This window comes from Pan paniscus, chromosome Y (genome assembly GCF_029289425.2).
Source record: "Pan paniscus chromosome Y, NHGRI_mPanPan1-v2.0_pri, whole genome shotgun sequence".
NCBI lineage: Eukaryota > Metazoa > Chordata > Mammalia > Primates > Hominidae > Pan > Pan paniscus.
Window position 1 is genome coordinate 32499600 of NC_073273.2, and position 72089 is coordinate 32571688.

General features: G+C 42.4%; 1 non-coding gene and 1 pseudogene across 1 annotated transcript; one reads left to right on the forward strand and one right to left on the reverse strand.

Annotated features, from left to right (window-relative positions):
* Positions 1-5735: 5735 nt before the first annotated feature.
* On the reverse strand, positions 5736-23635 carry LOC130541193 (cell division cycle protein 27 homolog; annotated as a pseudogene).
* Positions 23636-31549: 7914 nt separating this feature from the next.
* Positions 31550-31701, forward strand: LOC117979524 (5.8S ribosomal RNA). Its single transcript, XR_004670406.2, has one exon. It is a non-coding gene; the product is annotated as a 5.8S ribosomal RNA (ribosomal RNA).
* Positions 31702-72089: the final 40388 nt, after the last annotated feature.

The window sequence follows — 72089 nt, forward strand, 5'->3', positions numbered from 1 at the left end:
CCTAGCTCTCTTTCAAGCTGTGTCTGTGTCTTTTTTTCTGTATGTCCTTATGTCTGTGTCCGTGTGTCCATGTGTCTCTGTGTGTTTGTGTGTCCGTGTGTGTCTGTGTGTCCGAGTGTGTGTGTCCGTGTGTGTGCGTGTGTGCCTGTGCACGTGCACCCGTGTGTAACTGTGTGTGTGTCGAGGTGGGTTTGCTCGTGGTGGTGGTGTGCTGTGTCTGGGTGTCCGTCAGCCCCTCTTTCCCGGGATCAGGCTGCCGGGGCTCTAGTGCCAGCATAGTGCAAAGCAAGGCCTTCCTGTCCCGTTGGCCACGGGTGGGTCCTCATCAGGACAAGCGATGATGGTGTGGGCGTTGTGAGAAAAAGAGCCCGCGGGGCTGGGCTGGCTGTTTGCCCCTAGGCAGCCCTGGCAGCTCTGGGTGTGTGGGGCAAGAGGGGACCTTGCAGGAGGGGTGGCAAGGGATCCAAAACAATTTTTCCATGGCAAGGCAGAGGACCAGAGGGGATCCCAGTACTGTGGGCCCCGCACCCTGACGCGTCCGAGCACACCCTGCCCTGAGCCGGCCAGATGTGTTGGAAGCTCAGGAGCTTGCGAGCTGGGGGAAGGCCTGGAGTGTCAGCGAAAGGGAGACCGCCTGGTGGGCCTGGACCCTGGGCAGGGGACTGAGGCATCACGGCCTGAGGACGGATTCCTGTTTCCTGCAACATCGGGAGTCTCCAAAATGGCCTGTTTTGAAACTGGAAAGGAGACCGAAGACACGATGCTGCTTTTCCACGATTCGCTGGAGGTTTCTGTGTCCCCACAGAGCTCGGGAAACAAACTGTCAACATGGTTACGCTTTCGGGGGCCAGAGACACGTGAGCAACAGGCCCCCTTGCAGATGGCAAAGGAACGTGGAATCCGGAATCATTGTTCACTTGGCTTGAGTGTGACTCCTGTGTGGATGGGAGTATCTGCCTCGTGCTCTGTTGCAGGCTCAGCGTGGGGATATGTCATCTATGAACCATGTGGATGAAAAACGGACAACCATTCCAGTCTCGGCCCTGCTCTCTGGGGAATTCGCTCATTCCTTGGGAGGTGGAATTCGTCTGAATCGCTCCCGGATGAAGTAACCTAGGCTGGCAATCCCGAGGGCCAGTGAGCGCACCGCCAGCCGACACGGCCGTGGGCCCAGCACTCAGCCTGCACTGGGCACCCAACATTTTTCCGGAGTTCGAGGTCCTGCTGGTCCTGGAGGCAGAAGACCACTTTTCTCTTTGCCTTCCTTTCTCTGTTTCTTGCTCCTTTTCTCCTTCTGTCCATCCTTCCCTCTGTTCTTCCTTCTCTCCCTCTCTCCCTCCCTGTCTCCCTCCCTCCCTCTGTTCTTCTCTCCTTCCCTCTCTCCCTCCATTCATACCTCCCTTTCTCCCTCCTTCCCTCCCTCCCTTCCTCCCTTCCAAGGTCCCTCCTTTCATCCGTCCTTTCCTCCCTCTGTCCCTCTCTCTCACTTTGTCTCCGTTCCTTTCCCCATCTCTGCCTGGCTTTCCTCCAACCTAGAAAGGGCAGAACTACGGTTTGCATGAGATCTCGGGGTCTACATTTAGTTGCCGGGCGCTCCACGTGATGCCGAGGAGGATGGCGGCGCACGGGTGGTCGCGGGAGGGTGCAGCGGGGAGGTAGTGGAGTTGAGCTGCAGAAACGAGAACAGGCCTGGCCACTGCCCAGGCCAGTGTTTCCCGGGGTGGAGGTCTCACCCTACACCACTGAAGAACGCAGGGTTGGGGGGGTGTAAGGCGTGTGGGAGCAGGGGAAGTGATGAGAGCCCTGCCTGGGCTGGTCCCAAACCCTAGCAGGCCGCCCGCGGACCCACGCATGAGCAGCAGACGGCCCATCTCTGAGTACCTGGGCTGGCTCTGAAATCCTTGGGATGCTCAGCCAAGAATGACAGACCTCCTTTCTGTAGAGTCTCTAGCCGGACCTGGACTCAGGGATCCAAGACACGTCAGCTGCAAGGGAAGACACAGGTCTCCATACCGAGCCAGAGGTTCACCGCAAAAGAGGAGCCACCGCCCTGCCCCCACCAGGTCCCAACCCTGCGTCCTAAAGCTCCTCCAGCTGAGCTCAGTGTTCTTCTAGGCTGAGGAGTGGTTCCAGAAAAGCGGGCTCTTCCAAGTTCTTCAACTCCCCCAGTAGCTCCTTTGCTAGGAAAGGTTGTGCCTTTTGCTGAAATTCTGGGGTCGACAGAAGCTCATATAACAGGGTGGATGCGAGTACAGATGAAGACTCCAGCTCCTGGAGCAGTTGGGAGGGTGCCTGGATGGCTTACATCTGCTCCTGACACGCAGAGGCCTCCATGGGCGCAAGCTGCGGAGGTAGATGTGCCTCGGATTCATGTTCCCACGTGCCCTGGCGACCTGTGGACCCTGGCCGCAGACCCAGTACGGACTCATGTGGGACATGTGAGACGCAAGCACACCTTGCCCCTGTGACTCAGCCTGAGCGGCTCAAGTTGTCCCACTGAGTACGCACCCAGAAGGCCGCCATGCTGCTGGTCCTGGTTCCTCTGCCATCTGTTTGACTCAGCCTGAGAGGCCCAAGCTGTCCCATTGAGCACCCACCCAGAAAGCCACCGTACTACGGGTCCTGGTCCTCCTGCCATCTGTTCGGATGCGGAGGTCACCCAGGTGACTGAGGGTGGGACAGCGCCACTTCCGAAGGAGTCAGGGCAGCAAACCCAAAATCCCCATGTGCCGCGGCAGGTTGGGAGATTCCTTCTGCCTGAGAAGCCTGGCTGGGCTGCAGCAGAGGGGTGACCTTTGCTGTCTGGCTCACGAAAGCCCCCTGTTCCCCACTCCCTGGCGTGGGTGAAAGCGACCAAGGAGGGAGGGTGACACCCGCGGTGGGCCTCGTTGCACAGGCCGCGTGCGTGTGCAGGTTCCCTGCCACCCTGGCGTGGATACCTGGACCTTCGATTATGACAGGAAATCTGAATCCTGGACTCCAAAATGCCGGTCTCTCTCTCCAGTTCGGGTACAGGTTCTGCTCAAAGCAAGGTGGCAGGACATCTTTTTCATTCAGGTTACAAATGAGTCTCCTTCGCCGTCCTTGTCCTCGGGCTTCTGCGGGGAATGGGCTGTCAGAAGGTGTCGGGAGAGCCATCGTGAGGGCACCTGGCCAGAATTTCACCGACAGACACGGGCAGAGAGAGGCTGGCGGCTCCCGTGCGCCTCAATTGGCCTCTGTGCTTCACGCAGGTCCAGTGAGGAGTCCGACCCCACCAGTGGCCCTTATAAAGACCCACCAGCTTCACCCCCTCGTGAATATGCATCAGCACCCAAGGGCCCTGGGTAACGCGCCCTCTGAAGGGTCCAGAAACCACAGACACAGGGCCTTGTGTGGTAGGTGAAGGTGGGGCTAGATCATCTGGGAAAGGAGGGCTTCTGGGGCTGGCTCCCTGAGTTCTCCAGAATTCTACGGATACTGGAAGTTTCTCTCTGGGCTCACACACGATTTCAGGGAGAAACCACCCTGGAAGTGTGTAGTGTGGAACTGAACCTCCATGATAGTCTTGAGTTTTCCAGGCCCTCTCCGTGAAGGCGGCAATGCCTGTGGGTGTCGCTGTTGCCGTGATAGTCTCAAACACGCAGGTGTGTGGATCTCATTCATTTTCTTTTTTTATTTTAATTTTCTATTTCTACCTCTTAACGTCAATGATAAAGTCACAGCTACTTACAGCCATCTAAGAAAGTGGCCTCACTCATGCTCATTCACTCATTCTGTGGCCTATCAAGCATCACACATAACAATGGTTTTGCTTTTTTAAAAAAAACAAATACTTTATACAGTGAACTATAGAAAAAAAAATTCTAAATATACTTTAAAAATTCTAGAGTGTTAAGGTAACCTCATTTTTAAAAATACTGAAAATGTAAAGGGTCCATATAGAGAGTTGTATTAAGTACATACTTCCTATTTTAATAATTCACTTGCTGTGCTCTTAAAATCTCTATGAGAGAAGCAGATATTTTATTCATGTCTTTTGGCAAGAGATTCAAAAGCAAAAGTAGAAGGGCTGTTAAATTTCATAAAATTTGTGGGATTTTTAAAAGCTAAATTATTCAATATTTTGTATTGTTATCACACTCATATATCGCCTGGAATATATATACAGCAACCCAACAACAGTGATTGCAACAAAAGTAAGATAAATAGGTCTACAAAGCATTTGATTTCCTTATTAGATAAATGAAGTTTTCATAGAGGAAGTGCAAATTCAGATCAGGTTACATAAGCTTAACAATTATTCAAACCTTATATAAAATTAAATCTAACCCTCACCACTACAAATCTGTAAGGAATCACTGTCAGGAATCTACAGGACATGGCTCATATTTACATTGGACACACACTTAGAAATTTCATAAATGATGAGATGCAGGCCAAGGGTATTCCTCAAAGGGCTCCACCCAAAAGGAAAAGAAAGAGAGTTAAACAGAGAATTACCACACGTATTTGTGGGTAATCAGCTTATTCCTCAGCCTCTAGACAGTGAGGAGGATGAAAAAATGGAAGAAGATAGTAAAGAAGAGGAAGAAAAAGATCACAGTGAAGCGATGAAGCCAGAGGAGCCACCTCAAAATTTACTGAAAGAAAAAATCATGAAACTGCCCCTCCCTGAATCTTTAAAAGCTTACTTGACATATTTTAGAGACAAATAACTTAGATCAAGAAGAAAGAATGACTACTGACAATTCCTTTAGTCTGAAAATGTAGCATTTGTTAGGAATTAAAAGAATTATTTATTTCATCAGAGCAAATTATAGTGGAAAAACTATCACTTGTTACTGTCAGTAACATAAATGATGTATTGAGTGAATAAAAGAATCCCTTTTATAAAATCTGTTTTTCTTTAAATCTTGGAAAATTGTTGTTTCACCTCAGAGTGATTTCAAAGTGGAATGTAACAGTAGTGAAGACTTGTGTGCTATAAATCCTTTTCTGATTCCCTGTGGATCTCGTTCATTTTCATGTAGAAAACGAAAGCGAATCTACAGAGAAAAGAAACGCCTGGTGCATCACGGCCTGACGATGGATTCCTGTTTCCTGCAACATGGGGAGTCTCCACTATGGCCTGTTTCCCAACAGGAAACTGGAAAGGAGAGTGAAGACACGATGCTGCTTTTCCACACTTCTCTGGAGGTTTCTGTGTCCCCACAGAGCTCGGGAAACAAACAATCAACATGGTCACGCTTTGGGGGCCAGAGACGCATGAGCAACAGGCCCCCTTGCAGAAGGCAAAGGAATGTGGAACCCGAAACCACGCTTCAGTCGGCCAGAATGTGACTCCTGTGTGGATGGGACTATCCACCTCGCGTGGGGCTCAACGTGGGGCTCAACGTGGGGCTATCTCATCTGTGAACCACGTGGATGAAAAATGGACAATCACCCGAGTCTCGGCTCATTGCTCTCTGGGCAATTCCCTCATTCCTTGGGAAAGGAAATTCTAACCCAGGCTGGCGATCCAGAGGGCCAGTGAGAGCCCCACAGGCCGACGCAGCTGTGGGTCGAGCACTTAGCCTGCACTGGGCACCCAACATTTTCCGGAGTGCGAGATCCTGCTGGTCCTGGAGGCAGAAGACTGCTTTTCTCTCTGCCTTCCTCTCTCTGTTTCTTGCTCCCTCCCTCCCTCTTTCCCTCTGTCCCTTCCTCAGTTCCTCCCTTCCTCCTTCCCTCCCTCCTTCCCTCTCTCCTTCCTTCTATCCCTCCATCCTTTCCAAGGCCCCTCGGTCCATCCGTTCTTTCCTCCCTCCATCTCTCCCTCCCTCTCTGTCTCCGTTCACCTCTCCATCTCTGCCTGAATTCTCTCCCGCGTAGAAAGGGCAGCACCCCGGCTTGGGCGGGGTCTCTGGTCTGCATTTAGCTGTCAGGCGCTCCACGGTGATGCCGAGGAAGCTGGCGGGGCAAGGGTAGGCTATTGACGGTGGGGAGGGGAGGCAGAGGTTTCGAGACACGGAAGGAAGAGAAGGCCTGGCGTCTGCCCGTGCCAGTGTTTCCCGGGATGGAGGTCTCCGCCCGCCCCACTGAAGAACGAGGTGGGGGGCAAGAGGGAAGGGATGAGAGCTCTACCTAGGCTAGTTAGAAAACCTAGGCTGCTGCCTGCTAACCCGCGCATGAGCAGTAGACAGTCCGCCTCCCAGTACCTGGACAGGCCCTGGGATCCCCGGGATGCTCAGAAAAGAATGGCAGCCCGCCTCTGAGTGGAGTCTCTCATGGGACCTGGAACTCAGGGATCCTAGGCAGGTCAGTTGGAAGGGAAGACACGCCTCTCCATATCCAGTGAGAGGTTCACCGCAAAACAGAGGCCACCGCACTGCCCCTACCCCGCCCCAACCCCGCGTCCTAAAGCTCCTCCAGCACAGCCAAGTGTTCTTCCTGGCTGAGGAATGGTTCTAGCGGAGCGGGCTCTTCCACGTCCTTCAGCTCCCCCAGTGGCGCCGGATCTAGGAAAGGTTGTGCCACTTTGCCCCAGCCACTTTGACCCAACCTGGAGCTCACAAAAACATATGTTGTATGAAATCAAGGTTTAAGGGATCTAGGGCTGTGCAGGATGTGCCTTGTTAACAAAATGTTTACAAGCAGTACACTTGGTAAAAGTCATCGCCATTCTCTAGTCTCAACAAACGAGGGGCACAATGCACTGCAGAAAGCCGCAGAGACCTCTGCCCTTGAAAGCAGGGTATTGTCTAAGTTTTCTCCCCATGTGATAGTCTGAAATATGACCTCATGGGATGAGAAAGACCTGACTGTCCCCCAGCCTGACCCCCGTTAAGGGTCTGTGCTGAGGTGGATTAGTAAAACAGGAAAGCCTCTTGCAGTTGAGATAGAGGAAGGCCACTGTCTCCTCGCTGCCCCTGGGAATTGAATGTCTCAGTATAAAACCCAATTGTACATTTGTTCAATTCTGAGATAGGAGAAACACCGCCCTATTGTGGGAGGTGACACATGTTTGCAGTAATGCTGGTTTGTTATTCTTTACTCCACTGAGATGTTTGGGTGGAAAGAAACATAAATCTGGCTTACATGCACGTCCAGTCATAGTCCCTTCCCTTGAACTTAATTATGACATAGATTTTTTTGCTTATATGTTTTTTGCTGACCTTCTCCTTATTATCACCCTGCTCTCCTACTACATTCCTTTTTGCTGAAATAATAAAAATAATAACCAATAAAAACTCAGGGATCTCAGAGGCCGGTGCTGGTGCAGGTCCTTGGTATGCTGAGCGCCAGTCCCCTGGGCCTACTGTTGTTTCTCTATACTTTGTCTCTGTGTCTTAATTCTTTTCTCAGTCTCTCATCCCACCTGACTAGAAATACCCACAAGTCGGGAGGGGTAGGCCACCCCTTCACTCACCAGCAAAAAGATTATGACTTGGTAAAGCTCAGATATTCATTAGTATTTTTCAGCAATAAGGTATTTTAAGTTAAGGTATGTACACAGTTTTTTAGACATAATGTGATTACTAATTAATTAATTAATAATTATTAAATACTCATTACACTACAACATAGTTTAAGCATAACTTTTATAAGCACTGGGAAACAAAATGTTTATGTGACTAACTTGATTGTAACATTTGCCTTATTGTGGTTGTCTGGAACCAAACCCACACTATCTCTGAGTATGCTTGTAGGTTTTTGGTTGTTCTTTGTTTTGAGATGGGGTTTCACTCTGTCACCCAGGCCAGAGTGCAGTGGCATGATCATAGCTCACTGCAGCCTCAAACTGCTGGGTCAAGTGACTGTTCTACCACAGCTTCCTGAGTAGCTGGGACTACAGGCATGCAGCACTATGCCTGGCTTTTTTTTTTTTTTTTTTTTTTTTTTTTTTGAGACGGAGTCTCACTCTTTCGCTCAGGCCAGAGTGCAGTGGCTATCTCGGCTCACTGCAAGCTCTGCCTCCTGGTTTCACGCCATCCTCCTGCCTCAGCCTCCTGAATAGCTGGGACTACAGGTGCCCAAACCAGGCCCGGCTAATTTTTTGTATTTTTAGTAGAGACCGGGTTTCACCATGTTAGCCAGGATGGTCTCGATCTGCTGACCTCGTGATCTGCCCGCCTCGGCCTCCTAAAGTGCTGGGATGACAGGCGTGAGCCACCGCGCCTGGCCTGCCTTTTCTTTCTAGTGGCACAAGCCCCATGGAGTGTGGTGCGTCCGATCTTCGATGCTTTTGAACAGCGTAGAAAGTATTGCTGTTTGAATTTAATTTTTTACTACATGTATGGTCTCGATAGATCACAAGAAGATCAATAAGCCCTTCTCCTTATTCTACTTCCCTTTCTAGCAATGGAGAACTTTGATTGGATGTTTCCTGCCTACAGACAGGAATGAGTCTGCTCTTTTCTTTTTTAAACCCGAGGGGACTCAGCCTGAGGGCCTTGAGCATGGCCACCCTCCCCCAACCCCCAACTGGTGATTCTGGTGGTGGTGGTGGTTTTGTGTTCCAGCTTCTGTTTTGTTGTTGTTGTTGCTGCTGCTGCTGGTGGTCCTGTCGTCATTGTTCTGGTGTTTTACAGACTCAGGGGGTGTACGTGCTTGTTTGTTAGATCGGCATACTACTGCCTCCAGTTGTAGAAGTGGACCTCCAGTGTATCCAATACCCACGTGGTGAACGTTGTCTCCGACGGGTGATTTATTCATTCCTCGTCCCCTTCCTACCCTCCTCCTCCCTTTTGGAGTGTCTGTTATTTCCATCTTGATGACCATGTGCGTACCCACTGTTTACCTCCCACTTGTAAGCAGAAGGCAGTTCACTGAGTACATACTTGCTTCCAGCTCTATCCATGTTGTGGGAAAAGATGTGAAATTGCTCTTTTTTGTGCCTGTACCATTGGAGAATTTTAACTTTCTTGGTGGTTGTTTTTCTTTTTTCTTTTCTTTTCTCTTCTCTTCTTTTCTTCTCTTTTCTTTTCTTTCTTCATCCTCCTCCTCCTTCTTTTTTACATTTTTTTCAGCTGGGCTCTCCTACTTGTGTTGCTCAGTTGCTCAGGCTGTTCTCAAACTCCTGGCCTAGAAACTTCTCCCATCACATCTACCATCTAGTTGTTGAAATGAGCATCTCTTGTAAAATTAAAAAGATAAAAAAATAAAGAGAAAGACAAAAAGCAAGGGGTGAACTTTTCTCTTGCCACCTCCCAGTGTGTACCTTGGACCCGATAGGAGGGAGGGAGCTTGGCTGGGTGGGCTTTTGTTGCTAAATCCTCCCTAGGGCCTCCTTCCCTCTCCGCCTTGTCCCCACTTCTCCCCCAGCCAAGGCTCCCACCGCCGCCATGGGATTTTCCATGGGAGAGATATGCGAGAGGACAGATGCGGCTTCCAGATCTATAACCTGCCAGATGTCTCTGGCTCAGGGTCCCCCATCAGCTGCCTGCCACCTTCCAGGGAGCTCTGAGGCTGATGTCCCGCCCCCCTTCACGTCCCGCCACCCTCCTCTGGCTGGCCTTTGCCTGGCGACCCCAAGGGAACCACGTTGACACTGCTTTTGAATCCTCCAACGAAGACTTCCACCAGATGCCCCGGGTGGGCCGGATGGGATGGACTGGATCACCCCGGACTGTGCTGTTCTTGGGGGTTGGGTGACGTACATGGTGGACTGGCAGCCCCAGCATTGTAAAGGGTGCCCAGGTATGGAAATGTCACATAGGATGCCCTCCTTTCCGTCAGCCTGCCTTCAGCTTCCTCAGGCATGAAGACAACTTCCCATCAGAACCTCTTTTCTTCCCTTTCTCCACCACACAGATGAGATGCATGAGAGGGAGAAACAGCTCAATAGATACTTCTGAACTTCATTTGTGGAATCCTCAGTCATCTAGAAACAGAGAGGTGACTAGACAGGGACCCAAATCAAACACCATTTCCAGGTCCTCACGGTGGGATTGATCTCTCTCTCTCTCTCTCTCTTTCTCTCTCTCTCACACACACACACACACACACACACAGGCAATTTCCACATCTAGTTCACAAACCACACTAATTTACCCTTTTCACAGTATGCAGTCTGAGGAAAACCCACCCCAGGCTCTACCCAGCGGCTGACGAAACCTCTTCTCTACAAATTATTAAAAAGATTATCTGGGCTGGGCACAGTGTCTCCCGCCTGTCATCCCAGCACTTTGGGAGGCCAAGGCGGGTGGATCACTTGAGGCCAGGAGTTCAAGACCAGACTGGCCAACATGGCAAAACCCCATCTTGATGAAATATAGAACAATTAGCCAGGCCTGGTGGCATAAGCTTGTAATCACAACTACTCAGGAGACTGAGGCGGGCGAGTTGCTTGAACCAGGGGTGCCGAGATTGCAGTGAGCTGAGATCGTGCCATGGCAATTATTGAGACAAAGCGAGACTCTGTCTCAATAATAATCACAATATTGTTATAAGATGAGTTTTGTGTGCTGATACCCACCTGTAGTCGCAGCTACTCAGGAGGCTGAGATAAGGAGAAGATCACTTGAGGCCCCACAGGTCAAGGCTTCAGTCAGCTGTATCCTGGGTAGTTACCAGTCAAGGAGATATGCCCCTCCCCATTTTCTATTTTCTTTTCTCTCTTCTTTTTTCTTCTCTCTTCTTTCTTTCTTTCTTTCTTTCTTTCTTTCTTTCTTTCTATCTTTTTCTTTCTTTCTCTCTTTCTTTCTTTCCTTTTTCTTTCTTTCCTGCCTGACTGACTGCCTCCTGCCTTCCTTCTTTTCTCCCATCCTCCCTTCCTCCCTTCCTTCTTTCCTCCCACCTCGGCCTCCCAAAATGCTGGGATTACTGGTGTGAGGCACCATGCCTGCTTGGCCTAAAGAGACACCCTTTGAAAGTAAGACACAGCACCTTCCAGTGATCTGATTGATTGATTGACTGATTTAGAGACAGCGTCTCGCTCTGTCGCCCTGGGAGTGGTGCCATCATAACTCACTCACTGCAGCATGGATGCTCCTGGACTCAAGTGATCCTCCCACCTCAGCCTCCAGAGTAGAGTACCTGGGACCACAGGCAGGTGCCACTGTGCCCAGATCATTTTTATTTATTTATTTATTTATTTTCCTGAGACAGAGTTTCACTTTTGTTGCCCAGACTGGAGTGCAATGGCACGATCTTGGCCCACAGCAACCTCTGCCTCCCAAGTTCAAGCGATTCTCCTGCGTCAGCCTCCTGAGTAGCTGGGATTGCAGGCATATGCCACCACGTCTGCCTGATTATGTATTGTTAGTAGAGGCGGGGCTTCTCCATGTTGGTCAGGCTGGTCTCGAACTCCCAACCTGAGGTGATCCGCCCTCCTCGGCCTCCCAAAGTGCTGGAATGGCAGGCGTGAGCCACTGCACCTGGCCTTCATTTTTATGTTTTTCCACAGACAGGGTCTCATCATTTTGTTGCAACCCTCCTGAACCAGTGTCTCAAAGTGCTGGCGTGGTAGGCATGAGCCACTGCACCTGGACTCTGGGGAATGATTCAAGACCATGACCGCTGTACTAATTCTTTCTTTCTTTCTTTCTTTCTTTCTTTCTTTCTTTCTTTCTTTCTTTCTTTCTTTCTTTCTTTTCTTTCTTTCTTTCTTCCATTGATGAATTTTTTTATTATTGATTGATTGATTGATTGATTGATTTTGAGACGGAGTCTCTCTCTGGTCCAGGTGAGGCGAGGCAAGGGGCATCACTTTGGAAGCCGCAGCACCGCCTTCTAAAGCCCCATTCAAATGCCCAAAGCCTTATTTCCTTCCTGGAGTTGGAGCTGATGCCTTCCATCGCCTTGGGCTTCTCTCCATTCAGAAGCTGTTACAGGCACAACCCCACCCAGTGGCTGGCTGCCGCTGAGGATTAGCGGGTGTGGTGGGGCTGGAAACTCGGTCCCCTATTGTTGCAAGCTCAGCCAAGACATCCCCCGACCCCCATCCCTTGCTCACCCTTTGAGATCCCCTGACTCCACCGCCTTGGAGGCTTACCTCTTACTTTAATTTGTCTTTCTTCCTTTCCTGCATTTGAGGAGGGGGTGCAGGAATGAGGGTGTGTGTGGGAAGGGGGTATGGGGTGGGAATGGAGGGGAGAGTCCTAAGGGTCTATTTAGTGTCATTCCTCTTTCACCGCCACCACCGAAGATGAAAGCAACGATTAGCTAAATACCACATGTTCTCATCCGTAAGTGGGAACTTATAGATGAGAGTTCTGCGTGGGCAGAACCAGGGGGACCAGAGACGCGGGAGCCTACTTGAGGGAGGAAGGGGGGAAGGAGAGACAGCTTCAGGAAAAAACAAACAAACAAAAAAAACCATGAAAACTGTTGAGCCCTGTGCTGAGTATCCGGCTGATGAATTCATCTGCACACTGAACACCCCCGTCAGAAGTTTACCTATGTAACAATCTTGCACATGTATGTTTGAATAAGAAATGAAAGTTAGGGGAGAAAGAGAGAGAAGGGAGAGACAGAGAGAGGGAGAGAGGGAAAGAGAGAGAGAAGTGAAACGAAACACTACCTCCTGGACCTGAGTCAGGGGGTTTCCGGCCTTTTGGGGGAACATTCAGCGACAATGCAGTATTTGGGCCTCTTTTTTTTTTTTTTTTTTTCCTTCTTTTCTTTTTTTTTGACTGAGTTTCTCTTGCTCTGTTACCCAGGCTGTGGTGCAGTGGCACTCTCTCGGCTCACTGAAACCTCTGCTTCCCAGGTTCCAATGATTCTTCTTCTGTAGCTGGGATTACAGGTGTGCACCACGACAGCCGGCTAATTTTTCTGTTTTTAGTAGAGACGGGGTTTCTTCATGTTGGCCACGTTGGTATTGAACTCCTGACCTCAAGCGATCCACCCTCCTGGGCCTCCCAAAGTGCTGGGACGGCAGGCCTGAGCTGCCGGGATTTCAGCCTTTAAAAGCACGGGCCTTTACACTTTTCGCTGTGGCCCTTACACTCAGAATGACGTGTCTTCTCTGCCTTAGGTTGACTCCTTGAGTCCCCTATGCCATTGCACTCTAGCCTGGGCAGCAAGACCGAAACTCTGTCCCCCCACCTTCTGGTGCAAAATAAAATAAAATAAAATAAAATAAAATAAATAAATAAATAAATAAATAAATAAATAAATAAAATCTCTACACATGACATATAAGTGTGTGTTCCCATGAGTGATTTCTAAGAAATGGCGCTGTACACTGAACACAGTGGCACACGTCTGTCATCCCAGCACTTTGGGAGGCCGAGGTGGGTGTTTCACGAGGTCAGGAGTTCAAGACCAACCTAGACAACATGGGGAAATCCTGTCTCTACTGAAAATAAGAAACTGAGCTGGGCGCAGTGGGGCAGACAGCTGTAATCCCAGCTACTCAGGAGGTTGAGGTGGGAGAATAGCTTGAATCTGGAAGGCAGATGTTGCAGTAACCCGGGATGGCGCCACTGCACTACAGCCTGGGTGACAGAGTGAGACTTGGTCTCCAAACAAATAAATAAATAAATGTAAAAAAGAAAGAAAGAAAAGAAAAGGAAAGGAAAGGAAAGGAAAGAAAAGAAAAGAAAAGAAAAGAAAACCAGAAAAGAAAGAGAAAATGAAAGAAAAGACACTGTATTGCTACTGGGCCAGGACCTCTCTTTCTGTGTATTTCTCTCTGTCTCTCTGTCCATCTCTGTCTTTCTCTATCTGTCTCTTTCTCTGTCTATCTGTCTGTCTCTTTCTTTCTCTCTATCTCTGTCTCTCTCTGCCTGTCTCACGGTGTCTGTCTTCTAACTCTCTTTCTCTGCCTGTCTGTCTCTCTCTCTCCCCCTCCCTGTCTGTTTCTCTCTCTCTCTGTCTCTCTCTTTCTGTCTGTTTCTCTCTCTCTCTCTGTGTCTGTCTCTGTTTCTCTCTGTCTCTGTCTGTCTGTCTCTTTTTTCTCTGTCTCTCTGTCTGTCTCTCTATTTCTTTTTCTGAGTCTCTCTGTCTGTCTCTATCACTCTCTCTCTCTGTCTCTCTGTGCCTATCTTCTGTCTTACTCTCTTTCTCTACCCTTCTGTCTCTCTCTTTGTCTGTCCCTCTCCCTCCCTTTCTGTCTCTCTCTCTCACTCTCTCTCTGTCTCTCACTCTTTCTGTTTCTCTCTGTCTCTCTCTCCATCTCTCTCTGTCTCCCTCTTTCTCTCTGTCTCTGTCTGTCTCTCTCTGCCTGTCTCTCTCACTGTCTGTCTTCTGCCATACTCTCTTCCTCTGCCTGTCTCTCTCTTTCTCTCTTTCTCCCTCCCTGCCTTTCCGTTTCCCTCTCTCTCTCTCTCTGTCTCTCTCTCTCTGTCTGTTTCTCTCTATCTCTTCCTCTCTTCCTCTGTCTGTCTGTCTCTCTCTTTCTTTTTCTTTTTTTTTTTCAGAGGGAGTCTCACTGTGTCACCCAGGCAGGAGTACAGTGGTGCCATCTTGGCTCACTGCAAGCTCCACCTCCCAGGTTCACGCTATTCTCCTGCCTCAGCCTCCGGAGTAGCTGGGACTATAGGCTCCCGCCACCAAGCCTGGCTAATTTTTTGTATTTTTAGTAGAGACGGGATTTCACCGTGTTAGCCAGGATAGTCTCGATCTCCAATCTTCTGAGCTCGTGATCCGCCCGCCTTGGCCTCCCAAAGTGCTGGGATGACAGGAGTGAGCCACCACACCCGGACTGTCTCTCTCTCTCTTTCTCTCTCTCTTTCTCTCTCTCTCTGTGCCTATCTTCTGTCTTACTCTCTTTCTCTCCCTGTCTGTCTGTCTCTCTCTCTCTCTCTCCCTGTCTCTCTCTCTTGCTGTTTCTCTCTGTCCATCTTTGTCTGTCTCTTTCTCTGTTTGTCTCTCTCTTTCTTTCTCTCTGTCTCTCTCTCCCTCTGCCTGTCTCTCTCACTGTGTCTGTCTTCTGTCTTACTCTCCTTCTCTGTCTGTCTGTCTGTCTCTCTCTCCCCCTCTCTTTCTGTTTCTCTCTCTATCTCTCACTCTCTCCGTCTCTCTCTTTCTGTCTGTTTCTCTCTGTCTCTGTCTCTCTGCCTGCCTGTCTCTCTCTCTCTGTCTCTCTCCCTCCCTGTCTGTTTCTCTCTCTTTCTCTATCTCTCTCTCTTTCTGTTTCTCTCTGTCCATCTCTGTCTTTCTCTGTCTCTCTTTCTCTCTGTCTCTGTCTCTCTCTTTCTCTGCCTGTCTCTCTCACTGTGTCTGTCTTCTGTCTTAATCTTTCTCTGCCTTTCTGTTTGTCTCTCTCTCTCCCTCCCTTTCTCTCTCTCTCTCTCCATCTCTCTCTCTTTCTGTTTCTCTCTGTCTGTCTCTGTCTGTCTCTGTGTGTCTGTTTCTCTCTCTTTCTCTGTCTCTCTCTCTGTTTCTGTTTATTTCTCTCTGTTTGTCTCTCTCTCTCTCTGTCTCTCTCCCTCCCTGACTGTCTGTTTCTCTCTCTGTCTCTGTCTCTCTCTCTTTCTTTCTGTTTCTCTCTGTCTCTCTCTGTCCATCTCTGTCTTTCTATGTCTGTCTCTTTCTCTGTCAGTCTGTCAGAGCCCCCGTGCTGGGGAGGGCCCTGCCCCTTCCAAGAAAGTGAGAAGCACCTGCTTAGAGAGGCCGAGAGGAATCTAGACAGACAGGCCTTGCTAGGCTTCGCCACTCGGTGCATGATTTTGGGAGGTCGAGGCCGGATCCTCACTTGGATGGAAGGGGCATTTTCCAACTTTTCTCTCTGTCATGTGTGGCATCCCTACTTCTTGTATTTCCCTGATAAGCTCCTCGACTGAGAAATACACGTTTAAGGCCAGGCGCGGTGGCTCACGTCTGTCATCCCAGCAGTTTGGGAGGCCGAGGCGGGTGGATCACCTGAGGTTGGGAGTTCGAGACCAGCCTTGCCAACACAGCAAAACCCCGTCTCTACTAAAAATATTAAATTGAGTCGGGCGCGGTGGGGCAGGTGCCTGTAATGCCAGCTACTCGGGAGGCTGAGGCAGGAGAATCGCTTGAACCTGGGAGGCAGAGGCTGCAGTGAGCCGAGATCGCGCCACTGCACTACAGCCCGGGCTGTAGAGTGAGTGAGACTCTATCTCTAAATAAATAAATAAATAAATAAATAAATAAATAAATAAATAAATAAATGCATTCTTTTCCGTGCTGACTGACACTTGCAGGCATCGGTTGTCTTCGGGCATCACTTAGTGGCCACTGTTATTGAAAGTCGAGGTGACACAGAGGGAGGTCTCCCGGACTTCACCGAGCCTGGGGCAACGGGTTTCTCTCTCTCCCTTCTGGAGGCCCCTCCCTCTCTACCTGGTTGCCTAGGGAACCTCCGCCCTGGCGGGGGCCCTATTTTTCTTTGATTAGCGCTTTAGTTTTCTATGTGTGTTGGTTTCTTTCATGCGCATTGACTCTTCTACTTGGGTTTTAGGAGGGGTCAGTTTAATTTTCAAGTCGCCGCCTGGCTCCCCCCACTACCTATGTCCCTTTACCTTCATTTAGTGAATCAGTTAGGTGGGTTCCCCCCAAAACCCCTACCCCCCGCCTCCCAACACCCTGCTTGGAAACCTTCCAGAGCCACCCAGGTGCGCCTCCCTCTTCTCTCCCCTTCTCCCACCCCTTGCCAGAGATCTCATTCTTGCTAGGCTGACATTTGCAACGGTGGGCGTCAGGCCTCACTCAGTGGCCATGGTTTTTGAAGATGGGGGTGGCACGGTCCCACTTCCCCAGAGACAGCTTGGGCCGATGGCATAGCCCTTGACCCGCGTGGGCAAGCGGGCAGGTCTGCAGTTTTGGGGTTTTCCCCAGCTTCCTTCTTCAGGCCTCCCTCCCTAGGAAAGCTTCACCCTGGCTGGGTCTCAATCACTTTTTATCATGATGTTTTAGTTTCTCGCCCTCCCGCCGGCATAGTTTCACAATGGGAATGGTGTCACAGCTCTAGTCTGGACCTTCTTAGTATTTGCCCAGAATTGAAACGCTTTCTGAAAACTAATACTTTGCTCACTTAAGATTTCCAGGGACGGTGCCTTGGTCCGTGTTTGTTGTTTTGTTTTGTTTGTGTTTTTCCTTTTTCGTATGTATTTCTTTTCAGATGAAGTAGAAATCCCCAATTTTCAGGAGGACATATATTTTCCCCAAGACATGTTAGCTGCTGTTTTCTCCTGTTGTTAACTAGCGCTTTTGTGAATCTCTCAACGTGTAGTGAGAGCCGGTTGATATTTACTATACTTCAGAGCATCTTATTTTCTGGAAATCTGTAAGTGAATGCTGCGGCTGCTCTTGCTGCTGCTGCTGCTCTTGTTGCTGTTGTTGCTGTTGTTTTCAAAGACCACCCCAGCCACTGTTTACGGGATCAAAAGCATTATAAAATATGTGTAATTATTTCCTGAGCACGCCCTTCCTCCTCCTCTCTCTGTCTCTCTGTCTCTGTCTCTCTCTTTCTCTGTCTTCTCTCTCTCTCTGTCTCTCTCTCTCTGCCTATTTCTCTCTCTCTCTCTCTGCCTGTCTCTCTCACTGTGTCTGTCTTCTGTCTTACTCCCTTTCTCTGCCTGCCTGTCTGTCTCTCTCTCTCTGTTTGTCTGTCTTTCACTGTCTCTCTCTCTCCGTGTCTGTTTCTCTCCATCTCTGTCTCTGTCTCTCTTTCTGTCTGTTTCTCTCGGTCTCTCTCACTCCATCTCTGTCTGTCTCTCTCTTTCTTTCTCTCTGTCTTTATCTGTCTCTCTCTGCCTGTCTCTCTCACTGTGTCTGTCTTCTATCTTACTCTCTTTCTCTGCCTGCCTGTCTCTCTCTCTCTCTTTGTTTCTCTCTGTCTCTCTCTGTCCATCTCTGTCTTTGTCTGTCTGTCTCTTTGTCTGTCTGTATCTCTCTTTCCTATCTCGCTGTCTCTGTCTCTCTCTCTCTGTCTCTCTCACTGTGTCTGTCTTCTGTCTTATTCTCTTTCTCTGCCTGTCTGTCTGTCTGTTGGTCTCTCTCTCTTGCTCTCTCTCCCTGTCTCTCTGTCTGTCTCTCTCTCTCCCTGTTTTTTTCTCTCTTGTTTTTTTCTCTCTCTCTCTTTGCCTGTCTGTTTCTCTGTCTCTGTCTCTCTGTCTCTCTCTCTCTCCCTGTCTCTCTCTCTGTGTCTGTCTTCTGTCTTACTTTCTCTGCCTGTCTGTCTGTCTCTCTCTCTCCTTGTCTGTTTCTCTCTCTGTCTCTGTCTCTCTCTTTCTGTCTCTCTCTCCCTCTGTCTGTCTCTGTCTTTCTCTGTCTCTTTCTCTCTCTCTGTCTGTCTCTTTCTTTCTCTCTGTTTCTCCATCTGTCTCTGTCTCTCTCTCTTTGTGTGTGTGTCTGCCTTCTGTCTTACTCTCTTTCTCTGCCTGTCGGTCTTCCTGTCTGTCTGTCTGTCTCTGTCTCTGTCTGTCTCTCTCTCTTTCTGTCTCTATCTCTCTTTCTGTTTCTCTCTCTGTCCATCTCTGTCTTTCTCTGTGTCTTTATCTGTCTGTCTCTCTCTCTTTTTCTCTTTGTGTATCTTTGTATCTCTCTGTCTGTCTCTCTCAGTCTCTGTCTCTCTCTTTCTTGCTCACTCTCTGGCTCTTGCTATCTCCCACCCTCTCTTTCTTTGCAAAATAAGTTCAAGTACATCTAATCTAATCCATTACCATGGCCTGAATTCTTAACTTTAGGCATCTCAGATATGATCTCCCTACAGAATGCTGTACAGAACTGGCAAGTTGATTTCTTGACTTGGAAACCTCATAGATACTACATATTAATAAAGATCCAACCTTAAAATCTGGGGTTGCCTCTCCCTCGACTGTCTCAAAAAGGCATACCTCTGTTCACCTAGGATGCTGGGAGGGTTTTCTCAATGTGCATCTGCTCGTGTCCTACATGACCTGTGACCAAGCCCTGTCCGTTCTGTCTCAAATGTGTATCTGCAAACACTTCTCTCCATTTCCACAACTACCCACAGCCCATTGTGGAACCACTGGCCCTTTGAAAAAAATCCCAGAGGTAGCTTTGGCTTTTTGGCTAGGAGGCCTAAACGTGCTGAGAACTTTCTTGCCCAGGATCCTGTGTGAACAAAAGTGGCTCTGCTGGGAGCTGGGATCCTTGGGACCATGCTTGCTAGTGCTGGATGAGTCTCTGGAAGGAAGCACGGGACTCCGCAAAGCTGACTTCTCCCACTGAGGTCAAACGGATACCTCTGCATTGGCCCAAGGCCTCCAACTTACATCACCATCATCATCACTGTCAGCATCCTTGTGAGCCTGCCCAAGGACCCGACTCCGGGGAGACTCTTGGGAGCCTGGCCATCCTCGGCTAAAGTCCAAAGGGATGGCGACTTCCACCCACAAGGTCCCCACTGAACTGCAAAGATGTGGAGCATAGGTCAGAGAGGGGACCAGGAGGGGAGGCGTCCTGACAGGCGATGAGTTCCCTAGGCTCTGGCCACCCCACTCACGTCCCACGTCCCGGGCACCCGTGGGACACCGCTGCTTTATCGCCTCCTTTGTCCACAGCCGGCCTCACCCCATCCTGCAACCCAGGCACACACGCTGGAGGTTACAAAACCACTTGGCGCGAATAGAGCCTGACGGAGGGAGAGCTCATTTCACTAGGCAGAGGGGTGCGGTGGGGTGGGGTGGGGGGTGGGGGGTCTGTAGAAAGCCTGATTCTCCCTCGTGGGTGGCTACAGGATGCAAATGAATATCGCTTCTTGGACGGAGGGGCTTCCTTAGGCCATCACGTTTGCGGGGCTATCTCTCAAACCCTTCCTTGAGGCCACAGAATAGATTCCACCACACCCCTCGACGTTTCCCCAGGTGCTGGATGTATCCTGTCAAGAGACCTGAGCCTGACACATTGAGTTAAACACCTTTATTGTCTTTGTGTGTTTGTTTGTTTCTGAGATGGAGTCTTGTTCTGTCCCCCCCGGCTGGAGTGCAGTGGCGTGATCTCAGCTCACTGCAACCTCTGCCTCCTGGGTTCCAGCGATTCTTCTGCCTCAGCGCCACCATGCCCGACTCATTTTTTTATTTTTAGTAGACATGGGGTTTGACCCTGTTTCATCGGTTTTCACTGGAGATTATAGATTCGAGTCACACCTCATTGTGTGTCACATCATGACTTCTTTTTTTTTTTAAGCAAAATATATCTGCTTTATTTGAGTGGCTTTGTGTATCGTTATAATTGTGTTATAGATGGAGAAAAGGTATTAAACACGGTGATAATGATAGTGAAAGTGAAAACAAAAGAAAGTCTATCTATTTTGTAGTTAGAATAAAGTTGCTCAGTATTTAGAGTTACCTAAATAAGTCAGCATTTAAACTTCTCCTAGTAAAAGCTTGCCGATCTGAATAATCCTCCTTTAAACACAATTTTTGATATGGTTAAGTTTTTTAAGAATGTGGCTCTTGCAAAATAGCTGAACAGACAATACACATTTAAAAAAGAACAAGACAAGGATCAACCAGACTTGAGAAAAAATAAAAAACAACACAAGTCTTATGAAGAACTGAGTTCTTAAAATATTATGGAGAACATAGCTATTGGAAGAGAAGGCAGTATTGGCAAGTTGATTGTTACATTGGTCAGCAAAAGCTAGCACTTTTTTTTTGGCAACCTTTCAGGCACTGCAACTACTACTGTAAAATGAGATAGAATCCATTAAACAACATATTCACAAATCAAAAAATGTTTTAGTAATATAATGCTTCAGATTTAGAAGGAAATCAAGTGATAAACCACTGCTATAATAATTAACTCCAAAGATAACCCTATCTGACAAAAACTACCACAGAGTTATGACTTCAGAATTATACTTTCTCTTGATATTTATTTATTTATTTATTTTATTGTATTTTATTGTATTTTTTTTTTTCTTGAGACAGCGTCTCACTCTGTGGCACAAGCTGGAGTGCAATGGCGTAATCTTGGCTCACTGCAACATCCACTTCCTGGGTTCAAGCGATTCTCCTGCCTCAGCCTCCCGAGTAGCTGAGACTACAGGCATCTGCCACCATGCCCAGCTAATTTTTATACTTTTAATAGAGACGGGGTTTCACCATGTTGGCCAGGATGGTCTCAATCTCTTGACCTTGTGAGCCACCTGCCTCGGCCTCCCAAAGTGCTGGGATGACAGGCATGAGCCACCGTGCCTGACATTCTCTTGATATTTAAACTTTTAAGTCAGTCCAGAAAAATACAATAAATGTCAACAGTAAGTATGGTGTTGAGGCAGAAGTAGGACCAAAATTTTTCATGTTATTCAGTTGATAACAATATGACCTGGTAGTAATTTCCGATGTGTCTACTTATACCCAAGTACAAAAAAGTAAAACAGAGATACTGCTAAATAAAAGGGTACACTAAGTTCTTAATAGTAACTCAATAAACTGGAACACTGTCAAAAAGCAGCAACTAGTGATTTTTTTCAGGGTTTTTTTCTATTACCCAGTAAGTGAATTATGCTATTCCTTTCCAAGTTCCCAAGCACTTTTTGTCCCAATCACCATTTATGTGTTCGAAGAAAAAGTAGCAAATCAATTAACAAAACTAAACAAGCAAACAAACAAAACCCAACTATGGTATCTGCAAAAGTTTGGTAGAAGACTGAAACTGTTGAGTGTAAGGATCTGGTATTCTATTATCATTAGTTAAATTAAGAGTTTGTTAAAGACATTCATTTCATAAGAAAACATGTTAGTTTGAAGTTATTGAACAGTATGTATCACCCCTAAGTATTATTAACCAAAATCAGGAAAATAAAGAGCTATCTAACAAGAAAAATTATTGACTACCAGCACCATCAACAAGACTTTGTCTTTACACTTCATTACCACTTACCATACATTATAATGTCTAGGATTGACTCTGATAGTATTTCAAAAACAAGCTAATGCTTTGTCCATTCTTCAGTTAAGACAAACTCATGCCCTAATAGAGTATAGGCATAAGCATAATTTGGATCCACTTGGATAGCTCTCTGGAGGAATTTAATTGCAATATCGTGTTCCTGTTGCAGACTAAAACAGTTCCCTGCAGCACACCAGGCCTCTGGTGAATTTTTATCCATGTCTGTTAAGTCTTTTGACAGAACTGAAAGAGCAACATGTTTTTGAAGATGCCAAAGTGTTGTAGAGTAGATTTCCATGGCTTTGACTCTATAATCCTCAATCCTTCTAACCTCTGAGAATATTCTTTCAGCTTGCATGTACTCTGAAAGTTCAAAATAGACCCTTCCAATTTGGCACAGTACCCAACCAGAATTGTAGTGGTGAGAAGGTAGATGGCTCAAAATATTTATAGCTTCTTTGCAGTGGTATGAACACAAAGCTAAATAACCTTTCCCCTTTTCAGGAAGAAGCCTCATCAAGCCTTCTGCTGCTGCTTTTTGTAGATTAATACCTGAATCTCAGGTGTGATTGTGGATATTTTCCCTTCTGAATTGATGGAAGAGTCCAATTTTGTAATTTCCAGGCTGTCATTTATATGAGGCTGAGTTATTCCTCCTTTATTTGTTTTACTTTTTGTTTTTCTGTTTGGGATTTTAGGTGGAAACTTCATTTTTAATTTCTTCCTATTCTTCTTGGTTGTGGAACTGTCACTAGTAAAGACTTGTGAACTTTTTTGATGCAGTGCATTTGGGGGAGATGTCATAGTGGGGCTCAATACCTGAGGTGTTGTACTTGTTTATGGACCAGGACTTCCCGTTTGTGAAAGAATTGGAGTTACCTCTCGGCTATTTCCACTCTGTGAGAAGACAGATTTTGCTCCAGTTTGGCCAATTCTGGCAACCGACTTTTTTGAAGGGGCTCTGGTGGATGGCACATCAATTACAGAAGGTGTATCAGTGTAGTTTTGGAAATAGGATCCATCTCAAGGACTTGGGGTTTCTAATGGCAAAATCCCAAAACTTGGGGTTAATGGACTAAGAGCTGCTGGTCCTCTTAATAAACTTCGACCAGTTTTTGGTTTATTTTGAACCTGTTTGATAATATGGAAGTTCCTGTTCCCAGTTGGACAGTATCACATGAAATTACAGCTGAATCAATGGAAGACACTGGGGAATCTGTATTCAAGGAATACTTTGAATTGGGAGATTCTAAATTCAATCTGTTTAATTCAGTTGTGTCCTGGGGTGTTTCCGTAAGAAAGGTCTCAGACTGTTTGTGACATAAACTATGATTAGGTACTTGTGTTGTGCAAGAGTTGGGCAGACAGTTGCTAAAGTTCTGTAAAGATGTGAATTTAAATGTTTGGTCAGGATCTGGCTTTTCATCTATTTCACATAATGATTCAAGGGATACCAGAGGAAAGGATTTAAACTAAGGCACTTTTGGTAGTATTCTGATCCTTTGACAAGCTGATCTGTCTTGCAATATACATGTCCCAACAATGGAAGGGGAAAGCAAGCTGAATCACCAAACTTGGTAACAATATCATCATGGCTTTTCTGCTTATGGAACACTCCACCAGATAAGATTTGTTCCCCTTCTGCAAGCTTGCTGAGATCAACACAACATTTTGCAAGCAGGTATTTGCATTGCAGTGTAGGAAAACTGTGTACTTTGAAGAGACTATATGTGTTATAGGCCTTTCCTGGGTAGTAAGAACAGGTAGCCAGAAAAAACAAGGCTTCTTCTGAGTGTACTTCTGCATAAAGGCATTCTGCGGGGAAAACCCCATCTCGGTAAGCATAGTGGTTTAGTGCTTGCCATGTAGCAGGCTGGAGGGGTTCCTGCAGCACCGTCATCCTCGAGGCTCAGACCCAATTTCTGCAGTGCCTCAGGTACCCCTTCCACCCCTCCCACCACCCTCCCCCCAATAGCGGCTCCGGCCCGGCCAGCCTGGGCTCATTTAAACTCACCAGTTTTGTGGATTGCCTGTTCACTCTGATGGTAGTTTCTTTTGCTGTACAGAAGCTCTTTAGTTTAATTAGATCACATTTGTCAATTTTGGCTTTTGTTGCCATTGCTTTTGGTGTTTTAGACATGAAGTCCTTGCCCAGGCCTATGTCCTGAATGGTAATACCTAGGTTTTCTTCTAGGGTTTTTATGGTTTCAGGTCTAACATTTAAGTCTTTAATCCATCTTGCATTGATTTTTGTATAAGGTGTAAGGAAGGGATCCAGTTTCAGCTTTCTACATATGGCTAGCCAGTTTTCCCAGCACCATTTATTAAATAGGGAATCCTTTCCCCATTGCTTGTTTTTCTCAGGTTTGTCAAAGATCAGATAGTTGTAGATTTGTGGCATTATTTCTGGGGGCTCTGTTCTGTTCCATTGATCTATATCTCTGTTTTGGTACCAGTACCATGCTGTTTTGGTTACTGTAGCCTTGTAGTATAGTCTGAAGTCAGGTAGTGTGATGCCTCCAGCTTTGTTCTTTTGGCTTAGGATTGACTTGGAGATTCAGGCTCTTTTTTGGTCCCATATGAACTTTAAAGTAGCTTTTTCCAATTCTGTGAAGAAAGTCATTGGTAGCTTGATGGGGATGGAAAAGGGATCTAGAACTAGAAATACCATTTGACCCAGCGATCGTATTACTGGGTATATACCCAAAGGACTATAAATCATGCTGCTATAAAGACACATGCACATGTATATTTATTGTGGCACTATTCACAATAGCAAAGACTTGGAACCAATTCAAATGTCCAACAATGATAGACTGGATTAAGAAAATGTGACACGTATACACCATGGAATACTATGCAGCCATAAAAAATGATGAGTTCATGTCCTTTGTAGGGACATGGATGAAATTGGAAATCATCATTCTCAGTAAACTATCACAAGGACAAAAAACCAAACACCACATGTTCTCACTCATAGGTGGGTATTGAACAATGAGAACACATGGACACAGGAAGGGGAACATCACACTCTGGGAACTGTTGTGGGGTGGGGGAGGGGGCAGGGATAGCATTAGGAGATAATATGTAGTGCTAGATGACAAGTTAATGGGTGTAGCACACCAGCATGGCACATGTATACATATGTAACTAACCTGCACATTGTGCGCATGTCCCCTAAAATTTAAAGTATAATAATAATAATAATAATAATAATAATAATAATAATAATAATAATAAATAAACTCACCAGTTACCAGGGGATGGGGGAGGCCAAGCCAGAATGACTTCTTTACCCTGCCGACTCTGGGAAGCCCGGCCCCTTGTGATCCATTGCAAAGCGAGAGTCACCTCATATTTGGAAAATGGATGCACTCCCAAGTTCAGTGGAGGGATGTGGCATGTAGGATGAAGGACTCTCTTCCTTCTGATTCGGTCTGCATAGTGGGGCCTAGGGTTGGAGCTCTCTCTGTGCGGACTGCCGACTCCCTCTACCTTGGGTTCCATCGACCCCAGCCTGGGACATGGGCCTTGGCAGATTCTGGCCCTTCCTGGCCCTTACATCGCTGTCAGAAACCCCATCTCGTGCTTGGATGCCCCAGTGACTGTGGCTCGTGCCTTTCTGGAAACACTGGAAATCTCTCCTCTATGCATGGTCACCTAAAACCCCAGGAGCTCAGGACAAGGGCCGCCATCCACCTCACTGCTTTCAGAAGAGAATGCTGAGAGTCTCTTACAGACTGTCTCTTGACTTGAGTTCTTCATGAGTGTGTGGTTAAGATGTAATGAGACCAGATGTATTAACTCAGGCAGGGTGCTGGTGGCTCACGTCTGTACTCCCAACATTTTGGGAGGCTGAGGCTGTAGGATCCCTTGAGGAATTGCCTAACCCTGAGGACCTTGAGGCTGCAGTGAGTGAGCCATAATGGTGTCACTGCACTCCAGCCTCGGCAAAAGACAGAGTGAGGCCCTGTCACAGGCCGGCCGGCAGGCAGGCGGAAAGACAACAGCTGTATTATGTTCTTCTCAGGGTAGGAAGTAAAAATTACAGAATACAGCACTTATTTTATTTTATTTTTGGACAGAGTTTCACTCTTGTTGCCCACGCTGGGGTGTAACAGCACCGTCATGGCTCACCGCAACCTCCTCCTGCCGTGTTCAAGCAATTCTCCTGCTTCAGCCTCCTGAGTAGCTGGGATTACAGGCATGTGCTACCACACCCGGCTGATTTTGTATTGTTAGTAGAGACGGCATTTCTCTATGTGGGTCATGCGGGTCTCAAACTGGCAACCTCAGGTGATCTGCCCACCTTGGCCTCCCAAAGGGCTGGGATGACAGGAGTGAACAATTGCACCCGCCCGGCTACGTTTTTTTTTTTTTAAATTTTCAATTTTAATCTATTCATTTTTCTTATTATTTTTTGAGATGGAGTCTCGCTCTCTTGCCCAGACTGGAGTGCAGTGGCGTGATGTCGGCTCACTGCAAGCTCTGCCTCCTGGGTTCATGCCATTCTCCTGTCTCAGCCTCCCAAGTAGCTGGGACTACAGGCGCCCGCCACCACACCTGGCTAATTTTTTGTATTTTGAGTAGAGACGGGGTTCTTGTGGTAGCCAGGATGGTCTCTATCTCTTGACCTCCGTGATCCGCCTGCCTCGGCCTCCCAAAGTGCTGGCATTACAGGCGTGAGCCACCGCGACCGGCCTATTTATCTATTTATTAACTTGTGTCCAGGTTAGGAAACCAGGTAGTTTTTGTATTTTTTTAGAGACAAAATACAAGGTTTCACCATGTTGCCAGGGCTCCGGATCGAGGGATCCACCTTCCCTTGCTCCCAAAGGGCGGGGATGACAGGCGTGAGCCTACCGCGCCCGGCTCCCCCTTCCCACCTCCAGCTTATCCCTCAGGTGCCTGAGGCCCAGCGGTGGTGTGTGGTTCCCACCCCCAGCGCCCCGTCCTCCAGTCACCGCCGCGGTGTCTGCAAGTGGGTCCTAAGGGAGCTCGTTGGTGTGGGGGTTGAGGCGGTAGAGGGAGACGTGCCCCTCCCATGCAGGGAAGGGCTCCGCCTGGTCTGGCAAACTCAGGTCCAGTGCTCCCCTCTGGTGGGTGCGCGCCGGCTGTGTGAGCGATCGCGGTGGGCTTGGGCAGGCGACGCGTGCGCCGGCCGGCCGCCGAGGGGCTACCGTTCTGCCTCCGACAGGTTGTGTGTGGGTTTACTTGGAGGTGCTTTGCCTGGGAGAAAGGAGGCGGGTGGACGGGGGGCTGGGGGGCCCTTGCGGGATTGCGCGCACGCGCATTGGCCAGGACCCCCGCCCAGACCGCGAAGGCTGAAGGGTCCCACACGCAGAATTTACCTGGTATGCAGGCCCCCTCCCTTCCCCAGGCGTCCCTGAGCACCTCTGCGGGCCTGACGAGGGGCGACTGGGGGTAGGGAGTGTGACCCACCCTCAGTGAGAAAGCCTTCTGTAGCGATCCGAGAGGTGTGCTTTTGGGGTACGGGATCCCCCGGCCTGCCGCCTCTGTCTGCGTTATGGTAGCGCTGCCATAGCGACTCGCTTGCAGAGAACCCTCCTCGGCTTCCCCCTCGACGGGGTGAGGGCGGGAGATGGAGGGTTCCACCGGCCTCCGCGGTGGGGACCGAGGGCGGCTCGTCGCCTACTGTGTAGCCCCCACCTCCCCCTTTCCAGACTGGGGAGGATCCCGCCGGTCGGTGCCGGCGTCCTAGCGGTTGGGAGGCTGCGCAAGCGGTGGCTGTGCCTGGCATTCCGTCCGGCGCATGACCCGCTCCACTGTGAGCCGGCTCTCCGCCCGCTCCCCTGGGGAGCAGCGACCAGTGCGGATGACCGTGTTTGCGTGGTACGGGGTTGGGCCACCTGGCCCTAGGAAGCATCCCAAGTGGGGGCCACGCCGGTCTCCCGGAGCTTGACCGGGTCGGAGGATGGACGAGAAATGAGCAACGTGGCCCTGGCGTTGGGTTTGTGGCTGAGGTCGCTTTGGGGTCCCGATGGCGGGAACCAGGGCTCGTGAGGCGGGTCTCGGTGGGTGCCGAGGGCCATCTGGCGTCCTAGGCGGAGTGCCGAGGGACCTCCCTCGTGTCTGTGGCGGTGGGATCCCATGGCCGCGTTTTCCTGGTGGCCCGGCCATGCCTGAGGTTTCTCCCCGAGCCGCCCCTCTGTGGGCTCCTGGGTGACCTTGCCCTCGCGGTCCCTGGTCTTTCCTGTCTGTGCCCCCCACCCCACCTGCGGATCCTCTCTCCCTGAGCGGCTCACCCGCTTAGGCTGTGGTTGCCCCGTCTGGGACCAAACCCGGCTCCGCCTTGTGGGGCGCTGCCGGGGGCCACTGGTTGGCCCTTTGTTCGTGTCCCCGGGTGCGCGCCTTCGGGACCAGGTCGGCGGCTCCCCGCGTGGGTCTGGTGGGCGCCCGGAGGGTTTGGAGTCGGCCTGTGGCGCGTGCAGGAAAGAGGGTTCCGGGGGCTGGCCGTGACGGCGGCGGCGATGGGGGAGCCGCGGGCCCGCCGAAGGCCAGTCGACCGCTCCTGGTACCGCGCAGGGTCGCCTTCGTGCTCGGAGGCCGCTGGTGGTGAGACCCTGGGCACTACAGTCCGCCTCTGGTTCGCTGCCCAAACATCGGGGCCGCCCCTTGCCCGCCGTGCACCAGCGGCTGCTGGTCCCTCACAGCTGCCACGCACGGGTTGGGCGGTCTGCCTCCTCGCACGTTGGTGCGAAGGGTTGGGAGTGGTGAGTCGGGGATGTGTCATGTGGGTGTATGGGATGTCCGGTTCGCCGCGCCACCGCCCCCCTCCCACCGCCCCGCCTTGCTTCCCTCCCTCCCACATACCCAGTTGCCTGCCCTGCCATGCCCATCCTCATGACCTGGACTCCGGGCTCATCCTCGTGAGGCCCGGAGGCTGCTTTCTACTTACATGGTTGATCCTACCAGCACCATATGCTTGTCTCAAAGATTAAGCCATACATGTCTAAGTAGGCAGGGCCGGTCCGTGAAACTGTGAATGGCTCATTAAATCAGTTATGGTTCTTTTGGTCACTCGCTCCTCTCCTAATTGGAAAACTGTGGTAATTCTAAAGCTAATACATGCCAAAGGGCGCTGACCTCCTTCGCGGGGAAGATGCGTGTATTTATCAGATCAAAACCAACCCAGTCAGCCCCTCTCCAGCCCTGGCCGGAGGGTCAGGTGCCACCAGCTTTTGTGACTCTAGATAACCTCAGGCCAATGGCATGTCCCCAGTGGCAGCGACGACCCATTCGAAAATCTGCCTTATCAACTTTCGATGGTAGTTGCTGTGCCTACCACGGTGACCATGGGTGATGGGGAATCAGAGTTCGACTCTGAAGAGGGAGCCTGAGAAACAGCTACCACATTCAAGGAAGGCAGCAGGTGCAAAAATTACCCACTCCCGACCCGGGGAGGTAGTGACAAAAAATAACAATACAGGACTCTTTCGAGGCCCTGTAATTGAAATGAGTCTACTTTAAATCCTTTAGGAGGATCCATTGGAGGGCAAGTCTGGAGCCAGCAGCCACAGTAATTCCAGCTCCAATAGCATATATTAAAGTTGTTTAAAAGCCCGTAGTTAGACCTTGGGAGTGGGCGGGCAGGCTAGCCATGGCCCGTCCCCGCCCCTTGCCTCTCAGCACCCCCTCGATGCTCTTAGCTGAGTGTCCCGTGGCCCAAAGCGTTTACTTTGAAAAAGTTAGAGTGTTCAAAGCAGGCCCGAGCCACCTAGATATCTCAGCTAGGAAAGATGGAATAGAACCTCGGTTCTTTTTTGTTGGTTTTCAGGACTGAGGCCATGATTAAGAGGGACGGCTGGGGGCATTCGTATTGTGCCACTAGAGGTGAAATTCTTGGACTGGTGCAGTTCTGACAAGAGCTAAAGCATTTGCCAAGAATGTTTTCATTAACCAAGAACGAAAGTCGGAGTTCCGAAGACGATCAGATACCGTCGTAGTTCCGACCATAAACAATGCCGACTGGTGATGCCGCGGCGTTATTTCCATGACCCGCTGGGCAGCTTCCCAGAAACCAAAGTCTTTGGATTTTTGGGTTCCCAGGCGAGTATGGTTGCAAAGCTGAAACTTAAAGGAATTGGTGGAAGGGCACCACAAGGAGTGGAGCCTGCAGCTTAATTTGACTCAACATGGGAAACCTCACCCGGCCTGGACATGGACAGGATTGACAGATTGATAGGTCTTTCTTGATTCCATGGGTGGTGGTGCATGGCCTTAGTTGGTGGAGTGATTTGTCTGGTTAATTCTGATAATGAAGGAGACTCTGGCATGCTAACTAGTTACACGACCCCCAAGCGGTCAGCATCCCCCAACTTCTTAGAGGGATAAGTGGCATTTAGCCACCCGAGATTGAGAAATAACAGGTCTGTGATGCCCTTAGATGTCCGGGGCTGCACGCGTGCTGCACTGACTGGCTCAGCGTGTGCCTACCGTATGTGGCAGACGCGGGTAACCTGTTGAACACCATTGGTGATGGTGATCGGGGATTGCAATTATTCCCCATGAATGACGAATTCCCAGTAAGTGCGGGTCATAGACTTGCGTGAAGTCCCTACCCTTTGTACACACTGCCAGTCACTACTACTGATTGGATGGTTCAGTGAGGCCCTTGGATCGGCCCCGCCAGGTCAGCCCACTGCCCTGGTGGAGCACTGAGAAGACAGTCGAACTTGACTATCTAGAGGAAGTAAAAGTCATAACAAAATTTCCATAGTTGAACATGTCGAGGGATCATTAACAGAGAAGAGCAAAGCTGCAGAGGCGCCACTGCGTCCTTCCTTCTTGGCTGACTGTGTTCCCCATGTGGCATGTGTGCTGGCGGGCTTGTGCCATTTGTTTGTTGCATGGCCCTGCCTGCCCTGAGAGCCGGAGAACTCGGGAGGGAGAGAGAGGGTAGACAGAGACACACGTGCTGGGATGAAACTGTGTGTGCGTGTCGGGGGGCAGGCTGGATGGCTCACCGGCCTGGTGAGCAGCGGGGAACTGTCCCCTGCCGTGGCCCCCACGTGTGTGTCGGCGGGCGCGGGGGTGGTTCTCGGCATCACGACGAGTTGTGGGTCTCTGTGTCCTCCCTGACGGGGCTGTCATCCCTCCCTGTCCTGCCGGCTCAGCCCCATCCCACCTGCTCCCGTTGGGGCCGGCCTGGTTCGCATCGCTGCCACTGCCACCATCATTGCCTCTGCCACACCGCGCCACCTGGCCCGGCCTGGCCCACTGGCTCTCCCCAGCCTTCCCACTAGCGCTTCTTGAGGGTAGGGGGCTGGACGCCAGCCCTCCACTCCTCGTCCGCCTCCACCATCCAGGTACCCAGCACTTTCTAGTGCGGAGGTTTAAGGACCCCTTGGGGGGGTCACCTGTCCACCCGTGGGTTGGGTGCTGTGGGCCCACGGGGGAGTCCGTTTGGGAGGGGTCTGCCCCTCCCTCACCTCCACTGCTGACTCCGTCTCCCCAGCTGCCGGGGCCGTGCTGCACTTGCGTGTCACTGCTGATGCCGGTGGGGGCTGTACCCAGTGGCCATCGTGCTGTCGCATGTGTGCCACGCATGTGGCGTATGCCCTGTGCTGTGGGGGCAGGAACCCCCGGGAGCCTGTGGGGTGGTGGCAGCATTTGTCCCTCTCACTCCCGTGGACGGCACCACCTCCCCGTGTTGTGAAACCTTCCAACCCCTCTCTGGAGTCTCGTCCCATTGCTGTCTGACTGGCCGGCCTGAGGTAACCCCTCTGGGGGACGTGCTGTGCCAGGAGGGCCTCCCATTGTTGGGAGCGCCCTTGCCAAATCGACCTTGTATGACTTTTAGCGGTGGATCACTTGGCTCCTGCGTTGATGAAGAATGCAGCTAGCTGTGAGAATTAATGTGAATTGCAGGACACATTGATCATCGACACTTCGAACGCACTTGCGGCCCGGGTTCCTCCCAGGGCTATGCCTGTCTGAGCTTTGCTTGCCAATCATTAGCCCCTGGGGGTGCCTCCGGGCTCCTTGGGGTGCACAGCTGGGGGTTCCATGGCAGGGCCCGTGGGGACCTCCATCCCCCCAAGTGCAGACCCGGCGACATCTGCCCTCCTCTCCTGCCATGCCTGCCCCTTCCCCCCCACCCCCACTGCAGGCCCTGTGTGGTCACGCGTTGGGTGGCGTGGGGGAAGAGGGGCTCCTGGCTGTGAGGAAGAGAGAGAGGTTGGAGCCATCACCTGCAAAAACACAGAGGGAAGAGAGCCCGCTGGTGTTGAGTTCCTGTGGCCACCACCGCGGTCCTGTTTCTTCCCTCAGGGGCTCCCTCGTGCCTCACACAGCTCGTGGTGCAGGGTTTGTTGGTGCTGGTGGGATGGATGGTCCTGTGCGATCATTGTCGTTGCGCATCATCGGTGGTGGAGGCTTGTTGGGCGGGGAGGATGGCAAGTAGGAAGGGTCCACTGGGGAGAGGGTGGGGGAGCATGTCCCAGTTGCCTTAATTTGCTGCCCACCCCTGGTGGCAGCCCGGCGACCGGCCGACCGCCGCTCCAGCGCCCCTCCTCCCCATCACCCCTCCCAGGCACCATCCTCTTCTCCTGCCTGCCCCCCACCTGCCTGGCTTGTGACGTGGTGTGTCCGGGGCCAGAAGCCCACCAAGCGGCCCATCTGGCAGCGCTCATGGCCATGGTCCTGGGGTTCATTTGCCCCTGGTGGTGATCCCCTGGATGCTACAGTGTCATACGCCATCAGGTGCCCACCTCCTGCTCTTGGCTGCGCGGTGCCTGGCACCCCGTCCAGAGCTTTGATGTCAGGGCGGGTTGGTGCTGCCACATCCTCGGACCTGTCCCCCACCTACATTTAGTACGTAGGCAATCCCATGTAACTTATCAAAGCTAGCAAGTCCCTAGACTTGGTGCAGCCACTGTAGGGTTGGCCTCCCAGTAGCATCATTAACATCAATTGTAATTGGTAGGCAATCACGTAGTTTCACATTTCATTACCTGAGTTATACAAATGTGTAAAAAAATACAGTTTTAATAAAAGGGAGTAAAGGATAATAAGAGTAATATTCACAATCTCTAGTTGGAAGACATAGTGTTTTCTCACAAATGATGCATTCCTGGAGCAAGGTCATTTTGTGTTTGGTTTGTTAAATATCTATTTCCATTTTGACAAACCACTGGAAAATCCCAGCTTCACAAGAACTCTCCATGAGAACGATCACACAAAAGAACACCCATAACACAAAATCAAAACAAGGGTGGTCCAGGATTCACATTAAAGACTCATTACCAAATTTTCTTAGAAGAGGTAAAGAACACAAAGTTACTTTTATGTGACGGAAAACAGAGAGAAAGAGTAAATAGAAAAATAAATGTTATGCAACAACAGTGAAAACCAAGCTATGGAAAAAAATGAATGGAATTGTTTTGTTTGGTATTGATTTCCTATCCTGATATCAGAAAGTACAGGAAAGAACAAAGCAAATTTTTTTGAGACAAATAGAACATAAAACAGATGAATGTTAAAGACTATTTTACAGTGCTAACAAAACTATCTGTGACTTGTTTTTTCCCTTTAAAAATTCGAGTTTGCACAATTACATTTATATAAATTATTGAAATAAAATTGTAAAGATGGAGAACAGACTATGGGGTTGCCAAGGGGAAGGGGTGGAGGAAAACGTGTCAGAGTGTCAGCAAAGATTGCAAGTTGGAGCCTTGTGGTGAGGCTACGGTTCTGTATCTTGACTGTGGAAGTGGTAGTTACAGAGATCTACACCACATAAAAATGCACAGAACACACGCACACACATACACACATACAAAAATGAATGCATACAAAACGGTTGCGATCTGAGTAAGCTTTCTGAATTGTACCTATGTCAGTTTCCAGGTTTTGATAATGCTCTATGGCTACGCGAGATGCCACCACTGGAATTAGTGAAGAGTACCTAAGACATCCCTGGACATTTTACAACTTCCTGTGAATCTATAATTATTTCAAAAGAAACTTGAAAGTCATAGCAGACTTTCACTTCAAAGAGGAAAAAAACTGAAGATTAATGGAATTGTTGAAGAACATCAAATACTCAATAATCTGTATGAGAGCTGTATTCTGTCCATTCACAGCACAGCTGTCATTTAGCCTTTTCCTGACGTGTCCTGGAGGACTTGAGCTCCTCTTGGATTGCCAAGGCCAATAGTGTTTATTTGTTACTAAATTTGTACTGGACTACCAAAAAATGAAAAGTGATTGAATGATCATTTATAATAACAACAAGTAATTTTACTTATAAAGAGACAATAATGGTAACAGATTTAAATCTTTAGGGTAAAGAATAGGATCTTTGAAAGACAATATTGGCAAAATTTAAAAAGAAAATTAAGGAATCAGAAACATAAGTAGTTCAGTATTGTGAAAAAATTCTTGATCTGAGAAGCAAAAGAGCAGTATTTCTGTTTTGTGTTTCTCTCCAAACCTGATGAATCACCTTAGGTGTGTTTTGCTTCTGCGCCAAAGCTGCTGAATCACCTTAGACAATGCATGCCCTTTCCCTGAATATGTTTTCTTTTCTGCAAAATAAAGTGAGATAGATCATCTCCAAGGTCCCCCAAATATTCACATTTTCACCTCCACATGAACTTCAGTTGAATTCCTAATTTCAGTGTGGATAATACATGTGTGCTGCACCACAAGCAGTATGTCTAAACTCTCATGTTGGTCCTAAAAACTAATTATGAACAGTTTGGAAATTCTGTTGTTGTAGAATCTGCAAAGGGATATTTGTGAGTGCTTTGAGGCCATGGTGAAAAAGAAATACCTTCACATAAAAACTCTAAAGAAGGTTTTGGAGGAACTGCTTTGTGATGTCTGCATTCATCTCACAGAGTTAAATGTTTCATTCCTTTGATAAGTCTGGAAACTCAGTTCTTGTACAATCTGCAAAGTGATGTTTGTGAGTGCTTTGAGGTCTATGGTGAAAAAGGAAATATCTTCACATAAAAACTAGACAGAAGCTTTCTGAAAAACTACTTTGTGACATGTGCATTCATCTCACAGAGTTAAACCATTCTTTTGATTGAAAAGCTTGGAAATGGTGTTCTTGCAGAATCTGCAGAGGGATATTTGTGAGTGCTTTGAGGCCTATGGTGAAAAAGGAAATATCTTCACATAAAAACCAGAAAGAAGGCTTATGAGAAACTGCTTTGTGATGTGTGCATTCATCTCACAGAGGTAAAGGTTTATTTTCATTGAGCAGATTGGAAACTCTGTTCTTGTAGGATCCACAAAGGGATATTTGTGAGCAGTTTGAGGCCTATCGTGAAAAAGGAAATATCATCCCATGAAATCTTGACAGAAGTTTCTGAGAAACTTCCTGGTTATGTGTGCATTCATCTCACAGAGTTGAAATATTCTTTGGATTGGGCAGTTTGGAAACAGTATTTTTGTAGAATTGTCAAAGAGATATTTGTGAGCACTTGGAAGCCAATGGTGAAAAAGGAAATATCTTCACATAAAAACTAGACAGAAGCTTTCTGAGAAACTGTTTTGTGATGTGTGCATTCATCTCAGAGTTGAACCATTCTTTTGATTGAGTAGTTTGGTAACAGTCTTTTTGTAGAATCTGAAAAGGGATATTTGTGAGTGCTTTGAAGCCTATGGTGAAAAAGGAAATATCTTCACATAAAAAACTAGAAAGAAGGTTTTTGAGAAACTACTTTGTGATGTGTGAATGAATCTCACAGAGTTGAACCTTTCTATTGATTGAGCATTTTGGAAACAATCTTTTTGAAGAATCTGCAAAGGGATATTTGGGAACACTTTGAGGCCTATGGTGAAAACGTAAATATCTTCACATGAAAACTAGACAGAAGCTTTCTGAGACACATCTGTGTGATGTGTGCACTCATCTCACAGAGTTGAACCATTCCTTTGAGCAGTTCACAAAGAGTCTTTTTGTAGAATATGCAAGGGGATATTTGTGAGTGCTTTGAGGCCTATGGTGAAAAAGAAAATATCTTCACATAAAAACTAGACAGAAGGTTTCTGAGAAACTGCTCTACAATGTGTGCATTCATCTCACAGAGGTAAACATTTCTTTTCACGTAGCAGATGGGAAACTCTTTCTTGTAGAATCTGCAAAGGGATATTTGTGAGAAGTTTGAGGCTTATGGTGAAAAAGGAAATATCATCGCATAAAAACGTGACAGAATTTTCTGAGAAAATTCCTAGCTATGTGTGCATTCACCTCAGAGAGTTGAATGATTCTTTTGATTAAGAAGTTTGGAAAGAGTATTTTTGTAGAATCAGCAAAGGGATATTTTTCAGCTCTCTGAGCCTTATGGTGAAAAAGGAAATATCTTCAATAAAAACTATAAGAATGTTTCTGAGAAGCTGTTTTGCAAGGTGTGCATTCAACTCACAGAGATAAAACTTTCTATTCTTTGATGAGTCTGGAAACTCTATTCTTGTACAATCTGCAATGGGATATTTGTGAGAAGCTTGAGGCCTATGGTGAAAAAGGAAATATCTTCACATAAAAACTAGACAGAAGATTTCAGAGAAACGTCTTTGTGATATGTGCATTCATCTCACAGAGTTGAATCATTCTTTTGAATGAGAAGTTTGGAAACAGTCTTTTCAGAGAATCTGCAAAGGCATATTTTGAGCATGTTGATAGGTATGGTGAAAAGGGAAATATCTTTACATAAAAACTGGACAGAAGCTTTCTGAGAAACTTATTTGTGATGTGTGCATTCATTTTACAGTGTTGAACCTTTCTTTTGATTGAGCAGTTTGGAAAGAGTCCTTTTCTATAATTTTCTAGAATCTGCAGAGGGATATATGTGAGCCCTTTATGGCCTAAGTTGAAATAGGAAATATATTCACATAGAAACTAGACAGAAGCATTCTGAGAAACTGCTTTGTGAAGTGTGCTTTCATCTCACAGAGTTGAACCTCCCTTTTGATTGAAGAGTCTGGAAACAGTCTTTCTGTAGAATATGCAAATGGACATTTGGAGTGCTTTGAGGCCTATGGTGAAAAAGGAAATATCCTCACATAAAAACTAGACAGAAGAATTCTGAGAAACTTCTTTGTGATGTATGCATTCATCTCACAGAGTTGAACCTTTCTTCTGATTGAGGAGTTTCAAAACAGTCCTTTTGTAGAATCTGCAAGGGGATATTTGTGAGCCCATTGAGGTCTACGGTGAAATAGGAAATATCTTCACATAAAAACTAGTCAGAAGATTTCTGAGAAACTTCTTTGTGATGTGTGCTTTCATCCCACAGAGTTGAGCCTTTCTTTTGATTGAGCAGTTTGGAAACACACTTTTTGTAAAATCTGCAAATGGATATTTGAAGCACTTTGAGGACAATGGTGAAAAAGGAAATATCTTCATATAAAAACTAGAAAGCAACATTCTATGAAACTTCTTTGTGATGTGTTGTTTCATCTCACAGAGTTGAACCTTTCTATTCATTGAGGAGATCAGAAACCATCTTTTTGTAGATTCTGCGTATGGATATTTGGAGCAGTTTGAAGACTTGCTGAGAAAGGAAATATCTTCACATAAAAACTAGACAGAAGCATTCTGAGAAACTTCTTGGTGACATGTGCATTTACCACACAGAGTTGAACCTTTCTTTTGATTGAACAGCTTGGAAACAATCTTTATATAGTATCTCCAGGGGATGTTTGAGAGTGGTTTGAGGCTTATGGTGAAAAAGGAAATATATTCACATAAAAACTAGACTGAAGCTTTCTGAGAAACTTCTTTGTGATGTATGAATTCATCTCACAGTGTTGAATCTTTCGTTGGATTGAGCAGTTGAATCTTTCGTTGGATTGAGCAGTTTGGAAAAAATCCTTTTGTAGAATCTGCAAAGGTATATTTCTGAGCCCATTGAGGCCTATGGTGAAATATGAAATATCTTCCCATAAAAACTAGACTGAAGGTTTCTAAGAAACTCCTTTGTGATCTGTGCTTCCATCTCACAGAGTTGAACCTCTCTTTGGATTGAGCAGTTTGGAAATACTCTTTTTGTAGAATCTGCAAATGGATATTTGGAGCACTTTGAGGCCCATGGTAAAAAAGGAAATATCTTCACATAAAAACTAAATGGAAGCTTTCTGAGAAACTTTTTTGTGATGTGCACATTCATCTCACAGAGTTGAACAGTTCTTTTGATTGAGCAGTTAGAAATAGACTTTTCATAGAATCCACAAATGTATATTTGAAGCAGTTTTAGGTCTATGGTGAAAAAGGAAACTTCTTCACATAAAAACTAGACAGAAGCATTCTGAGAAACTTCTTTGTGATGAGAGCTTTCATCTCAGAGAGTTTAACCTTTCTTTTCATTGAGCAGTTTGGAAACAGTCTTTTTGTAGAATCTGCAAAGGGAATATTTGTGAGCCGTTTGAGGCATGTGGTGAAACAGTAAATGCCTTCACATAAAAACTAGATAGATGTATTTTGAGAAACCTCTTGGACGTTTGAATTCATCTCACAGAGTTGAACCTTTCTTTTCATTGAACAGTTTGGAAACAGTCTTTTTGTACAATCTGCAAAGGGATATTTCTGAGCCATTTGAGGCTTATGGTGAAAAAGAAATATCTTCCCACAAAAACTAGACAGAAGCATTCTTAGAAACTACTTTGTGATGTGTCCATTCATCTCACGGAGTTGAAACTTTCTTTTGATTGAGCAGTTTGGTAACAGCATTTTTGTAGCATCTGCAAAGATATATTTGTGAGCCCTTTATGGCCTATGGTGAAATAGGAAATATCTTCATATAAAAACTAAACAGTAGCTTTCTGAGAAACTTCTCTGTGATTTATGCTTTCATCTCACAGAGTTGAACATTTCCTTCGATTAAGCAGGTTGGAAGCAGTGTTTTGTACAATCTGCAAATGGATATTTGCAGCCCTTTGAGGCCTATGGTGAAAAGGGAAATATCTTCACATAAAAATTAGATGGAAGCATTCTGAGAAACTTCTTGGTGATGTTTGCATTCATCTCACACAGTTGAACATTTCTTTGATTGAAGATTTGGAAAAAGTCTTTTTGTAAAATCTACAAAGGGATAATTGTGAAGCCTTTGAGGCCAATGGTGAAGTAGGAAATATCTTCATATAAAAACTACACAGAAACATTCTGAGAAACTTTTTTGTGGTGGGTGCATTCATCTCACAGAGTTGAAGCTTTCTTTTGCTAGAGCAGTTTGGAAACAGTCCTTTGTAGAATCCCCAAAGGGACAATTCTGAGCCATTGAGGCCTTTGGTGATATAGGAAATATCTTCACATAAAAGCTAGACAGAAGCTTTCTGAGAAACTACTTTTAAGTAAGTGCTTTCATCTTAAGGAGTTGAGCATTTCTTTTGACTGAGCAGTTTGGAAATACTCTTTTTGCAGAATCTGCAAATGGATAATTGAAGCGCTTTGAGGCCTATGGTGAAAAAGGAAATATCTTCACATAAAAACTAAACAGAAGCTTTCTGATAAACTACTTTGTAATGCATGCATTCATCTCACAGTGTTGAAACTTTCTTTGGATTGAGCAGTTTGTAAATGTCTTTTTGTAGAATCTGCAAATGGATATCTGTAGTGCTTTGAGGCCTATGGTGAAAAAGGAAATATTTTCACAGAAAACCAGACAGAAGCATTCTGAGAAACTTCCTTATGATGTGTTCTTTCTTCTCACAGAGTAGAAGCTTTCTTTTGATTGAGCAGATTGGAAACAGTCTTTTTGTACTGTCTGCAGAGGGATATATCAGAGTGTTTTCAGGCCCATGGAGATAAATAAATATCTTCACACAAAAACTAGACAGAAGCATTCTGAAAAACTTCTTCATAATGTGTGCATTCATCACACGTATTTGAACCTTTCTTCTGATTAAGCAGTTTGGAAACGGTCCTTTTGTAGAACCTCAATAGCGCAAAGAGCCTTCTGAAACTTCCCATTCTGAGGCTTCAGGGGTTTCAGAGGCTCCATGATGAAGTTTATGTTCAGGTGTTCGAAGCAACCTTGTGAGAAATTACTGGAGTTTTAAAGTTACCTATGAAGCAATCCTCCATGAGAAGAAACTGGGCGTGGTGGCTAATGAGAGAGAGACAGGACCTTTATTTTTTATGGAAAAAACAGCTGTCTCTGATATCTAGGGCAACCTGGTCTTTGACAGGGAGAAGACTAAAGAAATCAACTTGGTGATATGAAGAGTTCTCTCAACTCCTTAAATTTAAGGAGTCTACATACACTAGCTAGTAATCAACATAAGCATGGGACCAGAAATCAGTGAATCTAGCATTGAAAGAGTAAAGGCCTCCAGTGAGTGGAAGTACTATATATATATATATGTGTGTATATATATATATATATGTATATATTATATATATATAATATATATATAAAATATATGTATATGTATGTGTGTATATATATACACACATACATATACATATATGTATATGTATATATAGACACATATATACATATGTGAATCAATATCATGAAAATGGCCATACTGCCCAAGGAAATTTACAGATAGAATGCCATCCCCATCAAGCTACCAATGACTTTCTTCACAAAATTGGAAAAAACTACTTTAAAGTTCATATGGAAACAAAAAAGAGCCTGCAATGCCAAGTCAATCCTAAGCCAAAAGAACAAAGCTGGAGGCATCACACTACCAGCCTTCAAACTATACTACAAGGCTACAGTAACCAAAACAGCATGGTACTGGTACCAAAACAGAGATATAGATCAATGGAACAGAACAGAGCCCTCAGAAATAATGCCGCATATCAACAACTATCTGATCTTTGATAAACCTGAGAAAAACAAGCATTGGGGAAGGGATTCCCTATTTAATAAATGGTGCTGGGAAAACTGGCTAGCCATATGTAGAAAGCTGAAAATAGATCCCTTCCTTACACCTTACACAAAAATAAATTCAAGATGGATTAAATACTTAAACATTAGACCTAAAACCATAAAAACCCTAGAAGAAAACCTAGGCATTACCATTCAGGACATAGGCCTGGACAAGGACTTCATGTCTAAAACACCAAAAGCAATGGCAACAGAAGAAAAAATTGACAAATGGGATCTAATTAAACTAAAGAGCTTCTACACGTCAAAATAAACTATCATCAGAGTGAACAGACAACCTACAAAACGGGAGAAAATTTTCGCAACCTACTCATCTGACAAAGGGCTAATATCCAGAGTCTACAATGAACTCAAACAAATGTACAAGAAAAAAACAAACAACCTCATCAAAAAGTAGGCAAAGGACATGAACAGACACTTCTCAAAAGAAGACATTTATGCAGCCAAAAAACCATGAAAAAATGCTCACCATCACTGGCCATCAGAGAAATGCAAATCAAAACCACAATGAGATACCATCTCACACCAGTTAGAATGGCAATCATTAAAAAGTCAGGAAACAGCAGGTGCTGGAGAGGATGTGGAGAAATAGGAACACTTTTACACTGTTGGTGGGACTGTAAACTAGCTCAACCATTGTGGAAGTCAGTGTGGCGATTCCTCAGGGATCTAGACCTAGAAATACCACTTGACCCAGCCATCCCATTACTGGGTATATACCCAAAGGACTATAAATCATGCTGCTATAAAGACTCATGCACACTTGTGTTTATTGCGGCATTATTCACAATAGCAAAGACTTGGAACCAACCCAAATGTCCAACAATGATAGACTGGATTAAGAAAATGTGGCACATATTCACCATGGAATACTATGCAGCCATAAAAAATGATGAGTTCATGTCGTTTGTAGGGACATGGATGAAATTGGAAATCATCATTCTCAGTAAACTATCACAAGAACAAAAAACCAAACACCGCATACTCTCAGTCATAGGTGGGAATTGAACAATGAGAACACATAGACACAGGAAGGGGAACATCACTCTGGGAACTGTTGTGGGGTGGGGAGAGGGGGGAGGGATAGCATTAGGAGATAGTCCTAATGCTAGATGATGAGTTAGTGGGTGCAGCACACCAGCATGGCACATGTATACGTATGTAACTAACCTGCACAATGTGCACATGTACCCTAAAACTTAAAGCATAATAATAAAAATAAATAAATAATAAAGGAAAAAAAACACATCCCTTTGCAGATTCTCCAAAAAGAATGTTTCCAAACTGCTCAATCAAAAGAAAGATTCAACTCTTTGAGATGCATACACACATCATAAAGAAGTTTCCCAGAAAACATGAGTCTAGTTTCTATTTGAAGATATTTCCTTTTTCACCAGAAGCCTCAAAGTGTTCACAAATATCTCTTTGCAGGTTCTATGAAAAGACTGTTTCCAAACTGTTCAATGAAAAGAAAGTTTCAACCCTGTAAGATGAATACACACATCAAAAAGAAGTTTTTTAGAAAGCTGCTGTCTACATTTTGTTTTTTGATATTTCCTTTTTCACCATAGGACTCAAACCGCTGAAACATATCACTTTTCAGATTCAACAAAAAGATGGCTTCCAAACTGCTGAATGAAAAGAAAGGTTCAACTCTCTGAGATGAATGCACACATCACAAAGAAGTTTCTCAGAATGCTTCTCTCTAGGTTTTATGTGAAGATATTTCCTTTTTCACTGCAGACCTCAAACTACTCATAAATATCCCTTTGCCTATTCTACAAAAAGACTGTTTCCAACTCGATAAGTGAAAAGAAAGTTTCAACTCTGTGAGATGAATGCACACATCAAAAGGAAGTTTCTCAGAAAGTTTCTGTCTAGTTTTTATGTGAAGATAATTCCTTTTTCACCATATGCCTCAAAATGCCTTCAAATACCCCTTTACAGATTCTACAAAAAGACTGTTTCCAAACTACTCAATCAAAACAAAGGTTAAACTCTGTGAGATGAATGCACACATTTCAGAGAAGTTTCTCAGAAAGTTTCTGTATAGTTTTTATGTAAAGATATTTGCTTTTTCACCATAGGCCTCAAAGAGCTCAAAAATGTCTCCTTACAGATTCTACAAAAAGACTGTTTTTGAACTGGTGAATAAAAAGAAATGTTCAACTCTGTGAGATGAATGTACTCATCCTTAAGAAGTTTCTCAGAAAGCTTCTTTATAGGTTTAGGTGAAGATATTTCCTTTTTCACCATAAGCCTGAAAGCATTCACAGATATCACTTTGCAGATTGTACAAAAAGACTGTTTAAAAACTACTCAATCAAAACAAAAGTTCAACTACGTGAGATGAATGCACACATCACCAAGAAGTTTCTCAGAAAACTTCTGTTTATATTTTATTTATAGATAATTCTTTTTTCACCATAGGTTTCAAACCACTCACAAATATTCCTTGCAGTTTCTAAAAAAGACTGTTTTCACACTACTCAATCAAAAGAGAGGTTCAACTCTGTGAGATGAACACACACATCACAAAGTAGTCTCTCAGGAAGCTTCTGTCTAGTTTTTATGTGAAGAGAATTCCTTTTTCAAGACAGGCTTCAATGGGCTTACAACTATCCCTATGCAGATTCTACAAAAAGACTGTTTCCAAACTGCTCAATCAAAAGGAAGATTCAACTCAGTGAGATGAATGCACACATCACAAAGAAGTTTCTCAGAGAGTTTCTGTCTAGATATTATTTGTAGATAATTCCTTTTTCACCATAGGCCTTAAAGGGCTCACAGATATCTCTCTGCAGATTCTACAAAAACACTGTTTCCAAACTGCTCAATCTAAAGAAGGGTTCAACACTGTGAGCTGAATGCACACATCACAAAGAAGTTTCTCAGAATGCTTCTGTCTAGTTTTTATGTGAAGATATTTCCTTTTACACCATAGACCTTAAATCACTCAAAAATGTCCCTGTGCACATTCTACATAAAGACTGTTTCCAAACTGCTGAATGAAAGGAAATATTAAACTCTGTGAGATGAAAACACACAACACAACGAAGTTTCTCAGAATGCTTCTGTCTAGTTTTTATATGAAGATATTTCCTCTTTCACCACAGGCCTCAAAGGGTTCACAAATATCTCTATGCAGATTCTACAAAAAGAATGCTTCCAAACTGATCAGTCAAAAAGAAGCTTCAACTCTGTGAGATGAATGCACACATCACAAAAAGTTTCTCAGAAAGTTTCTGTCTAGATTTTTGGGAAGATGTTTCCTTTTTCACCATAAACTTAAAATTGTTCACAAATATCACTTTGCAGATTATGCAAAAAGACAGCTCCCAAACTGCTCAATCAAAATAAAGTTTCCACTCTGTGAAATGAATGCACACATCATAAAGAAGTTTCTCAGAAAGCTTTTGTTTAGTTTTTTTGTGAAGACATTTCCTTTTTCACTGTATGCCAAAAATGGATCAGAAATATCCCTTTTCAGATTCTACAAAAAGATTGCTTCCAAACTGCTCAATCAAAAGAAAGGTTCAACTCTGTGAGATGAATGAACACATCACTAAGAAGTTTCTCAGAAAGCTTCTGTCAACTTTTCTGTGAATATATTTTCTTTCTCACCATGAGCCTCAAACTGCCCAAAAATATCGTTTTGCAGATACTCCAAAAAGACTGTTTACAAACTGATCAATCAAAAGAAAGTTTCAGCTCTATTTGAAGAATTCACATATCACAAAGACGTTTATCAGAAACCTTTTGTCTAGTTTTTATTTGAAGATATTTCCTTTTTCACTGTAAGCCTCAAAGTGTTCACAAATATCACTTTGCAGATTCTACAAATAGACTGTTCCCAAACTGCTCAATCAAAACAAAGGTTCAACTCTGTGAGCTGAATGCACACTTCACAAAGAAGTTTCTCAGAAAGCTTCTGTCTAGTTTTTATGTGAAGATATTTGTTTTTCCACGATAGGTGACAAAATGCTCCAAATTTCCAATTGCAGATCCTACAAAAAGAGTGTTTCAAAATTGCTCAATCAAAAGAAGGTTCAACTCTGTGAGATGAATGCACATATCACAAAGAAGTGTCTCAGAATTCTTCTTTCTAGTTTTTATGTGAAGATATTTCCTTCTCCACCATAGGCCCCGAAGTGTTCTAAATATCCACTTGCAGATTCTACAAAAAGATTCTTTCCAAATTGTTCTACCAAAGAAAGGTTCAACTCAGTGAGATGAACGCATACATCACAAAAATGTTTCTAAGAAAGCTTCTGTCTAGGTTTTATGTGAAGATATTTCCTTTTTTACCATAGATCTCAAAGCTCTCTCAAATATCCCTTTGCAGATTCTACAAGAAGATGGTTTCCAAACTTCTCAATCAACAGAAAAGTTCATATCTGTGAGGTGAATGCACACATCACAAGGAAGATTCTCAGAAAGCTTCTGTCTAGTTGTTATCAGATGTTATTTCCTTTTTCACCATAAGCTTCAAAGCCTTCAGAAATATCAATGTTCAGATTCTACAGAAAGTATGTTTCCAAACTGCTCAATGAAAAGAAAAGTTCAAATCTGAGAGATGAATGCACACATCACAAAGAGGTTTATCAGAAATCTTCTTTCTAGTTTTTATGTGAAGATATTTCCTTTTTCACCATAGACTTCCTACCACTCACAAATATCCCTTTGCAGATTATACAAAAAGACTGTTTCCAAACAGCTCAATCAAGAGAACAGTTCAACTCTATGACATGAATGCATGCATCACAAAGAAGTTTCTCAGAAATATTCTGTCTAGTTTTTATGTTAATATATTTACTTTCTCACCATATGCCTTAAGCCTCTCACAAATTTCCCTTTGCAGATGCTCCAAAAAGATGGTTTCCAAACTGCTCAATCAAAAGTAAAGTTCAACCTTGTGAAATGAATGCACAAATGACAACGAAGTTCCTCAGAAAGCTTCTATGTAGATTTTATTTGTGAACATTTCTTTTTTCACCATAAGCCTCAAACTGCTCACAAATATCCCTTTCAGAATCTACAAAAAGACTGTTTCCAAACTGCTCAATCAAAAGAAAGTTTCAACTCTGTGAGACAAATGCTCACATCACACAGAAGTTTCTCAGAAAGTTTCTGTCTAGTCTTAATGTGAGGATATTTCTGTTTTCACCATAAGCCTGAAAGCTTTCACAAATATCCCTTGCAGATTCTACAAAAAGAGTGTTTCCAAACTGCTCAATCAAAAGAATTGTTCATCTATGTGAGATGAATGTACATATCACAAAGAAGTTTCTCAGAAAGCTTGTATCTAGCATTTATGTGAAGATATTTCCTTTTTCACAATAGGCCTCAAAGCGTTCACAAGCATCACTTTGCAGATTCTACAAAATGACGGCTACCAAACTGCTCAATGAAAACAAAGGTTAAGCTCTGTGAGCTGGATGCACACATCACAATGAAGTATTTCAGAAAGCTTCTGCCTAATTTTTATGTGAAGCTATTTCCTTTTTCAACATAGGCCTCAGGTGCACACTAATGTCCCTTTGCAGTTTCTAGAAAAAGCTTGTTTCCAACTCCTCAATCAAAACATAGGTTCAACTCTGTGAGATGAATGCAAACATCAAAAAGAAGTTTCTCACAAAGCTTCTGTCTACATTTTATTTGTGAATATTTCCTTTTTCACAGTAGACCTCAAAGTGCTCACAAATGTCCCTTTGTAGATTCTACAAAAAGACAGTTTCCAAACTGCCAAATCAAAAGAAAGATTCAACTCTGTGAGGCGAACGCATACATCATAAAGAAGTCTCTCAGAAAGCTTCTGTCTATTTTTTTTGTGAACTTATTTCCCTTTTCACCATAAGCCTCAAAGTGTAAACAAATATCACTTTGCAGATTATACAAAAAGACTGCCTCCAAAGTGCTCCATCAAAACAAAGATTAAATTCTCTGAGATGAATGCACACATCATGAAGTTTCTCAGAAAGGGTCTGCCTAGTTTTTATGTGAAGATATTTCTTTTTCACCATAGGCCTCAGGTGCACACAAATGTCCTTATACAGATTCTACAAAAACACAGTTTCCAAACTGCTCAATCAAAAGAAAGGTTCAACTCTGTGGCATGAATGCACACATCACAAAGTATCTCAGAATGCTTCTGTCTAGTATTAATGTGAAGATATTTCCTCTTTGACCATGTGCCTCAAACTGCCTACAAGTATCCCTTTGCAGATTCTAGAAAAAGACTGTTTCCAAACTGCTTAATCAAAAGAAAGTTTCAACTCTGTGAGGTGCATGAACAGATCACATATAAGTTTCTCAGAAAGCTTCTGTCTAGTTTTTATGTGAAGATATTTCCTTTTTCTCCATAGGCCTCAAACTGCCTATAAATACACCTTTGCAGAATGTACAAAAAGGCTGTTTCCAAACTGCTCAATCAAAGAAAAGTTTCAAATCTGTGAGATTAATGCACACATCACAAAGAAGTTTCTCAGAACGTTACTATCTAGATTTTATTAGGGCATATTTCCTTTTTCACCATAGGCCTCAAACCACTCCAAATATCCCTTGGCAGATCCTACAAAAATACTGTTTCCAAACTGCTCAATCAAAAGAAATTTTCAAACTTCTGTGATGAATGCACACATGAGAAAGAAGTTTCTCAGTAGATTTCTCTCTAGTTTTTATGTGAAAATATTTCATTTGTCACCATAAGTCTCAAAGCGTTCACAAAAATAATTTTGCAGATTGTACAAAAAGACTTTTGCCAAACTGCTCAATGAAAAGTAAGGTTCAACTCTGTAACATAAAGGCATACATCATAAAGAAGTTTCTCAGAAGGCTTCTCTCTAGTTTTTATGCGAAGATATTTCCTTTCTCACTATAGGCCTCAAACCGTTCACAAATATCCCTCTGCAGATTCTAAATAAAGACTGTTTCCAAAGTGCTCAATCAAAAGAAAGTTTCAATTCTGTGATACGAATGCACACATCCAAAGAAGTTTCTCAGAAATCTTCCATCTAGTTTTTATGTGAACATATTTCTTTTTCAGCATAGGCCTCAAACCACTCAAAAATATCCTTCTGTGGATTCAACAAAAAATCTGTTTCCAAACTGCTCAATCAAAGGAAATTTCAACTGTGTGAGATGAGAACACACATCAAAAAGAAGTTTGTCAGAACTCTTCTGTCTAGTTTTTATGTGAAGATATTTATTTTTCAGCATAGGCCTCAAATCACTCAGAAATATCCCATTGCAGAAAGTGTAAGAAGATTGTTTCCAAACTGCTCAATGAAAAGAAAGGTTCAACTCTGTGACACGAATGCAAACATCAAAAAGAAGTTTCTCAAAAACCTTCTAACTAGTTTTTATGTGAAGATATTTCCTTTATCACCATAGGCCTCAATCTACTCACAATATTTCTATGCAGATTCCACAAAAAGACTGTTTCCAAACTACTCAATCAAAAGGAAGTTTCAACTCTGTGAGATGAAATCAAACATCACAAAAGAAGATACTCAGAAAGCTTCTGTCTAGTTTTTATGTGAAAAAATTTCCTATTTCACCATAGGCCTCAAAGGGCTCATAAATATCACTTTGCAGTTTCTAGAAAAAGACTGTTTCCAAACTGTTAAATCAAAAGAAAAGTTCAACACTGTGAAACGAATGTACACATCACAAAGAAGTTCCTCACAATGCTTCTATCCGGTTTTTATGTGAATATTTCCTTTTTCTCAAGAGGCCTCAAACCGCACACGAATATCCCTCTACAGATCCTTCAAAAAGACTTTTTCCAAGCTACTCAAACCAAAAAAATGTTGAAATATGTGAGATGAATGCACACATCATGAAGAAGTTCCTTAGAAAGGTTTTGTCTAGTTTTTATGTGAAGATATTTCCTTGTTCACCATAGGCCTCAAAGTGCTCCAAATATTCAATTGCACATTCTACTAAACGATTTTTTCCAAACTGCTCAATCAAAAGAAAGGTTCAACTCTATGAGATGAAAGCACACATCACAAAGAAGTTTCTCAGAAACATCGGTCTAGTTTTATGTGAAGGTATTTCCTTTTTCTCCATAGGCCTCAAATTGCTCAAAACTATCTATTTGCAGATTCTACAAAAAGATGGTTTCCAAACTGCTCAATCAAAAGAAAGGTTCAACTCTGTGATATGAAAGCACACATCACAAAGAAGTTTCTCAGAAAGCTTCTGTCTGATTTTATGTGTAGATATTTCCTTTTTCAGAATAGGCCTCAATGGGCTCAGAATTATCCTTTGCAGATTCTACAAAAAGACTGTTTCAAAACTGTTCAATCAAAAGAAAGTTTCAACTCCATGAGAGAAATTTTTTCACCACTGGCCTCAAAGTGCTACAAATATCTATTTGCATATTCTATGAATAGACTGTTTCCAAACTGCTCAACTAAAAGAAAGGTTCAACTCTGTGATATGAATGCACACATCTCAAATAATTTTCTTAGAAAGCTTCTGTCTAATTTTTATGGGAAGATATTCTTTTTCACCATGGGCCTCAAAGTGCTGCAAATATCCACTTGCAGATTCTACAAAAATACTGTTTCCAAACTGCTAAATCAAAGGAAAGTTCAACTGTGTGAGATAAATGCACACATCACAAAGAAGTTTATCAGAAAACTTCTGTCTAGTTTTTATGTGAAGCCATTATCTATTTCACCCTTGGCTCAATGTGCTCCAAATATCCATTTGCAGACTCTGCAAAAAGACTGTTTCCAAACTGCTCAATCAAAAGAAAGGTTCAACTCTGTGAGATTAAATAACACATCACAAAGATGTTTCTCAGAAAGTTTCTGTCTAGCTTTTATGTGAAGATATTTCCCGTTTCACCATAGACCTTAAAGGGCTCACAAATATCCCTTTCCAGATTCTATAAAAAACAGCTTCCCAACTGCTCAATCAAAAGAAAGTTTCAACTCTGTGAGAGGAAAGCCACATCCCAAAGAAGTTTCTCAGAAAGCTTCTGTCTAGTTTTTATGTGAAGATATTTCCTATTTCACCACAGGCCTCAATAGGTTCACAAATATCCCTTTGCATATTCCACAAAAAGACTGTTTCCAAACTGCTCAGTCAAAAGAAAGTTTTAACTCTGTGAGATGAGTGCACACATCACAAGAAGTTTATGAGAATGCTTCTGTCTAGTTTTTATGTGAAGATATTTCCTATTTCACCGTAGGCCTCAAAGTGCTCGCAAATATCCCTTTGCAGATTTTATGAAAAGACTCTTTCCAAGCTCCCCTATCTAAAGAAAGTTTCAACTCTGTGAGATGAATGAACACATCACAAATAAGTTTCTCAGAATGCTTCAGTCTAGTTTTTATGTGAAGACATTTCTTTGTCACCATAGGGCTCAAACCACTCAGAAATATCCTTTTGCATATTGAACAAAAACACTATTTCCTATCTGCTCTATGAAAAGAAAGATTCAACTCTGTGAGTTGAATGCAAACATCACAAAAAAGTTTCTCAGAAAGCATCTGTCTAGTTTTCATGTCAAGATATTTCCTTTTTTACCGTCAGCCTCAAAGCCCAACAAATATCCATTTGCAGATTATACGAAAAGACTGTTTCCAAACTGCTCAATCCAAAGAATGGTTCAACTCTCTGAAATGAAATATCACACCACAAAGAAGTTTCTCAGAAAGCCTCTGTCTAGTTTTTATATGAAGATATTTCGTGTTTCACCGTAGGACTCAAAGGGCTCTCAAATATCCCTTTGCAATTCTGTGAAGAAAGTCATTGGTAGCTTGATGGGGATGGCATTGAATCTATAAATTACCTTGGGCAGTATGGCCATTTTCACGATATTGATTCTTCCTACCCATGAGCATGGAATGTTCTTCCATTTGTTTGTATCCTCTTTTATTTCCTTGAGGAGTGGTTTGTAGTTCTCCTTGAAGAGGTCCTTCCCATCCCTTGCAAGTTGGATTCCTAGGTATTTTATTCTCTTTGAAGCAATTGTGAATGGGAGTTCACTCATGATTTGGATCTCTGTCTGTTGTTGGTGTATAGGAATGCTTGTGATTTTTGCACATGGATTTTGTATCCTGAGACTTTGCTGAAGTTGCTTATCAGCTTAAGGAGATTTTGGGCTGAGATGATGGTGTTTTCTAGGTATAAAATCATGTCATCTGCAAACAGGGACAATTTGACTTCCTCTTTTGCTAATTGAATGCCCTTTATTTTCTTCTCCTGCCTGATTGCCCTGGCCAGAACTTCCAACACTATGTTGAATAGGAGTGATGAGAGAGGGCATGACAGTCTTGTGCCAGTTTTCAAAGGGAATGCTTCCAGTTTTTGTCCACTCAGTATGATATTGGCTGTGGGTTTGTCACAGATAGCTGTTATTATTTTGAGATAGTCCCATCAATACCTAATTTATTGAGAGTTTTTGGCATGAAGAGTTGTTGAATTTTGTCAAAGGCCTTTTCTGCATCTATTGAGATAATCATGTGGTTTTTGTCTTTGGCTCTGTTTATTTGCTGGATTACATTTATTGATTCTTGTATGTTGAACCAGCTTTGCATCCCAGGGATGAAGCCCACTTGATGATGGTGGATAAGCTTTTTAATGTGCTGCTGGATTCTTTTTGCCAGTATTTTATTGAGGATTTTTGTATCAATGTTCATCAAGGATATTGGTCTAAAATTCTCTTTTTTGGTTGTGTCTCTGCCTGGCTTTGGTATCAGAATGATGCTGGCCTCATAAAACGAGTTAGAGAGGATTCCCTCTTTTTCTATTGATTGGAATAGTTTCAGAAGGAATGGTACCAGTTCCTCCTTGTACCTCTTGTAGAATTCAGCTGTGAATTCATCTGGTCCTGGACTCTTTTTGTTTGGTAAGCTATTGATTATTGTCACAATTTCAGATCCTGTTATTTGTCTATTCAGAGTTTGAGCAGTTTGAGGCATGTGGTGAAAAAAGAAATCTTCATATAAAAACTAGACAGAAGCATTCTGAGAAACCATTTTGTGATGTGTGCATTCATCTCACAGAGTTGAATTTTCTTTCATTGAGTAGTTTGGAAACAGTCTTTTTGTAGAATATGCAGAGGGATATTTGTGAGATTTTTGAGGCCTCTTGTGAAAAAGGAAATATCCACAAATAATATCTAGAGAGAAGGCTTCTTATAAAGTTCTTTCTGATGTGTGCATTCATCACACAGGGTTGAACCTGTCTTTGGATTGAGCAGTTTGGAAAGAGTTTTTTCGTAGAATCTGAAAAGGAAAATTTGTGAATGCTTTGAGGCTTCTGGTGTAAAAGAAGTATCTTCACATTAAAACTAGACAGAAACGTTCTTAGAAACTTCTTTGTAATGTGTGCATTCATCACACACAGCTGAACTTTCGTTTGATTTACCAGTTTGGAAACAGTACTTTTGTAGATTCTACAAAGTGTTATTTATGAGTGGTTTGAGGCCTATGGTGAAAAAGGGAGTATCGACAAAAAAGAGCTAGACAGAAACTTTCTGAGAAACTTCTCTGCGATGTGTGCATTCATCTCACAGAGTAGAAAGCTTTCTTTGATTGAGCAGTTTGGAAACAATCTTTTTGTAGAATCTGCAAAGGGATATATGTAGGCAGTTTCAGGTCTATGGTGAAAATGGAAATATCTTCACATAAAAACTAGAAAGAAGCTTTCTGAGAAAATTCCTTGTGATGTGCTCATTCATCTCACAGATTTGAAGTGTTCTTTTCATTGACCAGTTTGGATACAGTCGTTTTGTAGAATCTGCTTTGTGATATTTGTGAGCCCTTTGAAGCCTATGGTGAAAAAAGAAATATCTTCACACAAAAACTAGACAGAAGCTTTCTGAGAAACTTCGTTGTGATGTATGCATTCATCCCAAAGAGTTGAGCCTGTCTTTGGGTTGAGCAATTTTGAAACAGTTCTTTTGTAGAATGTTCAAAGGGATATTTCGGATCCTTTTTTGGCCTATGGTGAAAAAGGAAATGTCTTCACATAAAAACTAGACAGAAACATTCTGAGAACCTTCTTTGTTATTTGTGCATTCTTCTCACAACTTTGAACCTCTCTTTAGATAGAGCAGGTTGGAAAATGTCTTTTAGTAGAATCTGCAAAGTGATCATTTGAATGCTTTGAGACTTATGGTAAAAAAAGAAATATCTTCACTTAAAAACTGAACAGAAGCCTTCTGAGAAATTTCTTTGTGATGTGTGCATTCATCTCAAAGAGTTGAAGCTTTGTGTCCATTGAGCAGTTTGGGAACAGTCTTTTTGTAAAATCTGTAAAGGGACATTTATGAGCACTTTGAGGCCTATATTGAAAAAGGAAACATCTTTAAATAAAAACTAGACAGAAGCTTTCTGAGAAACTTCTTTGTGATGCGTGCATTCACCTCACAGAGTTAAACCTTTCTTTTGATTGAGTAGTTTGGAATCAGTCTCTTTGTAGAATATGCAAAGGGTTATTTATTAGCAGTTTGAGGCCTATGGTGTAAAAGGGAGTATCAACAAATAAAAACTAGACAGAAACTTTCTGAGAAACTTCTCTGTGATGTGTGCATTCATCTCGCAGAGTGGAAGCTTTCTTTGAGCCATTTGGAAACAGTATTTTTGTAGAATCTGTAAAGGGATATATGTAGGTGGTTTGAGGTCTATGGTGAAAACGGAAATATCTTCACATAAAAATTAACTGCTCAATGGGAAGAAAATTTACTTCAGTGTGATGAATGTGCATGTCACAAAGGAGTTACTCAGAAAATTTATTTCTACTTTTTATGTGAAGATATTTCCTTTTTCAACATATGCCTCAATGCGCTCCCAGATATCCCTTTGCAGATTCTATGAAAAGACTGTTTCCAAACTGCTCAATAAACAGAATGGTTCCACCCTGTGAGATGAATGTGCACATTACAAAGAAGTTTCTCAGAAAACTTCCTTCTCGTTTTTATCTGAAGATAGTCCCTTTTTGAACATAGGCCTCAATGCACTCCAAAATACACCTTTGCAGAATCTACAAAAAAAAAAAAAAAAAAACAAAAAACAAACAAAAAAAAAAAACAAAAAAAAAAACTGTTTCCAAATTGCTCAATCAAAAGAAAGTTTCAACTCTGTTAGGTGAATGTGCACATCAGAAAGTAGTTTCTCAGCAAACTTCTCACTGTTTTTTATGTGAAGATATTTCCTTTTTCAATATGGGTCTCAAAGCACTCAAAAATATCCCTTTGTAGATTCTAGAATAACAGAGTTTACAAACTGCTCAATGAACAGAAACGTTTATCTCTGTGAGATGAATACACATAGCTTAAAGCAGCTTCTCAGAATGCTTCTTTCTAGTTTTTATGTGAGGATATTTCCTTTTTCACCATAGGCCTCAATGTGCTCCTAAATATCCCTTTGCAGATAGTACAAAAAGACTGTTTCCAAAATACTCAACCCAAAGAATGTTTCAACTCTGTGAGATGAATGCACACATCACAAAAAGTTTCTCAGAAACTTTCTTTATAGTTTTTCTGTGAAGATATTTCCTTTTTCACCATCGGCCTCACCTCAAATCCCTCACAAATATCCCTTCGCATATTCTACAGAAATACTGTTTCCAAAGCACTTAATAAAAAGAATTATTCAACACTGTGAGATGAATGCACACATCTCAAAGGAGTTTCTCAGAATCCTTCAGTCTAGTTTTTATGTGAATATATTTCATTTTTCACCACAGGCCTCAAAGTGCTCCAAATATCCATTTGCAGATTTGACAAAAAGACTATTTCCAAACTGCCCAATCAAAACAAAGTTCAACTCTGTATGATGAATGCACACATCACAAAGAAGTTTCTCAGAATGCTTCTGTCTAGATTTTATGTGAAATTACTTGCTTTTTCACCATAGGCCTCAAAATGCTCACAAATATCCCTTTGCTGATTCTATAAAAATACTTTTTCCAAATTGCTAAATCAGAAGAAATGTTCAACTCTGTGAGATGATTGCACACATCACAAAGAAGCCACTAAGAAAGCTTCTGTCTAGTTTTTATGTGAAGATATTTCCTTTTTCACCATAGGCCTCAAAGCACTCACAAATATCCCTTTGCAGATTCTATAAGAAGAGAGTTTCCAGACTGATCAGAGAAAATAAACGTTTACTTCTGTGAGATCAATGCACACATCACAAAGCTGTTTCTAAGAAACCTTCTTTATACCTTTTATATGAATATATTTCCTTTTTCACCATTGGCCTCAAAGCGCTCATAAATATCCCTTTGCAGTTTCCACAAGCAGACCATTTCCATACTGCTCAATCAAAAGTAAGTTTCACCTTTGTGAGATGAATGCCCACATCACAAAGAGGTTTCTCAGAAAGCCTCTCACTAATTTTTATGTGAAGATATTTCCTTTTTCACCATAGGCCTCAAAGCACTCACAAATATCCCTTTGCAGACTCTACAAGAACAGTTTCCAGACTGACCAGAGAAAAGAAATGTTTACCTCAGTGAGATGAATGCATACATCACAAAGCTGTTTCTGAGAAACCTTTTTTATACTTTTTATGTGAATATATTTCCTTTTTCACCATAGGCCTCATAAATATCCCTTTGTAGATTCTAAAAAAGACTGTTTCCAAAGTGTTCAATCAAAAGAATGGTTGAACTCTATGAGATGAATGCACACATCACAAAGAAGTTTCTCGGAAAGCTTCTGTCTAGTTTTTATGTGAAGATATTTCCTATTTCATCATAGGCCTCATAGCTCTCAAAAATATGTCTTCACAGATTCTACAAAAATGCTGTATCCAAATTTCTCAATCCAAAGAAAGGTTCAAATCTCTGAGATGAATGCACACATCACAAGGAGGTTTCTCAGAAAGCTTCTTTCTAGTTTTCTTGTGAAAATATTTCCTTTTTCACCATAGGCTTCAAAGCATCACACATATCCCTTTGCAGATTCTAAAAAATACTGTTTACAAACTGCTCAATGAGAAGAATGTTTTAACTCTGTGAGATGAATTTTCACATCTCCAAGATGTTTCACAGAAAACCTCTGTCTAGTTTTTATGTGAAGATAATTCCTTTTTCACCATATACCTCAAAGCACTGACAAATATCCCTTTGCAGATTTTCAAGAACAGAATTTCCAATCTGCTAAATGAGGAAAAATGGTTACTTCTGTGAGATGAAGGCACACATCACAAAACAGTTTCTTAGAAATATTCTGTCTAGTATTTATGTAAAGATAATTCCTTTTTCAATATAGGACACAAAGCGCTAACTAATAACCAGTTGGAAATTCTACAAAAGACTGTTTACAAACTGCTCATCAAAAGAAAGTTTCACCTCTGTGGGATGAATGCATATATAAAAAGATGTTTCTAAGAAAGCTTCTATTTTTTTTTTTATGTGAATGAGTTTCCCTTTCACCATGGGCCTCAAAGTGCTCAAAAATATCCCTTTGCAGATCCTAAAAAAAAACTGTTTCCAAACTGCTGAGTCAAAGAATGGTTCAACTCTGTGACATGAATGCACACATCAGAAAGAAGTTTCTCACAAACCTTTATACTTTTTATGTGAAGATGTTTCCTTTAACCATAGATCTCAAAACACTCACAAATATACCTTTGCAGAATTCACAAAAAGACGGTTTCCCAACTGCTGAATCAAAAGAATTGTTGAACTCTGTGGGATGAATGCATACATCACAAAGCAGTTGCTCAGAATTCTTTAGTCTAGTTTTTATGTGAAGATATTTTCTCTTTCACCATAGGCCTCAAAGTGCTCAGAAATATCCCTTCACAGATTCCACAAAAAGATGTTTCTAAACTGCTCAATCAAAATAATGTTTCAGTTCTGTGAGATGAATGCACACATCACCAAGAAGTTTCTCAGTAGGGTTCTATCTAGTTTTTATGTGAAGACAATTCCTTTTTCACCACAGGGCTCTATGCACTCACAAATGTCCCTTAGCAGAATCTAAAACAACAGAGTTTCCCAACTGATCAAAGAAAATAATTGATTACCTCTGTAAGATGAGAGCAGACATCACAAAACAGTTTCTGAGAAACCTTCTTTATAGTTTTCTGTAAAGATACTTCTTTTTCTACATAGGCCTCAAAGTGCTCACAAATATCCATTTGCAGATTCTGCAAAAATACTGTTTCCAAAACTGCTGAATCAAAGGAGGTTCAACTATGTCAGATGAATGCACATATCACAAAGAAGTATCTCAGAAAATTTCTTTACACTTCGTATGTGAAGATATTTCCTTTGTCAACATAAGCCTCAAAGTGCTGAAAAATAACCCTTTTCAGATTGTACAAGAACAGAGTTTCCAGACTGAACAGAGAAAAGAAATGCTTACCTCTGTGGGATGAATGCACACACCACAAGGCTGTTTTTAGGGAATATGCTTTACAGTTCTTATGTGAAGATACGTCCTCTTCCACCATAGGCCTCACAGCATTCCAAATATCCACTTGCAGATTCTACAAAAAGAGTGTTTCAAAACTGCTCAATCAAAGAAAAGGTTCAAATCTGTGAGATGAATGCAAACAACACAAAGAAGTTTCTCAGAATGCTCCTGTCTAATTTTTATGTTATTTCCTTTTCCACCATAGGCATCAAAGGACTCCAAATATCCACATACAGATACTACAAAAAGACTGTTTCCAAACTGCTCAATCAAAAGTGTGGTTCAACTCTCTGAGATGAATACACACATCACTAAGAAGTTTCTCAGAATGCTTCTGTCTAGTTTTTACATGAAGATAATTCCTTTTCCAACAAAGTCTTCAAATCACAACAAATATCCACTTACAGATTCTACAAAAAGAGTATTTCAAAACTGGTCAATCAAAAGAAAGTTTGAACTCGGTGAGATGAATGCACACATCACAAAGCAGTTTCTCAGAATGTATCTGTCGAGTTTTTATGTGAAGATATTTACTTTTCCACTAGAGTCCACAAAGCGCTCCAAATATCCAATTTCAGATTCTATAAAAAGAGTGTTTCAACACTGCTCAAAGAAAAGAAAGGTTCAACTTTGTGAGTTGAATGCACACAGCACAAAGACGTTTCTCAGATTGCTTGTCTAGTTTTTATGTGAAGACATTCCCTTTTCCACCATAGGCCCCAAAGCACACCAAATATCCACTTGCAGATTCTACAAAAAGTGTGTTTCCAAACTGCTCAATCAAAAGAAAGGTTCAACTCTGTGAGGTGAATGCCCACATCACAAAGAAGTTCCTGAGAATGCTTCTGTCTACTTTCTATGTGAAGATATTTTCTTTTCCACTAGAGGCTGCCAAGCACTCCAAATATCCACTTGCAGATACTACAAAAACAGTGTTTCAAAACTGCTCAATCAAAAGAAATGTTCAAATATGTGAGGTAAATGCACACATCCCAAAGAAGTTTCTCAGAATGCTTCTGTCTAATTTTTATGTAAAGATACTTCCTTTTCCACCATAGGCCTTAAAGTGCTCCAAATATCGATTTACAGATACTACAAAAAGACTATTTCCAAACTACTCAAACAAAGCAATTGTTCAACTCTGTGAGTTGAATGCACACATCACAAAGAAGTTTCTCAGAATGCTTCTGTCTAGTTTTTATGTGAAGATATTTCCTTTTCCATTGTAGGCTGCCAATCGCTCCAAATATCCACTTGCAGAGTCTACAAAAAGAGTGTTTCAAAACTGCTGAATCAAAAGAAAGGTTTAACTCTGAGAGTTGAATGCACACATCACAAAGCAGTTTCTCAGAATGCTTCTCTGTAGTTTTTATGTGAAGATATTTCCTTTTCCACCATAGGCCTCAAAGTTCTCCAAGTATCCAATTGCAGATTCTACAAAAAGTCTGTTTTCAAACTGCCCAATTAATAGAAATGTTCAACTCTGTGAGTTGAATGCACACATCACAAAGAATTTTCTCAGAATAGTTCCATATAGTTTTTAAGTGAAGATATTTCCTTTTCCACCTGAGGCCACAAAGCACTCCAAATATCCATTGAAGATTCTACAAAAAGTGTGTTTCAAAACTGCTCAATCCAAAGAAAGGTTTAACTTGTGAGTTGAATGCCTGCATCACAAAGAAGTTTCTCAGAATGCTTCTGTCTAGGTTTTATGTGAAGATATTACCTTTTCCACTTTAGGCAGCAAAGCTCTCCAAATATACACTTGAAGGTTCTACAAAGAGTGTTTCAAAACGGTTCAATGAAAAGAAATGTTCAACTCAGTGACATGAATGCACACATCACAAAGAAGTTTCTTGGAATGCTTCTGTCTGGTTTTTTGTGTGAGGATATTTCCTTTTCCACCATTGGCCACAAAGCACTCCAAATATCCACCTGCAGATACTACAAAAAGACTGTTTCCAAACTGCTCAATCAAAAGAGTGGTTCAACTCTCCCAGATGAATGCACACATCACAAAGAAGTTACTCAGAATGCTTCTGTCTAGTTTTTATGTGAAGATATTTCCTTTTCCAATATTGGCCTCTAAGCACTCCAAATATACATTTGTAGATGCTACAAAAAGAAAGTTTCAAAACTGCTTAATCAAAAGATTGCTTCAAAACCATGAGTCGAATGCACACATCTCAAAGAAGTTTCTCAGAACGTTTCTGTCTAGTTTTTATGTGAAGATATTTCCTTTTCCAACAGAGGCTGCAAAGCACTCCAAATATCCATTTGTGGATTCTACAAAAAGACTGTTTCCAAACTGCTCAATGAAAAGTAAGTTTCAGCTCTGTAAGAAGAAGGCACACATCACAAAGAAATTTCTCTAAAAGTTTCTGCCTAGCTTTTATGTGAAATTATTTTCAGTTGTCCTAGAGGGCACAAAGGGCTCTCAAATATCCCTTTGCAGATTCTAGAAAATGACTGATTCAAAACTGTTCAATCTAAAGAAAGGTTCAACTCTGTAAGATGAATGCACAAAGAAGTTTCTCAGAATGCTTCTGTCTAGTTTTTACATGAAGATATTTCCTTTTCAACTATAGGCCCCAAAGCGCTCCAAATATCCACTTGCAGACTCTATAAAAAGAGTGTTTCAGAACTTCTCAATCAATAGAAAGGTTCAACTCTGTGAGATGAACTCACACATCACAAAGAAGTTTCTCAGAAAGTTTCTGTCTAGTTTTTATGTGAAGATATTTCCTATTGCCCCAGAGGCCTCAATGGGTTCACAAATATCCCTTTGCAGATTGTACAAAACGACAGGTTTCCAAACTGCTCAATCAAAAGAAAGGTTTACTTCTGTGATATGAATGCAAACATCATAAACAAGTTTCTCAGAATGCTTCTGTCTAGTTTTAATGTGAAGATGTTTCCCTTTCCACTGTAGTCTGCAAAGCACTCGAAATATACACTTGCAGATTCTACAAAAGGACTGTTTCCAAACTGCTCAATGAAAAGAAAGATTCAACTCTGTGAGATGAATGCGCAAATCACAAGAAGTTCCTCAGAATGCTTCCGTCTAATTTTTATGTGAAGATATTGCCTTTTCCACTATAGGCCACAAATGGCTCCAAATGTACACATGCAGATTCCATAAAAAGAGGGTTTCCAAACTGCTCAATCAAAAGAAATGTTCAACTCTGTGAGATGAATGCAAAAATCACAGAGAAGTTTCTCAGAATGCTTCTTTCTAGGTTTTATGTGAAGATATATCCTTTTCCTCTACAGGTCCCAAAACGGTACAAATATCCACTTGCAGATACTACAAGAAGAGTGTTTCAAAACTGCTCAATCAAAAGAAAGGTTCAACTCTGTGAAATGAATGCACACATAAAAAAGAAGTTCCTCAGAATACTTCTGTCAAGTTTTTATGTGAATATATTTCCTTTTTCAACATATACCTCAAAGCACTCCAAATATCCATTTGCAGATATTACAGAAAGACTCTTTCCAAACTGCTCAATCAAAAGAAACGTTCAACTCCGTGAGATGAATGCACACATCAAAAGGAAGTTTCTCAGAATGTTTCTGTCTAGTTCTTATCTGAAGATATTTCCTATTTCTCCAGAGGCCTCAATGGTCTGATACATATCCCTCTACAGAGTCTACAAAACGACGGTTTCCAAACTGCCCAATCAAAACAAAGGTTCAAGTCTGTGAAATGAAGGCACACATAACAAGGAAGTTTCTCAGATTGCTTCTGTCTATTTTTTATGTGAAGATATTTCCTTTACACTATAGGTCTCAAAGCACTCCAAATATCCACTTGCAGATTCTACAAAAAGACTGATTCCAAACTGCCCAATCAAAAGAAAGTTTCAACTCTGTGAGATAAATGCACAGATCAAAAAGAAGTTTCTCAGAATACTTCTGTCTAATTTTTATGTGAAGATATTTCCTTTTCTGCCACAGGCCTCAAAGCTCTCAAAAATATCCACTGGCAGATATGACAAAAAGAGTGTTTCAAAACTGCTCAATCAAAAGAAAGTTTCAACTCTGTGAGTTGAATACACTCATCACAAATAAGTTTCTCAGAATGCTTTGGGCTAGTATGTATGTGAAGATATGTCCTTTTCCACCGTAAGCCTCAATCCACTCCAAATATCCAATTGAAGGTACTACAAAAAGAGTGTTTCAAAACTGATCAATCAAAGGAAAGGTTCAACTCTGTGAGTTGAATGCAGACATCACAAAGAAGTATCTCAGATTGCTTCTGTATAGTTTTTATGTGAAGATATTTCCTTTTCCACCATGGGCCCCAAAGTGTTCCAAACATCCACATGCAGATTCTACAAAAACAGTGTTTCAAAACTTCTCAATCAAAAGAAACATTCAACTCTGTGAGATGAGTGCACACATCACAAAGAAGCTTCTCAGAATCCTTCAGTCTAATTTTTATGAGAAGATATTTCCTTTTCCAACATAGGCCTCAAAGTGCTCCAAATATCCACTTACAGATTCTACAAAAAGAGTGCTTCAAAACTGCTCAATCAATAGAAAGGTTCAACTCTGTGAAAAGAACACACACTTCAAAAAGAAATTTCTCAGGATGCTTCTGTCTAATTTTTATTTGAAGATATTTCCTTTTCCACCATAGGCCTCAAAGCAGTCCAAATATCCACCTGCAGATTCCACAAAAAGAGTGTTTCAAAACTGCTTAATTAAAAGAAAGGTTCAACTCTGTGAGATGAAGGCACACATCACAAAGAAGTTTCTCAGAATGCTTCTGTCTAGTTTTTATGTGAAGATATTTCCTTTTCCAGTAAAGGCCACAAATCACACAAAATATCCACTTGCAGATTGTACAAAAAGAGTGTTTCAACACTACTCAATTAAAAAAAAGGTTCAAGTCTATGAGATGAATGCAGACATCACAAAGAAGATTCTCAGAATGCTGCTGTTTAGTTTTTATGTGAAGATATTTCCTTTTCCACCATAGGCAACAAGGTGCTCCAAAAATACACGTGCAGATTCTACAAAAGGACTGTTTCAAAACTGCTCAATCAAAAGAAGAGTTCAACTCGGTGAGATGAAGGCCCACATCAAAAAGAAGTTTCTCAGAATGCTTCTGTCAAGTTTTTATGTGAAGATGCTTCCTTTTACACCATAGGCCTCAATGCGCTCAATCAAAAGAAACGTTCAACTCTATGAGATGAATGCACACATGAGAAAGAAGTTTCTCAGAATGCATCTGTCTAGTTTCTGTGTGAAGATATTTCCGTTTCCACCATTGACACCAAAGTGCTCCAAACATCCACTTGCAGATTCTACAAAAAGAGTGTTTCAAAAATGGTGAATCAAAAGAAATTTTCAACTCAGTGAGATGAACACACATGTCAAAAAGAAGTTTCTCAGAATGCTTCTGTCAAGTTTTTATGTGAAGATATTTCCTTTTTCACCTAGGCCACAAAGCACTCCAAATATCCACTTGTAGATTCCACAAAAAAAGTGTTTCAAAACAGCTCAATGAAAAGAAAGTTTCATCTCTGTGAGTTGAATGCAGACATAACAAACAAGATCCTCAGAATGTTTCTGTCTTGTTTTTATTTGAAAATATTTCCTTTTCCACAATTGTCTGCAAAGTGCTCCAAATATCCACTTGCACATTCGACAAAAGGAGTGCTTCAAAACTGCTCAATCAAAAGAAAGATTCAACACTTTGAGATGAATGCACACATAACAAAGTAGTTTCTCAGAATGCTTCTGTCTAGCTTTTATGTTAAGATATTTCCTTTTCGACCATAGGCCTCAATGTGCTCAATCAAAAAAAAGATTCAACTCTATGAGCTGAATGCACACATGAGAAAGAAGTTTCTCAGAATGCTTCTGTCTAGTTTCTATGTGAAGATATTTCCATTTCCACAATAGATGGCAAAGTGCTCCAAACATCCACTTGCATATTCTACATAAAGAGTGTTTCAAAAATGCTGAATCAAAGAAATTTTCAACTCAGTGAGATGAATGCACACATCAAAAAGAAATTCCTCAGAATGCTTCTGTCTAGTTTTTATGTGAAGATATTTCCTTTTCCACCTTAGGCCACAAATTGCTCCAAATATCCACTTGCAGATTCCACAAAAAGTGTGTTTCAAAACTGCTCAATAAAAAGAAATGTTCAACTCTGCGAGATGAATGCACACATAACATAGAAGTTTCTCAGAAATCTTCTGTGAAGTTATATGTGAAGATAATTCTTTTCCACATTAAGCCTGAAAGCCCTCCGTATATCCACTTGTAGATTCCACAAAAAGAGTGTTTCAAAACTGTTCAGTTAAAAGAACTGTTCAACTCTGTGAGATGAATGCACACATCACAAAGAGGTTTCTCAGAATGCTTCTGCCTAGTTTTTAAGTGAAGATAGTTCGTTTTCCACCATAGGCCGCAAAGTACTCCAAATACACACTTGCAGATTTTACTAAAAGAGTTTTTCAAAACTGCTCAATCAAAAGAAAGGTACAGCTCTGTGAGGTGAATGCACACATCACAAAGAGTTTTCTCAGAATGCATTTGTCAAGTTTTTATATGAAGATATTTCCTTTTCCACCATAAGCCACAGAGTGCTCCAAATACCCATTTACATATTCCACTAAAAGAGTGTTTCCAAACTAATTAATCAAAAGAAAGGTTCAACTCTGTGACTTTAATGCACACATCATAAAGAAGTTTCTCAGAATACTTCTGTGTAGTTTTTATATGAAGATATTTCTTTGTCCAACATAGGACCCAAAGGGCTCCAAATATCCACAGGAAGATTGTTTACAAAGAGTGTTTCAAAACTCCTTAATCAAAAGAAAGTTCAACTCATGTATGAGAAGAATGCATACATCATGAATTTTCTCAAAATGTTTCTGTCCAGTTTTTACGTGAAGATATTCCCTTTTCCTCCATGGGACTCAAAACGCTCCAAATATCTACTTGCAAATTCTACCAGAAGAGTGTTACAAAACTGCTCAATCAAAAGAAAAGTTTAACTCTGTGAGATGAATGTATACATCACAAAGAAGTTTCTCAGAATGCTTCTGTTTTTGTGTGAAGATATTTCCTTTTTTTACCATAGGCCACAAGTCATCCCAAATGTCTACTGGCAGATTCTACAAAGGGAGTGTTTCAAAACTGCTCAATCAAAAGAAAGATTCAACTCTGTGACATGAATGCACACATCACAAAGAAGTTTCTGAGAATGCTTCTGTCTAGTTTTTATGTGAAGATATTTTCTTTTCCACCATAGGCCTCAAAGTGCTCCAAATATCCACTTACAGTTTCTACAAAAAGAGTGTTTCCAAACTGCTCAATAAAAAGAAAGGTTCAACTCTGTGTGATGAATGCACACATGACAAAGAAGTTTCCCAGAATGTTTCTGTCTAGTTTTTATATGAAGGTATTGCCCTTTACACCATTGGCTGCAAATTGTGCCAAATATCCAATTGCAGACTATACAAAAACAGTGTTTCAAAACAGCTCAATCAAAAGAAATGTTTAACTCTTTGAGATGAATGTACACATCACAAAGAAGTGTCTCTGCATGCTTTTGTTTAGTTATTATGTGAAGATATTTCCTTTTCCACCATAGGCCTCAAACCCCTCCAAATATCCACTTAGAGATTCTCCAAAAGAGGGTTTCCAAAGTGCTCAATCAAAAGAAAGGTTCAGCACTGTGAGATGAATGCACACATCACAAAGAACTTTCTCAGAATGCTTCTGTCTACTTTTTATGTGAAGATATTTTCTTTTACACCATAAGCTGCAAATCGCTCCAAATATCCACTAGCAGACTCCAGACAAGTAGTGTTTGTAAACTGCTCAATTAAAGGAAAGTTTCACCTTTGTATGATGAATGCACACATCGCAAAGAAGTTTCTCAGAATCCTTCTGTCTAGTTTTTATTTGAAGACATTTCATTTTCTGCCACAGGCCACAAAGCTCGCCAAGTATACACTTGCAGATTTTACAAAAAGAATGTTTCAAAACTGCTCAATCAAAAGAAAGATTCAATTGTGTGTGATGAATTTATTCATCACCAAGTAGTTTCTCAGAATCCTTCTGTGTAGTTTTTATGTGAAGATATTTCCTTTTCCACAATAGGCCTCAAAGGGCTCCAAATATCCAATTGCAGATTCTACAAAATGAGTGTTTCCAAACTGCTCAATGAAAGAAAAGTTTCAATCCTGTAAGATGAATGCACACATCACAGAGAAGTTTCCCAGAATGCTTCTGTGTCATTTTTATGGAAAGATATATCCTTTTCCACAATTGGCCACAAACAGCTCAAAATGTCCACATGCAGATTCTACAAAAAAAGATTCAAAACTGCTCTATCAAAAGAGAGGTTCAATCGTTCGAGTTGAATACACACATCACAAAGAAGTTTCTCAGAATGCTTCTGCTTAGTTTTTATGTGAAGACATTCCCTTTTCCACCAAAGTCCTCAAAGCCCTCCAAATATCCACTTGCAGATTCTCCAAAAAGAGTGTTTCAAAATTGCTCAATCAAAAGGAGGTTCAACTCTGTGAGATGAATGCACACATCACAAAGACGTTTCTCAGAATGCTTCTGTGTGGTTATTATGTGAAGATATTTCCTTTTCCACCATTGGCTGCAAATGGCTCCAAATATCCACTTGCAGATTCTAAAAACAGTTTCAAAACTGCTCCAACAGAAGATAGGCTCAACTCTGTGGGTTGAATGCACACATCACAAAGAAGTTCCTGAGAAGGCTTCTGTGTAGTTTTTATGTGAAGATATTTCCTTCTCCACCATAGCCCTCAAAGTGCTCCAAATATCCACTTAGAGATTCTACAAAAAGAGTGTTTCAAAACTGCTAAATCAAAAGACAGATTCAATTCTATGAGATGAATGCACACACCACAAAGAAGAGTCTCAGAAAGTTTCTGTGTAGATTTAGTGTGAAGATATTTCCTTTTCAACATTAGGCCTTGAAGCCCTCCAAATATCCACTTGAAGATTCTACAAAAAGAGTGTTTCAAAACTGCTCATTCAAATGAAAGGTTCAAATCTGTGAGATGAATGCACACATCACAAAGAAGTTTCTTAGAATACTTCTGTGAAGTGTTTAGGTGAAGATATTTTCTTTTCCACCATAGGCCACAAAGGACTCCAAATATTCACCTGCCGAATCTACAAAAAGAGAGTTTCAAAAGTGCTGTGTCAAAAGTTAGGTTCAACTCTGCCAGTTGAATGCACACATGACAAAGAAGTTTCTCAGAATGCTTTTGTGTAGTTTTTATTTTTTTTTTTTTTTTGCAGATAGTTCCTTTTCCACCATAGACCACTAATGGCTCCAAATATCCACTTGCAGATTCTACAAAAGAGAGTTTCAAAACAGCTCCACCAAAGATGTGTTCAACCCTGTGAGTTAAATGGATACATCACCAAGAAGTTTCTCTGATTGCTTCTTTGTGGTTTTTTTGTGAAGATATTTCCTTTTCCACCATAGTTCTCAAAGTGCTCCAAATATCCACTTGCAGATTTTACAAAAAGAGTGTCTCAAAACTCCTCAATCAAAAGAATGGTTCAACTCTGTGAGATGAATGAAGACATCATGAAGAAATTTCTCAGAGTGCTTCTGCGTAGTTTTTATGTGAAGATATTTCCTTTTCCACCATAGGCCACAAAGGGCTCTAAATATCCACTTGCAGATTTTAAAAAAAGAGAGTTTCAAAACTGCTCTATCAAAAGAAAGGTTAAACTCTGTGATGTGAATGCACACATCACAAAGTAGTTTCTCAGTATGCTTCTGTGTAGTTTTCATGTGAAGATACTTTCTTTTCCACCGTAGGTCTCTAAGCGCTCCAAATATCCACTTGCAGATTCTGTGAAAAGAGTGTTTCAAAACTTCTCAATCAAAAGAAAGGTTCACCTCTGTGAGATGAAGGCACACATCACAAAGAAGTTTCTCAAAATGCTTCTGTGTAGTTTTTATGTGAAGATATTTCTTTTTCCACAATAGGCCTCAAAGTATTACAAATATCCACTTGGAGATTCTACAAAAGCAGTGTTTCCAACTGTTAAATCAAAAGAAAATTTCAAATCTGTGAGATGAATGCACACATCACAAAGTAGTTTCTGAGACTGCTTCTGTGTAGTTTTTCTGTGAAGGTATTTCCTTTCCCATGATAGGCCTCAAAGCACTCCAAATATCCACTTGCAGATTCTATGAAAAGATTGTTTCAAAACTGCTCAATCTAATGAAAGTTTCAACTCTGTGAGATGAATGCCAACAACACAAAGACATTTCTCAGTATGCTTCTGTGTAGTTTTCATAGGAAGATGTTTCCTTTCCCACCATCGGCCACAAAGGTCTCCTAATATCCACTTGCAGATTCTACCAAAAGGGAGATTCAAAACTGCTCAATCAAAAGATAATCTCAACTGTGAGATGAATGCATACATCACAAAGAAGTTCCTCAGAATGCTTCTGTTAGTTTTTATGTGAAGGTATTTGTTTTTCCACCATAGGACTCAAAATGCTCCAAATACCCACTTGCATATTCTACAAAAAGAGTGTCTCGAAACTGCTCAAACAAAAGAAAGATTCATCTCTGTGAGATGAATACACACATCAGAAGAAGATTCTCAGAGTGCTTCTGTGTGGTTTTTATGTGGAGATACCTCCTTTTCCACACTAGTCTTCAAAGCACTCCAAATATCCAACTGGAGATTCTACAAAAAGAGTGTTTCAAAACTGCTCGATAGAAAAAGAAGTTCAACCCTGTGAGATGAATGCACACAGTGCAATGTAGTTTCTCAGAATGTTTCTGTGTAGTTTTTATGTGAAGATATTTGTTTTCCACAATAGGCTTCAAAGCACTTCAAATATCCACTTGTAGATTCCATAAAAAGCGTGTTTCAAGTCTTCTCAATCAGAAGAAATATTCAAGTCTGTGAGATGAATGCACACATCACAAAGAAGTTTCTCAGAATGCTTCTGTGTAGTTTTTATGTGAAGATATTTTCTTTTCTACAATAGGCTTCAAAGCGCTCCAAATATCCACTGGCATAGTATACAAAAAGAGTGTTTCAAAATTGTTCAATCAAAAGAAAGTTTCAACTATGTGAGATGAACACACACATCACAAAGAAGTTTCTCAGAATGCTTCTGTGGAGTTATTATGTGAAGATATTTTCTTTTTCACCACAGGCCTCAAAGAGCTCCAAATATCCACTTGCATATTATACAAAAGGAGTGTTTCAAAACTGCTCAAATGAAAGTCTCAACACTGTCAGATGAATGTACACATCAGAAAGAAATTTATCAGAATGATTCTGTGTTGTTTTTATGTGACAATATTTCCTTTTCCATCTTAAGCTGCAAAGGGCTCTAAATACACACTCCAGATTCTACAAAAAGAGAGTTTCAAAACTACTCTATCAAAAGTTAGTTTCAACTCTGTGAATTGAATGCACACATCACAAAGGTATTTATCAGAATGCTTCTCTGTAGTTTTTATGTGAAGATATTTCCTTTTCCAAAATAGGCTGCAATGGGCTCCAATTATCCACTTGCAGATTCTACAAAAAGAGAGTTCAAATCTGCTATATCAAAGTTATGTTCAACTCTGTGAGATGAATGCACACATCACAAAGGAGATTCTCAGAATGCTTCTGTGTAGTTCTTAGGTGAAGATATTTCCTTTTCCACCATAGGCCTCACAGCGATCCAAATATCCACTTGCAGATTCTACAAAAAAGGGATTTTCCAAACTATTCAATCCAAAGAAAAGTTCAACTCTGTCAGTTGAATGCACATATCACAAACAAGTTTCTCGGAATGCTTCTGTGTAGTTTTAATGTGAAGATACTTCCTTTTCCACCATAGGCCTCAAAGTCCTCCTAATATCCACTTGCAGATACTACAAAAAGATTGTTTCAAAACTGCTCAATCAAATGTAAGTTTCAACTCTGTGAGATGAAAGCCAACATCACAAAGAAATTTCGCAGAATGCATCTGTGTAGTTTTTTAATTTTATTTTATTATTATTATTCTTTAAGTTTTAGGGTACATGTGCACAATGTGCAGTTTGGTTACATATGTAAACATGTGCCATGCATGTGTGCTGCATTAACTCGTCATTTAGCACTAGGTATATCTCCTAAAGCTATCCCTCCCCTCTCCAAACACCCCACAACAGTCCCCAGAGTGTGATGTTCCCCTTCCTGTGTCCATGTGTTCTTATTGTTCAATACCCACCTATGAGTGAGAATATGTGGTGTTTGGTGTTTGGTTTTTTGTTCTTGTGATTGTTTACTGAGAATGGTGATTTCCAATTTCATCCATGCCCCTACAAAGTACATGAACTCATCATTTTTTATGGCTGCATAGTATTCCATCATGTATACGTGTCACATTTTCTTACTCCAGTCTATCATTGTTGGATATTTGGGTTGTTTCAAAGTCTCTGCTGCTGTGCATAGTGCCACAACAAACATACATGGGCATGTGTCTTTATAGCAGCATGATTTATAGTCCTTTGGGTACATACTCTGTAATGGGATGACTGGGACAAATGGTATTTCAAGTTCTAGATCCCAGAGGAATCACCACACTGACTTCCACAATGGTTGAACTAGTTTACAGTCCCACCAACAGTGTAAAAGTGTTCCTATTTCTCCACCTCCTCTCCAGCACCTGTTGTTTCCTGACTTTTTAATGATTGCCATTCTAACTGGTGTGAGATGGTATCTCCTTGTGGTTTTGATTTGCATTTCTCTGATGGCCAGAGATGGTGAGCATTTTTCATTGTGTTTTTTGGCTGCATAAATGTCTTCTTTTGAGAAGTGTCTGTTCACGCCCTTTGCCAACTTTTTCATGGGGTTGTTTTATTTTTCTTGTAAATTTGTTTGAGTTCATTGTAGATTCTGGATATTAGCCCTTTGTCAGATGAGTAGGTTGTGAAAATTTTCTCCCATTCTGTAGGTTGCCTCTTCATTCTGATGGTAGTTTCTTTTGTTGTGCAGAAGCTCTTTAGTTTAAAGAGATCCCACTTGTCAGTTTTGGCGTTTGTTGCCATTGCTTTTGGTGTTTTAGACATGAAGTCCTTGCCCATACCCATGTCCTGAATGGTAAGGCCTAGGTTTTCTTCTAGGCTTTTTATGGTTTTATGTCTGACGTTTAAGTCTTCAATCCATCTTGAATTAATTTTTGTATAAGGTGTAAGGAAGGGATCCAGTTTCAGCTTTCTACATATGGCTAGCCAGTTTTCCCAGCACCATTTCTTAAATAGGGAATCCTTCCCCATTGCTTGTTTTTCTCAGGTTTGTCAAAGATCAGATAGCTGTAGATATGCGGCATTATTTCTGAGGGCCCTGTTCTGTTCCATTGATCAATACCTCTGTTTTGGTACTAGTACCAAGCTTCTGTGCAGTTTTTATGTGAAGATATTACCTTTTCCACCTTAGGCCAGAAACGGCTCTAAATATCAACTTGAAGATGCTACAAAGGGTGAGTTTCAAAACTGCTCTATCAAAAGATAGGTTCAACTCTGAGAGTTTAATGCAAACATCACAAAGAAGTTTCTCAGAATGCTTCTGTGAAGTTTTTATGTGAAGATATTTCCTTTTCCAACATAGGCCTCAATGTGCTCCAAAGATCCACTTGCAGATTCTACAAAAAGAGTGTTTCCAAACTGCTCAATCAAAAGAAAGGTTCAACTCTGTGACATCAATGCACAAATCACAATGAAGTTTCTCACAATGCTTCTGTGTAGTTTTTATCTAAAGATATTTCCTTTTCCACGATAGGCCACAAAGTACTCCAAATATCCACTTGCAAATTCTACAAAAAGAGTGTTTCATAATTGCTCAGTCAAAAGAAAGGTTAAATTCCGTGAGATGAATGCACACATCATAAAGCGGTTTCTCAGAATGCTTTTGTGTTGTTTTCATGTGAAGATATTTCCTTTTCTACCATAGGCTGCAAAGGGCTCCAAATATCCACTTACAGATTCTACAAAAAGAGAGTTTCAAAACTGCTCTATCAAAAGGTAGGTTCAACACTGAGAGTTGCATACACACATCACAAAGTACTTTCTCAGAATGCTTCTGTGTAGTTTCTTCTTCTTTTATTTATTATTATTATGCTTTATGCTTTAGCATACATGTGCACAATGAGCACGTTAGTTACATATGTATACACGTGCCATGCTGGTGTGCTGCACCCTGTAACTCGTCATCTAGCAATAGGTATATCTCCCAATGCTATTCCTCCCCCCTCCCCCCACCCCATAACAGTCTCCAGAGTGTGGTGTTCCCCTTCCTGTGTCCATGTGTTCTCATTGTTCAATTCCCACCTATGAGTGAGAATATGTGGTGTTTTGTTTATTGTTCTTGCGATGGTTTACTGAGAATGATGATTTCCAATTTCATCCATGTCCCTACAAAGGACATGAACTCATCATTTTTCATGGCTGCATAGTATTCCATAGTGTATATGTGCCCCACTTTCTTAATCCAGTCTATCATTTTTGGACATTTGGGTTGGTTCCAAGTCTTTGCTATTGTGAATCATGCCACAAAAAACATACGTGTGCATGTGTCTTTATAGCAGCATGATTTATAGTCCTTTGGGTATATACCCAGTAATGGGATGGCTGGGTCAAATGGTATTTCTAGTTCTAGATCCCAGAAGAATCACCACACTGACTTCCACAATGGTTGAACTAGTTTACAGTCCCACCAACAGTGTAAAGGTTTTCCTATTTCTCCACATCCTCTACAGCAACAATTGTTTCCTGACATTTTAATGATTGCCATTCTAACAGCTGTGAGATGGTATCTCCTTGTGGTTTTGATTTGCATTTCTCTGATGGTCAGCGATGGTGAGCATTTTTTCATGTGTTTTTTGGCTGCATAAATGTCTTCTTTTGAGAAGTGTCTGTTCATATTCTTTGCCCAATTTTTGATGGGGTTGTTTGTTTTTTTTCTTGTAAATTTGTTTGGGTTCATTGTAGATTCCGGATATTAGACTTTTGTCAGATGAGTAGGTTGTGAAAATTTTCTCCCATTTTGTAGGTTGCATGTTCACTCTG